The sequence below is a fragment of the Benincasa hispida genome, chromosome 1 (assembly GCF_027475165.1).
Source record: "Benincasa hispida cultivar pf3 chromosome 1, pf3_genome.v1.1, whole genome shotgun sequence".
In the NCBI taxonomy this organism is placed as follows: domain Eukaryota; kingdom Viridiplantae; phylum Streptophyta; class Magnoliopsida; order Cucurbitales; family Cucurbitaceae; genus Benincasa; species Benincasa hispida.
The window spans coordinates 92,007,113-92,079,201 of record NC_143478.1 but is presented as its reverse complement, the minus strand read 5'-3'; the positions used below and the strand labels follow the sequence as shown (position 1 = coordinate 92,079,201).

Below are 72,089 nucleotides of genomic sequence, written 5' to 3'. Positions count from 1 at the left end.
ACAAGACAAATTTTCAGCATACTTGTGTAATTAGATGGGCAACAAATATATTTGATCACAATGAAATTCTGTATACCTCTTTAGTTCATTCTGATGGTCATCAAAAAATATAAGGACTCGACTAAGATCATCAATTCCATGTTCTTTCATCACATTTTTCCAACCAACACTACCAAAATCTACAAAGTCCTTTCCAGCAAAGTACGTACAGTTAGCATCAACGTAAGCGGGCCCTTTCTTCAAGTATTTTTCGGGGTGTCGGGGTGACAGTGAAATAATTCGCGTGTACGGCATTGCTTGCCGCAGCACCCAAGTTGAGTGTCCCTTGAATGCACCACTCTCAATCATCAAATCTGGCTTTAGCCAACGAGCAATGAACCAAAGGCCAAAGCTATGATCAAATCCCATCCCATACATGTTATTTTTTATGGGACGGGTCTCATAAATTGGTACAAACTCTTCCAAGGCATTTAGTAAATCTTTTGCAGTCCATTCCACTGTCTTTCCATGTTTCGATCTGCCTTTTGACAAGGATGGGATTATAAGGATTCAAACAAGCAACAAGTTAAGAAATTTCATAGCATTTAATCAAACTAGAACCTAGAACTGCAAAGTCAGTGAGAATAGAACTAGTTCACTTATAAGGAAACTTAATCATAATCCAGAAAATTCAACATTATTAAATATTGTCGTGATTGTTTGACTCTCAGTCTCCACTGTTATTACTCGAGTAACATATCATCACTAAGGCCTAGAACAGTTAGTCCAACACTAAGTAAGGAGAAAGGAGAAACTAATTACAATAAATCGAGAACATGAAATTGCTCACAGCAGTACACAGATTCGATTCGACAAACAACGATGTTTCCTTTTCATCATGCGAAAAACAAATTAATTACAGTTCTGCATCTATTTTGCATTATGTAGATGACATCCATAACCACCGAACACGGATCTAAAACAATAATGGATCGGACAAAATCCAAAGGGATAAACAAGAAAACTTACACCAGGGCACACCAAGAGAACCGAAATCCGAATCTAGGCCGTCCATGCCGAAGAACCCAGAACGGGAAACGGGATCATAAGACGAAACACACACAAATCTGCGGGAATGAAAGAATATCAAAGAGGAAACCAAGAGAAGTATTACGGCAACGAGAGCAAGGCAAGCCCAAATGGGTCCGATTCGAACGAAGTAATTGGAAAGTCGCTGAGTGAAGAAGGAGAAATTGTGCTTCTTAGTCTTGGAAACGTCGTCGTCGTCGTCGTCGTCATCAATATCACCACTGTGATGAGGGACTCTGCGAGAAGAAAGGGCACGCTCAAGCATTCGATTGGAAGTAGGGCTTTGAGGGGTTGTTGAAGATTGAACTCTCATAGTGTCGAAGCTCATTCCGGTGTTGCTATGGTCGAGTTCTAGCCGAAGGGTATGCTTTGGGCTTGGAATCTTGGATTGCCATGGCTTCATGTCTTTCCTTTTTGATCGACTCAACACAACACCGAACAGACTCACTCTTTTCCTCCTTTAAAAACAATTCCATTTTTAGTTTTTTCTTCTTTTTTTTTTCACTATTGTTTGTTTCGAAAATTGAGAAATGTAAACGATTAATTCTTAGGTGGTCCTAGAATATATTAAAATGAGCAAATTTATTTATAAATATTATAAAATTTTATTTCGGTAATAGGTAGTAATTATCTTTCAATGTCAGTATTTATGGATATATCACAGATAAAAAATGACATTTTGTTATATTTAAAAATATTTTCAATAATTTACCATTAATGATACTCAAGTTTGGATTATAAAAAAATCACTTAAGAATTGAATTTCCCAGAAAAAAGTGGGAAATAATTTTTTTTATTTTAATACGAATTTCTAAGAAAAAAGTTTGAAAAGAAATAAAGATGGTAATTTACTAATTTAAAACATCTAAATATTTGTTCTTTTTAAAATAATAAATTTGTCATTTTTCAAAAGGAATTTTGTGATGAAATAAGAACAATGTGAACAATAAAATAACAAAAAAAGCAAGACAAGAGAGAAAAGAAGAAATGAAATAGAAAGCTAATATCAAACTCAATTGTGGTGTGTCTTATAAAAACACCATACCCCACTATTTATAGAACAAAATAGTGTATGTTACAACATAGAATTCAATAGAGGATGCACATTACAACATGAAATTCAATGGGAAGTTTATGATATTTGATAACCTAGTAGATTATGGATATCTACACTAAATAATATATTATAATATATATTACATATATAATACTCCCCCTTAGATATCCATATCATATAAAATAAATGTCTCGTTAAAATCTTATTAGCAAAAAACTCAATGAGAAAAAATCCTAGTGAAGAAAAAATAGTATATTATTTTATATACTTCAGAGACTACCTCAATAAAAACCTTGTTAGGAAAATCCGGTTGGATAAAACCATATTCAAGGGGAAAATAATGCAACATATTTATTCTGCCTCGTGAAAACATCACTTGATACTCTTGGTTGTCACATACAAATGTTATTTTTTAACTTCTAAAATGTTGTTGTAGGCAACACTTTCGTCAATAAATCTCCCAAATCATCTTTTGAAGAAATTCATTGAATAGTGATATCGATACTTTATGCTTTATCATCTTCATATAATAACACTATTGACTAGCCTCATACATATCAAGATTTTAACATGATTAAAGTAGTTATTTTGATCTGCTTCATTAACTGCTATAATACAAAAATTCTTTTCTATGTACTAAGTAACATGTTTAAAATCTAGTTCTTATGGATTAGATAAGTAACCTACATCTTCACAATCAACTAGATCACAATTAGATTTAATGAGAATAAAATAAATCAAGTAAACTAATTATCAAACAAAAACATAACATACTTTAAGTCTACTCTAATATCTTTCATTGGAGGAATATTATATTTATGCTACGATAGGTAGTGTATAAACTAGTAAAGATATAAGTGCACTTATTTCCCAAAAGTTATGGTTCTTTGGAACCCAAAGTTCTTCATTGTCTTTCTGACGTCATATGATGTAAACTTTTCACACCAACCATCATAAGAATATTCAATGGTAGAACTAGTCCATATAAGATCTTATATGTATATATTGATGTAATTTCATTTGCTTTATGCTTTATTTGTAAGCTAAGACAAAACTTATCATCTCAATTTATTTTCTTAAGAAATTCTATTTGCCTTTGAAATCTCTTCAAGAGTTTATGCTTAAATTATCAACATATATATATAAATAATGTATAGGAAATCTCATGTTGTGATTTCTTTATAAAAGCATATGGACAAATAGGGTTATTTTAAATCCTCATATCATCAAATATTTAATAAGGTGATTACTTTGCACTCATTAGGGATGTTTTATAAAAAATCTCTATGATATATATATCATTCTCTAATATTTTACTTATATGATTTTGGTCACTTTAATCCTTCAGGGTATATTATTAAAAAATTCATATAAATATACAATAACTACACCCATAAGATGAGATGCATGTTAAGCTTTTCATATATAGTTAAATAAATTAAATATCGTATGGTATTATATCTACCATAGGATAATATGTCTCCTCACAATCCATATCAATTTTTTGCAAGAATTATGGTAGAACTTGTCTCGCTTTATATATTGTAACCACATTCTATTTGTTTTCTTATAAATACTTGTATCCCACATATTTGGCATTCTGTAATGCTTTAACTACTAGTTCTCACAATTTGGAAAATAAATTTATTTCTATTGAATTGTTTCTTTTCACATAAGTCATTCATTTATATGTCACGACATTTTTTTTAAATATATTATATAATACTCATTTTCATAAATAATATCGTGAGCAACATTGTATGTAAAAATGTTGTCAACTTATTTAAGTATGGTTCTATCTTTTTCTTGTCCCGACATATAATTTATCGAGATCTCTTTATTATCCTTATTTACTTCAATATTTTTATAAGTGCTCATATTTGGATTTCTTCAAGAATATCCATAATCTCATCTGAACCATTGATTAACTACTTTTTTTAGGATCTTTATCTTTAGAACTCATTTGTTTCAGGCGTGTTGTAGACTCATTAGTATTGACAACTTGTTGCATTGGGATATAACTTGGTCACTTTATTGCAACTGTAAATGTTCTATAAATGCATCTAGCATTAATTTGCAATATTTTATAAATGAATTATCTTTTGAACTTCAATTCAAAGTGATTTGTATGATGATCAAAATGAGACAATATTTATGTATTTTATTCAATCATTTTTCTAATTTTTCCTTAACTCCTCCCCTAATATTGAAAAATTTGTCTCATTAATAACAATTAAATTGTGTAGTAAACAATCCATCTGGGGTTCAAAGTAATTAATTGATCCATCATCTTAATTGTTGTTGTGGAACAATTTAAACATTTACTGCATATCTTGTATATGAAATATATTTTGCTTCTAGTCATAAGCTTATTAGTCATTGGTCGAGCATACATAATATCACGTTCTTATACAGATGTCGAAGTTTTGTTATTTTAACATAAGCTACAAGATTTCAACATTTATCCCAATCAATTATCAAATTTTGGGATGCAAACTAACAAGCATTTTCAAAACAAAATAATATGTATATATGTGACCATCAACTAGATGCGCCAACAAAAATCATAAAACCATGAATCTATTCCAAAAGTAGGAAAAGTTCAATTTCAGTTTAGCTAGTGAGAGTTTGATAATTAATCTCTTTAAGAACACGACACATGACAATTTATTAGATGGAGGAATCTTCTAGTTCTTCAATTGATGTCAATGTATATTTTCAATAATTATTTTCACTATTGACCCAAAATGACTTATCATGTCAAAGGAAAATATATTTGGATCAATGAACTTCATGTTCATTGTTGCATATATTTCAACTACACAAATATATGTGAATACAATTTAGAAAGAAAAACATAACTTTTCTATATTCACTTTCCATAAAAGACAATAGATATAGTATATAAATATCATATTTATTCTTATTATCAATCTTTCTAGATAATAACTATTACAACGTATACCTTCCAAATTTACTAAACTTCTCTTTGATTTACAAATAAAAATATATCAATTTTCAATTTTGTTCATCTGGCAAAATATTGTTTGCCATAGTTATAAAAGATTTTCCTTTAATTTTATAATAAGCTAACAAAGAATGCAAATTCCTGAATTAGCCAACAAAGAATGTAAACCCAAATTGCAAATAACGCTACCAAAAAAAAAAAAAAAGTCACTACTGAAGATTTTAGTTTAAATGCTCACATGAAACTTCGTATGAGTTTTACAATTTGATTAGATCAAATATAAAAACTAATATTAAATATACTTTAACAATCAATTTTCAAACACATAAATCACATATATGATTAAAATAGAATACTCACCTTATTTGAACTTTAGTTTTAAATACTTTGAAAATATGTAGATAATGTAAGTAGGTCTTTAACGTTTTTGGTATTCTAGTGAACCAACTCCAACCTCTACAAATATCTAAATGGTAGAAACTCATACTAATAACTTGTGATGAAATAAGAACAATATGAACAACAAAATAACAATGAAAACAAGATAAGAGAGAAAAGTAGAAAAGAAGAAATAGAGAGCTAATATTGATCTTAATTGTGGCGTGTCTTACAAAGGCACCATACACCATTATTTATAGGATATTGAATGATGTATGTTACAATATAGAATTCAATGGAGGGTCCATAACATGAAATTCAATGGGAGGTTTATAATATTTGATAACCTATATACGATATGGATATCCACACTAAATAATATATATTACATTTATAATAGAATTGTGTTTTTTAATCTAAATTAGGGTGGATTTGTTTTTCTTTTTACTTTGAGAAAGAATATTTATAACTTGATGACAATCAATTTTTAAATTGTAGAGGTCATAATTTACAGAAATTTTGATAGAAATATATTTCGATGGATACTTCTGAACAAGTTGTAGAAAAAAATTCAAAAAATAATTTTAAATTAGTAAATAAACATTTTATAATTTTTAAATAATTTAACATATCTATTATTTATATTATATTTTTATTAAGAATATTTTTTTGCTTAATTATTATGTTTCATGGAGTTTTTATGGTACAAAAGAAATATCGATTCACCCCTCATGTCGATATCGAACCCGTGAAAATGTGAAAATACGAATGAAAATATCGACATGTGGACGGAAATTTAATACCATAAGTACAATAGAGGTAGGTTTCCAAGTGCATATCTCTCCCTTTAGCATATACAATATTTATTTTTGAAAAAATTAAATATGCTTTTTAAAATTTAAGATTAGAATGTATATGTTCTTTCAACGTTAGGTTTGTTTTAATTAAGATGTAGAAGATTACTTTCATTATACTTATACAAATCTCTAGGAGTCACAAGCGCGGGAAACACATAGAGCGGAAGTATCATCTCATCTGAGAGATTGTGTATCGAGGGGACGTGATCGTCACGCATATAGCTTCGGAGCACAACATTGCTGATCTATTTACAAAGGCTCTCACAACTAAGGTGTTTGAAGGTCACCTCTGTAGAGTATGGGTCTATGGGACATGCAATGTTTAGACTAAGGAAAGTGGAAGATTTCTACTGGGTATGTTATGCCCTAGTTTATTGATTTGTGTACTTTGTATTTCAGTTTGATTCTTACATTGTACACCCCACTAGCTTTAGGTCAAGTAGGAGATTGTTGGAGTTGATGTCCTAAATCTCATAGTGCCCTATAGTTTGTAATTGTATTGTACAAACATTTTATTTATGTAATAAAATATGTGATGTTTTATTATAAAATTAGTTGCATTAACCACAAACCAATAAACTAAGATCCAAGGTTATCTGGTAACTTAAACATGCATGTAGATACATACGGGTGGACCATATTTAAGTGATAACCTAAATGGTTTGTAGTAGATGGATAAGGGTAGATACCTTATCCTGGTGACACTACGAATATGGCCCACTTTGTAGATGTTACAATTATTATAAAGTGCTACAAATGATTTGAGCCTGATCATTCATGTGGAGACATGTGAGTGGGAATATTCAATACAAAGGAGTTAGTATAAGACTGGACCACGAAATGTTTAGTCTCATTATTTAACGTCGTTCATAATAGACTTACATTTCTCTAGGATGACCATAGGTAACATGACCTGAATCCTGAGTGAGTTGTGAACTCCTGCCTATGAAGGCGGTCCTTTGATTTGTATGGGTGAGAGTAATCAGATCACCAACTCAATAAGCCTACCATTTTGGAGATTCGTCTGATTAGAGAGCTGGGAACACAGCTACATAAGAAGGAATTCACTCCTTCCCCAACGTCGGAGTAAGTACAAAAATTGCTCCCTTAAGAGCTGATTTCGGGGCTTGAACAATGTGGCGTCATACCCTTCTTGGCCCTAGAAAGGTTTGGTCATAGTTGGACTATAATTTATTGTTCATTAGATGGATCAATGGTACTTAACAAGTTAGATGTAGCTACAGGGAAAAAACAGAAATTTTGGCCCAATTGTACTTACGAGTAACTTGTTAAGAGTCATTGTACTGTTGATTGATTATATCCAATGGACACAAAAATATATCTGTAACGTGAAGAGTGTAGTCGAAGGTCTTTAATGGAGTGCTTATCAGTTAATAGATGGTAAATAATTCAATTAAAGAGTTTAATTAATTATTCACGTACCGTTGGAGCTTCAACCTACGGGTCCATGAGGTCCCCTCTATAACTCAATGAGAATTAATGAAAATCAATTTTTGAATTAATTTGAATTATTTAAATTAATTCTATGTGATATAATTAAATTACTTTTTAATTATATATGATATAATTACTATAATATATTTGGTACATTATCATATAAAGTATTTATGAGAGGAAATAAATATTTGAATATGATTCAAATATTAACTATATGAATTAGATTCATATAATTAAATTTAATACAAATGAGATTTATATTAAATGTCATTAGTGAGATAATGGAAACTATAGGTTGCATATGATACAATATAGAAACTATAGGTTATATGTTATATTTGATATAACATATATTTTAATGTATATATTATATGATAAGGTAGTTATCATATAAATTTATATATTAAATAATTTATTAAATAAATAAATTATTTAATTTATTTTAAAATCATTTTTTGGGAGGGAGTCCCATCTTTTTCTCTCTAGACTGTAAGGGGATGACAAAATTGTTCTGGGTTTTCTTTTTTTTGCCTCTTAATCATCTCCTTTTCTTTCTACTATCTTTTCCCTCACCAAAACAGCTAGAGCTCACAATTCTTGGATTCTCAGTCTGAGAATATAGAGGAAATTTTATGGTGGTGTTCTTCAGTTCGAGGGTTTCAATTGAAAAATTGTTCTTCAAAGGTAAAGGTTACAAATCCAGTTTATTCTTCTGTATTTTGTTTTAAGATGCATGCTGAATTTTTTCTTAATTAAATGCATATCTTTGATCTTTCTCTGTAAAATTTTGTTATTTGAAAATTTTGAAAAATGGGATAATCCATGATTTCCACTCAGGAACCCTAACAAGGTTCCTTCACACATAAGAGAGCATAAACCCTGCAGTAAAATTGTGTTTAGTGAACTTTTCAACTAAACTACTGAATCCTCAACAAAAGTTGTTGAAGAACCCAATACCTCAACAAAAGTTGGTAAAGTTGGATCATCTAGCAGGTCAAATCCACCTCAAGTGTTGAGGGAGCCTCGACATAGGAGGAGGGTTGCGAATCCACTGATTTTTTATATGAGTTTAACAGACACCCTAGCTATGGTAGCTGGCGAAGAAATTAAGGATCCACTATCTTACAAGAAGGCAATGAAGGATGTTGACAAAGATAAGTGGATCAAAACTGTGGATCTCAAAATGGAGTTTATATACTTCAATTTTGTTTGGAATCTTGTAGATCAACCTGATGGTGTTAAACCTATAGGTTGTAAGTGGATCTACAAGAGAAAACGGGGTGTTGATGGGAAGGTGCAAACCTTCAAGGCTAGACTCGTGGCAAAGGGTTATATCCAAGTTAAAGGACTCGACTATGAGGAGACTTTCTCATCTGTTACCATGTTGAAGTCTATCTGGATCATTCTATTCATTTCCTCATATTATGACTATGAGATTTGGCAAATGGACGTTAAGACTGCCTTTTTGAATGGCAATCTTGATGAGACCATTTATATGAAGTGGCCTGAGGGATTCGTAACCCAAGGTCTAGAGCAAAAGGTTTGCAAGCTTAATCGACCCATTTATGGATTGAAACAAGCTTTTCGATCTTGGAATATAAGATTTGATACTGTGGTTAAATCTTATGGCTTTGATCAAAATGTTGATGAGCCTTGTATATACAATAGAATCATCAACAGTTCAGTAGCTTTTGTAGTGTTGTATGTAGATAATATCCTACTCATCAGGATTGATGTAGGTCTACTGACTGAAATTAAGAATTGACTAGAGACTCAATTCCAAATGAAATATTTGAGAGTGGCATAGTTTGCTCTGGGCATTCAAATCTTTAAAGATCGAAAGAACAGAACGCTAGCCCTATCTAAAGCATCGTACATTGGCAAAATGCTTGTCAAATTTTCGATACAAAACTCCAAGAGAGGTTTACTCCTTTTCAGGCCTGAATTTATATTGTTTAAGAAATAGTGTCCTAAGACACCTCAAGAAGTTGATGAAATGAGACGGATACCCTATGCATAGGTTGTTAGTAGCCTGATGTATGTGATGTCAGTAAATACCAGCCTAATCCAGGATTTGATCATTGGATCAACGTTAAAAACATCCTCAAGTATCTACAGGGAACAAGGAACTACATGATCGTGTATGGTTCTAAGGATCTGATCCTTACAGAATACACAAACTTTTATTTCTAGACTTATAAGGATCCTAGAAAATCAACATCAGAATCAGTGTTCACTCTTTACAGAAGAGCAGTAGTCTGGAAAAGCACTAAGCAGGGGTGCATTGTTGGCTCCACTATGGAGGCTGAGTATGTAGCGGCTTGTAAAGCTGCTAAGGAAGTCGTGTGGCTCAAGGAATTCCTGACAGATTTGGAAGTAGTTCCAGACACGTCAAAGTCCATCACTCTTTATTGTGATAATAGTGATGCTGTGGTTAATTCCCGAGATCCTAGGAGTCACAAGCGCGAGAAGCACATAAAGTAAAAGTATCATTTCATCCAAGAGATTGTGCATCGATGAGACGTGATCATCACGCAGATAGCTTTAGAGCACAACATTGCTGATTTATTTACAACGGCCGTCACGGTTAAGGTGTTTGAGGGCCACCTCTAGAATATAGGTCTATGGGCCCGACCACATTTAGTATAAGGAAAGTGGGAGATTATGAACTGGGCATGTATTATGCCCTAGTATATTGTTTATGTGTACTTTTATATCAGTATGACTTTTATGATGTACACCCCATTAGCTTTATGACAAGTAGAAGATTGTTGGGGTTGATGTTCTAAATCTGGTGGTCAAGTAGTTTGTAATTATAATATACAAAAATTTTCTTTATTTAATAGAATATGAGATTTTTTATTCAATATTTAGTAGCATTAACCTGAAAACCAATAAACTAACATCAAGGTTATCATTTGTAGCTTAAATATTTATGTAGAGACATACAGGTGGATCATGTTTAAATGATAACCTAAATGGTCTGTAGTAGATGGATAAGGCTAGGTATCTTATCTTGGTGACACTACAAATATGTCCCACTTTGTAGATGTTACAATTGTTGTAAAGTGCTACGACTGATCTGATCCTGATCATTCATGTAGAGACATGTGAGCGGGGGTATTCTATACAAAGGAATTTGTATAAGAATGGACCACGAAATGACTAGTCTTGTTATACAACATCGTTCCTAATAGATACTTACATTTCACTAGAATGACCATAAGTGACATAACATGAATCCTGAGTGAGTTATGAATTCCTGCCTATGAAGGCGATTCTTTGATTTGTATAGGTGAGAATGGCTAGATCGCTGACTCAATAAGCCTACTATTTTGGTAATTCGTCTGATTCAGGAGTTGAAAACACAACTACACAAGACGGAATTCACTCATTCTTTAATGTTTAGGTAAATAGATATATTGCTCCCTTAAAAGCTGAGTCTGGGGCTTGAACAATGTGACACCATACCCTCTTTTGGCCTGAGAGAGGTTTGGTCATAGTTGGACTATGACTTATTGTTCATTAGAGGGATCAATGGTACTTAAGAAGTTAGATGTAACTACAAGGGCAAAACGATAATTTTGGCGTAGTTATACTTACGAGCAATTTGTGAATGGTTATCACACTATTGATTGGTTATATCTAATGGACATAGAAATATATCTGTGGTGCTAAAAGTGCAGCTGTTGACCTTTAGTGGAGTGACCGACAGTTAATGGATTTTGGGTAATTTAATTAAAGAGTTTAACTAATTATCTAACTAACATTGGAGCTTTAATCTACATGTTCATAAGGTCCACTATGTAGCTCAACATGGATTATTGAGAATTAATTTTGGATTAATTTGAATGTTCAAATTAATTGAGAAAATTAATTATATGTGGTATAATTAAATTAATTATATATGTGATATAATTAATATAATGTATTTGATACATTATAATATAACATTTATTTGAGAGGAAATAAATATTTGAATATGATCCAAATATTAATTATATAGATTGGATTCATATAATTAAATTTAGTATAAATGTGATTTATATTAAATACCACAAATTAACGAGAGAATTAAAACTATAAGTTATATTGTATATTATACAATATAAAACTATAAGTTATGTGTTATATATATATATATATATAAATTAATTTAATTTAATTTTAATTTCAAATTTAAAGGGAGGGAAATAACTTCCCTCCCTCCTCTCTCTTTATCCCACATAGAGAGTGGGAAGTGGGTGGGGGTGGTTTTCACACAGAATTTTTTTAATTTTCCTTCTTATTCTTCACAGAGAAAAAATGAGGGTGAAAGCTTCTGTGTTTTTTCCTAGAAAAATTTCTCTCTTTCTCAAACTCTCTCCTCTTCCAAAATTCTGCAAAGCCCACACCTCTTGCTATTCTCACACTATCCTGAGGAGAATACAAAGGACAATTTTGTGGTGGTGTCTCGGTTATTTAGATCGAGGTTTTCTTGTTCGTGATCGTTGGTAGAGGGGATTTCGTGAAGAATTTGTGATTCATCAAGTATATGGAATTTTTTCTCCTTTTTCCTCTTCAAACGCATATTGTAAATTTAGAATGAATGCATAGTTTTCTATTTTGAATTCTGTAAAATTTGTATCCTGTGAAAAATTGAAAACTGGATCGATCCCCGCTTCTACTACGGAACTTCACAGTTCCTTCAATAGTTGACTTTCTCGACACCATTTTAAATGGTGTCAAGAAATCTCTTTTATCCTGCTAGTTATATGATTGCTGAGAAATACGCTTTTACTTGATGAAATAGTTAGCATGGGAGAAAATCATCGGATAAGGTAGAATTTCTCGTAGTGTTAATAAGAAAAAGAAAAAGAAAAATTTCATCTTATACTACACTAATTAGAGGACATAAAACTCAAATATATGAAATCTTAAGTTTCACAATTGTGGATATAAGTTTTCATATGTTTCAAACTACTATGTACTATTGGAACCAAATGTCGATTGTCGTGTTATGGATAAACTCACTGCCTTGAAAGCAAAATCGACACGACCTTAGTACTATGACCAAAGTCGGTTGTTCCCCAAGGTTAACACAATTCCCGATCTTTGACATGTACTCATAGAAGAACGGGTTGGAATCGATGAAAAATTGCTTAGAGAATAGTAGATATAGAGAGAAAAACATGAGGAAGAAGAAAAGGTGAAATCTTCATCCTCTCTTCTTTAAAAAACTAGGAACCCATTTTAAAGGAAAAATAATTGAATAATAAAAACCATTTCTATAATTAAATGAAGAATAAAATCAAGTAATTGAAGAATTATTTTTTCACTAATTAATTCTTGGATTTAATTTAAATAAACGGTTACAAAATTTTTAAAAACTCATTTTGTTTTGCTAAGGGACAAAAGCCCAAAGTCATTCCCAACAGTCTCCCATGAATGACTAAGTACATTTTATAAAACCTATTTTCTGAGTAGAGATAAAAGAACAAACTTAAACATCAATATCTTAACGATTCGAATCGATGCATAGTAAGTAGGGCAAACAATTTTTTTAGACAGAGTGAGTTACCTCTTGAACTTTCAATAACTATGGTTGAGACTCCTACAATATATTTTACTCCTTAAATTTTCATCGATTCTACAATAAAAGCGTGTTATTTAAGGACATGCACATAGAACCTCGGGTCAATGTGAAAACTCTAGAAAAAAAAAGCTCCTTAAACTTTTCCATAGAAGGCGGCCTACCTTCACAATCACGTTAATTGCTTCATCAAGTCTATCGAAATAAACCACTAAAAAACTGAGCTACGAAGACTTCACATCTAGTCCATACCAAGACTAACTTCATCAAGTCTGTTAAAGATAAACCACTCAAAAACTAAGTTATGAAGATTTTACAATTATTAATCAAGTCCATATCATGACCACCCAAAGGAACGACTATGTAATTTTTAAAGGTTTTAGTTCTATCCATCAAGTTCGTACTAGAACTACCCAAATGATGGGCTATGGACCATCAAGTCTATCACAATAGACCACTTCGATAAAGGGCTATGGACCACTATAATGGTTTGAGTCTCATACTTGTTGAAAATTCCAGAGTTACTCTCCTTGTTTGGCCTTTAGTGAGAGGATCTGCAAAATTCCTTTCAAACCTTACAAAGAAATAATCCTCCTTTCAATAATTATTTCACAGCTCTATGCTTGAGGCATATATGCCTTATCTTGCCATCATACACACTATTCTTGGCAATTCCTAGGATAGCCTATGAATCACAATGCAAAGAGACTGGTACTAATGCCCCCCTTCTCCCCTCCCTAATGGTACATCATCCAGTAGACTTCTAAGCCACTCATACTGATTCCTCCCCAATAGTGCATCTCCCAGTAGGCTTTTAAGCTACTTAGTCTTTTATCCTGCTAATTCTAGAGTAATAAATTCAGACTCCATGGTGGACCTTGCTATACAAGTTTATTTTGGAGACTTCCATGAAATAACTCCTCTATCCAATAAGAACACATCCACTAGTAAAGCTTATTTCATCATTCTAAGCTATCAATTTGCTTACACTACCTTTCTAGTATGGCAGAAAACTATTTAAATGCAAATAATAATTTATTATACCATTAAGATAAGCAATCAAATGATGTTTAATCATGGGTTTATTATAATTCATAAAAACATAACACTTCCTATAATCTTTGCATATTCAGATTGAGAAACATCATATTCCTTATTTTTCTTAATATTCATACTAGCATCATACAGTGCTCTTATAGGATCATCATCAAAGCAATCAAATCTCATTTTTCAATGTGTGATTGATATAAAAGTTGGGTTTTATGCCCTAAAACTCATAGATAGTAAATGTAATTAATTGACCGTCATCAATAAAGAGTTATCAATGTTATTTCATCAATATAAAGTTATCGATGTTGTTTCAATAAATGTTATTGATTGTGTTGTATTATATTTTGTGTTAATAACCTTAAATCCAATAAACTAACATCCTAGGTTGTCTTATGAGTCTTGAACAGTTTGTGGAAATATACAGGGATCAATATTCAAGATACAGCCTAAAGGGTCTATAGTATAGAGATAAGGCTGGATAACTTATCTTGGTAACACTATGGATATGACCCACTTTGTATTTGGTACAAACGCAATGATCTAACGTGCTCTTGTAGGTGACATGCGAGTGGGAGTATCCTATGCAATGAGTTTGCATAAGACTATACTGCGAAATAGTAACCATTAGATGTAACACTGTTGACCAGTTAGGTTTCTATTTCAATAGAATGACCTAGGCAACTTAGCCTTAATCCTGAGTATATTATGAACTCCTTCTCATGAGGGATTATCCTTTGATTTGTATGGATGAGAGTGGCCAGTTTGCCGACTCAATAAGCCTACCATTGTGGGGAGATGACCGAGTGGGGAGCTGGGAACATAATAATACAAGATGGAATTAACATTTTCCCGATTTTAAGGTAAACAGATGAAGGTTCCCTTAAGTGGTGTTTTAAGGACTTGAACAAAGAGCCCTACCCTCTTGTTGGCCTAAGAGGGGTTTTTATTTAATGGTTGGACCATAAACAAGTTGTTCATTAGAGGAGCACTGATACTTAAAGATACAGAGGTAAGTAACTCAAGGGTAAAATCACTACAAGAAAATTCATTTTCAGTGACAAACTTTCAGCGATGCAAGCAATTTCCGTTGGTAAAATACAACTTACATCAAAATGTTTGAAAAAGTGCCACAAAATTTTATTATTAGCAATGATGGTAAAATAAAACGATGCAAGCAATTTGTGACATGTCAACTTGTGCCACTAAATATAAAAAGTTCTAGCAACGTGGTATGATGTCACTAAAAGTAATTTCAAAATAAGGCAAATCCCTTTTTTTTTCTCCCCCATTTCGTTTTCCCCTCTCTCCCCTCATCTCTAAATTTTTTCCACTACTACAAAATCTACATTATTTGACTCTTGTAGTTTTTAATTACTTGACGTTTCTGTGGAAAAAAATGTCAAGTAATATGATTTTGGACAAAAAAATGTCAGGTAAAAGGGTTAAAAAAGTGGAGATTGACGGAATATTTCGGATATTTTCACGCGAACCTTTACTTGACACAGTTTTCGTGTCAAGTAATATAAGGTCTTACTTGACACATTTCACGTGTCAAGTATAAGAAGCTCTTGCTTGACATTTTTTTTCGTGTCAAATAAAAGGGTTAAAAATGCAGAGATTGATGGAATATTTTAGATATTTTCACGCGAACCTTTACTTGACATGATTTTCGTGTCAAGTAATATAAGGTCTTACTTGACATGATTCACGTATCAAGTATAAGAAGCTCTTACTTGACATTTTTTTCGTGTCAAATAAAAGGGTTAAAAAGGCGGAGATTGACGGAATATTTCAGATATTTGATAGGCCTCCAATTTGGTAGGTGATCGTATAGCATTTGGTAGGCAATCATATAGAAATTGATAAGTGATCGTGTAGTTTCGAGTAAGCGATTGTGGGGTTTTCGTGGGCTATCGTCTAGTGTTACTCAGCTATCGTGTAGCCAAGCTCAACGATCATATAGCATTTGGTATGAGATCGTATAGCATTGGGTAGGCGATCGTATAGCATTTTGTTACTCAGCGATCGTGTTGTAGAGCTAAGCGATCGTGTAGCCGAGCTCTACAATCGTGTAGCATTTGGTAGGCGATCTTCTAGTGTCACTCAGCGATCGTGTAGAAGAGCTAAGCGATCGTGTAGCCAAGCTCAGCGATCGTGTAGCATTTGGTAGGCTATCATATAGCATTTTGTTACTCAGCGATCGTGTAGCAGAGCTAAGCGATCGTGTAGTCGAGCTCAGTGATCGTGTAGCATTTGGTAGGCGATCGTAAAGCATTTTATTACTCAATGATCACGTAGCCAAGCTTAAGGATCGTGTAGCATTTGGTATGCGATCGTCTAGTGTTACTCAGCGATTGTGTAGCATAGCTAAGTGATCGTGTAGAGACTTTATTTCTTACTCAGCGATCGTGTAGAGACTTTATTTTTGTTTCCCTCCTTCTCATATTTTCATTTCCCTCCCAAATTTGGTTTTCCTCCTACCAAAATTATCAAATAAAATAATATTTCCCTCCCATTTTCATTTCCCTCTCTCAAATTAACCACTATTTCTCTACTCCTTCACCATCTCACTCACGACCTTCCCCTTCCCCCCAATTTTTTTTCTTCTTCCGTGTGCTCGAGAGCCCTAGCCATTGTCAGGCTTCATTCTCCCCTCGCCTCTATTCACACCGCTATTATTGAGTTTTTCATTCCGTCTTCTACTCAATTGCGCTAACGCTCTTTCTCGTCGTCTGCTCAGCTCCCTCGCCATCTGCTCAGCTGCGTTAGTCGGCCAATTGTGCATGTCGTTCGCGACTCTTCAGGCACGCCCAGATTTATAGCCAAACACCCCCAACCGCTTCCGTCGCTTCAGCCGTGCCCAGATCTATAGCCGAATGCTTCCGTCGCTTCAACCCCGCCCAGATCTGTAGCTAAATGCCCTAACTGCTTCCGTCGCTTCAGTCAAGTTGGTCCAGCCAAATCCGCTTGTCGTTATCGATGTCGTCCATATCTTTGTTGAGGTCTAGCTTTGTAACAGATCTGTTCAAGTGTGGGCTTCGCTCTATCTCGTCAGATATATACTTCATCTCGCTAGAATCTTGTATTTTTGGTTAAGGTTTTGATAAGTTTGGTGAGTTTTGATTACTTTAATGGGTTTCCTGGAAATTTTTTAATACCCATAAGTTTTTTGTACCCAAATTGATTGATGCTTTTTGTGATTTGGCTTTAGATTCAAAATTTGGAGAACATTAATGTGTTGTCCAACAGGTTGATATTGATTGCAATAAGATTTTCGGTAAGTATATGAGGTATATCTTGTTTATTGTTGAATATTGGGTTTATTCCATTGTTGCCCACAATATTTTGGTTGGTGTTGGTGGTTTTACTTGAAATTTTTTTAACACTCATAAGTTTTGACATTAACTTAGTAATACCTGTCACTTTTTTGGTATTAGATTGAAGTGTTGGAAGGAGTTGAGTTGTTGTCCAATAGGTTTGAGACCGATCTTGGCAAAGTTTTGGTAAGTTTAAGGTTAGTATTAATAGTTCTTTGTTAACCCATTGAAGTTTTGGTCTAATAATTGAGTTATTTTCAATTTTTGATGTTCAATTCAAAGATTTCAAGGGATTGGAGCCACTATCCAACAAAGTTAACGATGTTTGGAAGTTTTGATGGGTATTAAGGCCTTGAAACTCTTTTGGAATTATTACATAGTTGCTAGAATTTACATTTTGTAACCATTATTATTGAACTTTTCGTAGGTTGGATTACGTTGTTGTATTTTAACACTTATTTATATATTTTGAAATTTGATGTTATCACCCTTTATTCTATTTTACAGGTTGATTTGGTTAAACATGGCTTGCCTGACCCTTAGTTCTCGATCTTTAGACTTCAAAGCTCAATGTATAGATGAAATAATATACTTTGTTGAGAGGTTATTTATTAAAAAATTTGTCACTTTTGTGTTTGTTGAAAGTTGAGTTTTGTATACAAAAGCAATAGTTGAGATTTTATTTTGTGCATGTACATGTGAAAGAGAAATATTGTTGTAATTTGTGAGGAGTGTTCATAGTTGAACATATGGATTTTTAGTGAATATATTGAGTTGATAGATCTTAAATGTATAATGTTTATTTATTTGATGTAATTGTATTGTTGGAATACAAGGTAGAAAATGAGAATATCGATTGGGGCATTTAATTTGAAAACAAAAAGACATATACTTGACACATAAAAAACATCAAAGAGTATCATACTATACTTGACACTCGAATAAACTTGACATACCACCAATGTCAAGTGTATTCTTACTTGACACGAAAATTGTATCAAAAAACATATTACTTGACATTTTTTCGGAGTCAAGTTATCACACTATACTTGACACTCGAATAGTTGACGCTTTTATAAGTGTCAAGTATACCCTTTACTTGACACTTGACACTGGAAAAACATCAAGTAATCCAATTTTTGTAGTAGTGCCCTCTCATGCCTCCACCCTCATTTCGTTTTCTCTTCATCCTTCCCCCTTAGCCCTATATGTAATTTCTCTCACCCTTCCCTAAGCCCTTCCCTCTCAACGTCTCTCTCTCCCTCATGCATTTTTTTCCTCTTTCTTCTCAACGAAACCCTATTTTTCCTTCCCTTTCATCAATTCCTTCAATCTCCCTCCCTAACGTTGTCTTTCCCTCCATTGAACTTATTTTTTTAGATCAATCCAAAAATCGTTTTGTTGTTTGCACTCTCGAGAATGACTAATTTCTATCTAAAACTTGGGATCTTTGCTAAGGTATGCCTTGCTCACTAAATGCAAAGTAAAACTTTCTATTTTATTTGTATCTACTGGGATTCTTTTATAATGAGAATGCAAGAATTCTTTGAATTAATAGTACTAAAAAGAATTATTTAATTCACCGTTTCGAAACCACTTACATTCTTGATTTATATTGAGTGTAGAGATTGACAAGGAAATTTTACAAGAAAAATGAAAGCTTTATAAAGATTTTAAAGGCTTGATTTCATTCTATCAAAACAAAATGAAAAGGTAACAGAAAAATATAGCTTATCTTGATTTACCATGAGAGATTTTTCTTGAGTTGTTAGACCATTTGCACGTTGATTTGAGATAATTAAATTCCATTTATTTTCCCCTGATTTGTGGTACTAAGGATTTGAGGAATTGGGCTTGTTTATAGAGGTTTTGTTGCTAGAAGTTTGTTTAGTGTTGTGCAGCTTGGATTGTTTGTTTGCCAATTACAATAATTCAACTATTATTAAACTTCATTTTGCTATGTAATTCTTTTTTTGGTATGCTTCATTTTAATTATCCTCCATATGTTTTGTTCCATGTCATGTTTTTTTAATTCGTTATAATATTTTATGATAGGAAGTTTTTGTTCTTATTGTTAGCTATGTCTTTTAATGTTGCTTTAAATATCATACTGTTGTTTTTATTTGTTCTATTATTGAGTACTCTCATTACTAGATTATATATATATATATATATATATACTAACAATGTTATCAAGTTTCTTTTAGGTTCAAGTTTGGGGTATAATGCTAAATATTGATTCTAACAAATTTGAAAGAAGATAGGAAGAATGCATTAGATATTAGACATGTTTTACTGAGTTTTCTAGGAAAGTATGAAGGCCTATTCATGAGAGTTTCGTGATATACATGAGAGTGAGTAGCTAATCACATTAGAACCAAATTTCAAGCTTTAGGTAACTATTTTGGTGGCTAGTTTTCACTGTTCGCACGAGATTTCAAGAGAAATTTATTTCGTGGAACTTGAACTTTGTATTCGTATTAATTTTGTGGGAAATGAGTAGAATCTCTAGTACATAGTATTTTGATGCTTTCAAAATAAATTATAATCTTTAAGCTAGTTGACTTGAATGATCACTCTTTGGGCTTGTTGATCTCCTTGGGTGATCGACCTTTGGGCTTGTTGATCTTCTTGGATGATCGACTTTTAGGCTTAATGATCTTCTTAGACGATCAGCCTTTGGGCTTGTTGATCTTCTTGGAGGATTAGTGTTCACACAAGGCATCCGGAGAAACTTGTTTCGTTGAGTTGAACTTAAGTTCGTGTTGATGTTGAAGTTGATTTGATGCGATGTGGTTCGATCTCTAGTACTTAATTCTTTGATTCTCTCTCGGTTTGGTGGATGTGCTTGACTTGAAGGAGAAAAGTACCGAACGTTCTTGAAGTGGAAGTCTTGGAAGAGTGTTTGTGTCTTCAAGGGTCTTCTGTCTTCTAGGAATGCAGCTCCAGGAGTCTTGGGAGTTTTTTGCCTGTTGATGAATTCTTTTTGGGCTCTCTGAATGTAGAATTGCTTGTATCTTTAAAGGACTTCAGTCTTCAGAATGCTTGTATCTTCAAAGGACTTCAGTCTTCGAGCGTGGTCAGAATTCTTATATCGAATGCTTGTATCTTCAAAGGACTTCAGTCTTTAGAATGCTTGCAACTTCAAAGGACTTCAGTTTTCAGAATGCTTGTATCTTCGAAGGACTTCGGTCTTCAGACATGGTCAGCTTCAAGAGTCAAGGAGTCTTTTGATTATAGAGAATTTCCTATAAGTTCTCTGGAGTATAGAATTGCTGACCTCTCCAAATGAAGAGAGCTTCTCTATTTATAGAGTTCATAGGTGGGCTTGGGCTCGGTTGATCCATGGGCCTAGCCTTTGAGCCCAATTAGTTGGACTTGGCTTAGTTGGTTCATGGGTCTGACCTTTGGGCCCAATTAATCGGATTTAGGTCTGATTTGACATTTGGGTCAAATTCAACCTATTTTTAGGCTTAGTTGGACTTTGACCCAAATAATAATATCAAATTGGGCCAAATTAATCTTATCTGATTCAACGGTCATGATAAAAACATGTGGCGTCATCAAAATTTGTCTTCAACTTCAATTCAGAACATACGTCAACTCCTAATTGAGCCCAAATTTAATGATTTGGAATTTCGTCATTAATTTAGTAAATGATGTGACAACTTGTGATTGGTCCAAAATTTCTCATTCAACAGCATTATCTTTATGAAATGGTGTATATGTAGCTACAATAAATTCTTTACTTTATGAACTAGTGTTGTATAGTTGTCAAATGTTCATCTATATTTTTTTTAGCTCTTTGAGATTATGGCCTTTCAATCACATATTGTAAAAATAAAAAGAATGGCAAGTGACTCGATCTACATTGTCATTTGGTTCAAGACTTTCCACCATAAGCAAAAATGTGTGTATCTCATTCTTCCTAATTTAATACATATTTATGACACCATGACTTTGGCTATAACATACAGAAAGAAGTGGATAAAGAATTAAAGTGCTCATTATAGTGTAAAGAAACATTAAGAAAGTTGACAAGTGGAGAAGGTATATCTAAAGTAAAGTTGTTGATTACTAATGAACCACACCTTTTCTTTTTTTAACTATTATTGTTAAGAGTTTTTCTTTTTCATGTCATATATTTTTTTTAATATGTTATAATTATTTTACAACATATTGAATTCATTAAATAATTATGTTTGTCATAGTTAGTTGTTTATGATTTCCATTGAGTGGTTTTTTGTTTCTATTGAGTTTCTTTTAGTTCATGAGACTTATCAATAGTTTTGATGATAAGTTGCCTTTGGTTTTGTTTAATTGTTTAAGGGTGTTTAAGGGCCCAAGATGAGATGAGATGAGATGGCATCCTATAGTCAATCAAATTACTAATTAAAGTTTGGTTGCCTATTGGAGTTAAGAACTTTGAGAAGAACGTTACCCTTATTAAAACGTTGGAAGATTAAGGGTGTTTTCAATCATATGTGTTATTTTACCACTTAATATGATATTGATACTAATAAGATCTACCTAACTTTGATTAGTAATTTGATTGCTTATTTGCATTTTACCTAAGACTTAGATTCTAACACTTTGATTTCTAATTTAGGTACATCACTTTGTACTTGTGATGGATCGTAGTTGGATAAATTTTAGAGATCGAAGGTCTATTCAATATTCTAACGATGTTGATAATTTTATTGAAGTCGTGAAGAATTATTCAGATGAACAAGGAAGAACAAGATGTCCTTGTTCAAACTATGTGAATACGAATTGGAATAACTTAGATGACATAGAATGCCATTTATATAAATATGGCATGTCTCCGACTTATAGCCGATCGATATTCCATGGAGATACAGTTGATCTTTCTCCATTTTTATGGACTAATTCAAGGTTTATAGGTGCAATATTTTCAGATTCAGCTGAAAGTAGAGAAGACAATGAAAATCTTAGAGCAAACAATAGAGATCATAGAGATAATGTAGAAGATAAGATGCTAGAAATGATTCATGATTTGCGTGGTCCAAATTTTGAAGAAACTAGAAGAAAATTGAATGAGGAAGATGGAACAAGTGGAATTTTTCATGAAGTAGAAGAGGATTTATATCCAGGGTATCTAAAGTTTACTTCGTTTAATTTCTTAGTGAAACTTATGCACATTAAGGTGCTTAATCGTTGGAGCGATAAATCATTTGATATGTTGCTTGAATTATTAAATGAAGCCTTTCTGGATGGTGTAAATCTACCTGCCTCATACTATGAGGCTAAGAAAAGACTACATCTATGTGACCTAGGGATGGAATACGAATCATTTCACATGTGCAAGTTTGATTGTGTTTTATTTTGGAAAGAGTACGTATGCATCACTTGATAATTGTCCACCTTGTGGAGAGTCAAGATACAGATTGAATGATAGAAAGGGGAAAAAATTCTACATAAAGTGTTGAGATATTTCTACTAAAGACAAGGTTGCAAAGATTATTTCTTTCAAAACATATTGCTGAGGATATGAGGTGGCACAAGGAGAAGAGGTGTATAGTTAAAAGAATACTTTGACATCTTGCTGATGTTAAAGGTTGAAAACATTTTGATAGCCAATATCTTTGTTTTGCTATAGACTCTCGTAATGCCAGATTAACTCTTTCTTCTGATGATTTTAACCCATTTGGAAACATGAGCATATCATATAGCATGTGGCCAGTTATGCTCATTCCATTCAATGTGCCCCTTTGGAAGTGTACGAAAGCACGATTTATGTTTCTATCTCTACTCATCCCTGGTCCAAGGTCTCCTAGTAAGGAAATTGATATTTACCTACAACCACTAGTAGATGAGTTAAATGAGTTGTGGGTTAATGTTTGAACATATGATAATTTCAGTGCTTTTTTCTTCCAACTTCATGTTGCACTATTGTGGACAATCAATGATTTTCTAGCTTATGGTGATTTATCTGTTGGAGGACAAAAGCTTATAAAGCAAGTCCAGTTTGCAATGTTGATACAAGCTCAATAGGACTAAAGAGCAAAATTTTTTATATGGGACATCGTCGTATCTACTTTTAACACATGCATGGCACAAAAATAAGCAACATGATGGAAAACAAGAAATGCGAGCAGCTCCGAATATATTATCTGGATAAGATATTATAAATCAATTAAACTCAATAAGTTTTCCTATGCTCAATAAGAATCCTGAAAGACGTGATAACAAACGAAAAAGGATATTTAGTCAGCAAAATTGGATTGAAAGAAGCATTTTTTTTTATCTTCCTTATTGACAAAACCTTAAACTACATCATAAACTTGATGTGATGCATATTGAGAAAAACATATGTGATAATTTATGGGTACTATATTAAACATCGAAGGGAAGACTAAAGACACCATTAAAGCTCATGAGGATTTAGCTAACTTGAATATAAGGAAGGAGCTTTACATACAAGAAATCAGAAATAGGCACGTCAAGCCTCAAGCATCTTACACATTAACTGCTACTGAAAAAGTGAACTTTTGTACATTCTTGAAATTTGTGAAGTCTCTTGTTGGTTTTGCTTCCAATATATCCCTGTGTTTAAATGTTAATGAGGGAAAAATCTCTGGTTTAAAAAGCCATGATTGTCATGTTTTATTACAAAGATTTTTCCCATTTGGCATTCGACCATATCTACGCAAGGATATTTATACAACTATATCAAAGTTGTCTAATTTCTTCCATAGTCTATGTAAAAAAAAACTTTGAGCCAGCCAAAATTAGACAAAATGCAAGCTGATATAGTACTCATCCTATGTAAGTTAGAAAAGATATTTCCACCAATATTTTTTGACATAATGGTCCATTTAGCTGTCCATTTGCCATGGGAAGCAAAAATTGTTGGCCCCATTGGCTATAGATGGATGTATCCAATTGAAAGGGATGTAAATTCTCTTATATTCTTTAAGTCTCACTTTTATGTTGTAGGCTATTAATACATATGCTTTCGTTATTATGTATTAGGAGCTTGCAATATTTGAAATAATATGTTAGAAACAAAGCTCGGCCAGAAGGTTAAATTGTTGAGGTTATATCATAAATGGATCTTTAAACTTTTGTTTTATGTATTTACATGGAATTGAAACAAGGTTTGATAGAAGTGATCAGAATAGTGATAATATTAATGTGACAAGAGCAACAGTGGATTATCAGTTTTTTCTAGACATATACGATGGTTAGGTGGTGGCCAATTTTGAAAACTAACTTCTGATGAGTTAGAGAAATCACATTGGTATACTCTAAACAACTGTGATGAAATGGAACCTTATCTTCAGTATGTATCGCTTATAACACTCATTTTTATATTTGAAATATAAGTGGAAAATTAAACTAACTTGTAAAGTATAGGGAGCATATGAGAGTACTTGAATCAAATAATGGACATGGTGATTTGCATAAAAGGCAACTAGAATTCCCTGCATGGTTTAATACAAAGGTACGCCCTTAAGTATGGTCACACCTCTAAGTTAGATAACTCTATTTTACCTAAACATTTTTTTTTATGATTAGACCCAAAAGTTGCATCGTGATAAAATGATATATGATGATTTGTATGCCCTTGTTTTTGGTCCAAATGATTGTGCTCGATCTTATAGTGGATGTAACAAATGAAGTTTGATTTCACACAAAAGATCATGATAGTCGTCAGACCGTGCAAAATAGTGGAGTTACGGTGCCTGGTGATAATGAATCTGGGCAAATCATTTTCTATGGTGAATTATATGAAATAATAAGACTACAATACATTTGTATGAAGGCAGTTAATCTTTTTAAGTGTGAATGGCATGATATCAGTTCACGAAAAGATTGAATTAAGATAGTTGATGGCTTTACATCGATAAATACTTGTTATTGATGGTACAAAGATGAGCCATTCATCCTTATAAGTCAAGCTATACTAGTATTCTACTTAGATGATTACAAACTTGGTCAAGATTAGAAAGTTGTTCAACAATTTCAATAGAAAAAATGTGTGGGATATTTCAGAACTTGAAAGTGATGAAATAGAAGTAACAGTAGATATAACCATGCCTACGTGTTATCCTCGAGTCGAAGATAACCTAGATTCACAAACATTTAATAGAGAAGATGTTGAGCCTTCGACTATTGAAGATCAAGTAGATTTACTTGTATTAAGTAATGAAGAAGCATCAACTAATGAAGAAGATTTTGATTTCAGTCATTCTAGCGATAAGTCAATGAGCACACATTCAAACACATCACTTTGTGATGAAGATTGTGACAGTGAAGCATAAAACTATTTGTAAGGTTACACATAACTACTTAAACTTATATTATATATATATATATATATGAATCTTAGATTATTTTTTCTTTTATTGTTATGTTACAGGATGTCATCAAGAAGTCTTGGACCTGGAAATCATAGTAGGTCCACCTCAAGCATCTCACAAGTAAACAACAATAATGAAGATTCTATTAATGAGTAAAAAGTTAGTTCGATAAATTCAAATGTTCAGGGTAATGTGTTAATTTCTATGAATAAATATTCAAATTTATTATAACCTTAAATGTACTAATATTTGATATTTCGTATGAAGGTTATGAGGCTCAAACAAAAGGTTGAGGAGGGACTAGGGAGGTTGCTCTTGAGAAGTATGTCAAAGAAAATGGTCGCATTTCAATGAAAATTGAACATGAAGATAGAAAACTCATTTGTAAGGACTCATCCAAGTTGAAGTCTACCATTGGAAAAGAGGTATGGAATAGTACCTCTTCATCATCACTTGAAGATAGAGCACTGGTCAGATGTCACTAGAGAGGCAAAGAGGGAGATAATAGATAGACTTTCGGTAAGTTAATTAGTTAAGTGTATTTTTTAAAATATAAAATACTTATTTTAGATAAATTGGAAATTAACAGGGTTTGTTCTTCAATCTTATAATTACTTCATTCTGGATTTGGATGGCCCCATAGTACAAAATTATCTTGAACATTAGATAAGTGTACTACATAGAGAGTTTCGTTGTTCTTTACACAAAACTTACAAATAGTATAACTCTCCAACTAAAGCACAAAAGCACCGCAACAAAAGAGTGGCAAGAGATTCAGATTGGAACCATTCATGTGATCGATGGGAAAGAGAAGACTTTAAGTGTATCTCTGAGGCAAATACTAAGGCTCGAGCTGCTCTTGCATTCACTCATAGAGGTGGTACTTCGACAATTTTATGCCATTAGAAAAGAAAGGTACATATTTCATTCTTATGTCCATAATCAATCTTTCTTATTCTATAACTTTAATCATAACATGCCAGAATTAGAAGATGGTAAGGGGTTAAGTGATATTGAATTATTTAAGCACACTCATTCTAATGCAAAGAAGAGATGGGTGAATGATGAGGCAAAAAATAAATATGTAAGTAAAATTTTGTGTTTGTATATTTTCTTTCTTATTTTACACCATAATAATGCTATGACATATTTATTTTGTATGATGAGATGATGGCATTAAAAACAACTTCAGAACAAGCAGGTATACCTATTGATGATAGAGAAATCTGTGAACAAGTGTTGGGTAAACGGTTGAGGCATGTGAAGGGCAAATGTTAGGGACCAAGACCAAGAAATGCTATGAATGATGCAAGTTATCAGCATGCTAAAGAAACAAATGCTCAAGTTGCACATTTGCAAAGTGTAGTTGAATCACAACAAGTCATGATTGAAGAAATCTTAAGAAGGTTGGCAACTTAAGATGGGACATCTAACACAAAAATGAGTTCGGAACAGCCGAATGATAGTTAAAAGATAATATTTATAAGACATTCTTCTTACAATTCTAGTTTGTTAAAGTGTTGGATTAGATTAAGTGTGTTGAAGTACTTTGACTATCCTACAGTTATGGTAGTCTTTATATTTAAATGTGATCACGACTTCTATGAAAATGAGCTACTTTTTTCATGTTAATGGGGTTGTTTACTTTTGTTGTATAGTGATCATGACTTCTATGAAAATGAGCTATTTTGTCGATAGAAGATGATTATGCTTTGAAGTGTTTGTTCTAAATTTGATATTAGGAGTTTAGCAATGCTCATTTTCTCTTTCTCTTAATATTAAGAATTTGGAAATGTTCTAATATTGTTGATAGAAGATGGTTGTGTTTTTCAACTCCCCTCCCCCTCCCTCCTCCCTTTTATATAGTTATTTTGATGGTTGGTGTATGGTTGTTTTTATGTTAATATGGTTTGTTACTTTTGTTGATATAGTGATCGTGACTTCTATGAAAATGAGCTATTTTGTTGATAGAAGATGGTTGTGCTTTGAAGTGTTTGTTCATGTTGATTTTGGTATTTTTCCCTCCATGCTTTCGACATTAGGAACTTTTGCTTTGATTTCTGATAGGTTTCACATGTTCTCTTTTTTTTCTTTCTCTTGATATTAGAAATTTGGAAATGTTCTAATGTTGATAGAAGATGGTTGTGTTTTTCAACTCTCCCCTCCTCCTTTTATGATAGTTATTTAAATGGTCCTTTTGTGATAGTTTCTATGTTAATGAGGTTTGTTTACTTTTGCAATATTGAGCATGGTTTCCATATAGTTTATAAGAAATTGGATTTTTTTAATGTAATTATGTCCCCTACTTCAATTCTTTATTCTTAATGTGCTTACATAGTTCAATTTTTATATGTCAAATTTTATATCTTGATGGTGACGAGCTAGTACGATATTTTACAAAGTTCAATCTAGATGATAATGCAAAGAATTTGGGGATATTTTATATTTTTGTTTCAAACTGGCCTTTTGTGCTTCAAATACCTTACATTTCGATTTTTGTTATGTAAACAAACTTGTGATAGCTAGTGTTGGTACTAATTTTGATTGATATAACTTTGAGCTCATTTAGGAAATGATTGAAGTAGGTTGATATTACATTGGGATTTTGGTCATCCAAGTTGGTATTTCATTTTGCTTCAATGATAGTGTTTTGATGTTTAGGAATGTGTGCATCTTCATTTATAATTTTTTGTTTTAATTTAAAATGACTAGTCAATTCTTAAAATGTTTAAAAGATTATTACATTTTAGATCTTATAACAAGTTCACATATTAAATTGAGCATTATTTTTTATTCAATAAAATACTTTTAGCAACGCTTTATATAACGTTAGTAAATCGATTTTTTTACTGACGTGTGTCAATGTCGCAAAAGATGCTTGCAATGAGATGACCAGAAATTCACATTCAGCAGCAATCTTATACGTCGCTAAAACTTAATTTTTAGAGACAAATTTGTCACGTCACTATATAAAACAAATAGCAACAAATCGTGCGTTGCTAAAAGTACATTTCTAGTAACGCGTTAGCATATGTAAAAGTTGTGTTTTAGCGGAGTGTACTAAAATGCATTACTAAAACTTTTAACTATACGGCCATCACGACATTCACAGCGATGCGCCTCTATACGTTGCTAATACTTTTAGTAGTGTTTTTTTCGCTTTTAGCAACACATTTTATTCGCCACTGAAAGCTATTTTTCTTGTAGTGAACGGTAATTTGACCCAATTGGTGTTACAAACACTCGTTATTTGATCTTTTCCCCTAAATCAATGAAAGAAGGGATAAAAACTAGAAGAGAGAGTAGGTTGAGGTAAGTGAGAAAAACGTGAAAATGAAGAACATTGTGGGAGATATAAAGAGAAGATTTGAGAAACTTAGGACTAACTTGTTGTTATTGGTCTATATCCATGGACACATAAATATATTTACAGTGAGAAGAGTGCAGTTGTGGATCTTTAGTGGAGTGTACCCATAATTAAAGAATATTGGTTAATTTGGTTAATGAGTTTAGCCAATTAATCTCATATCGTTGGAGCTTTTGATCTATAGGTCCATAAACTCCCCTTTCTAGCTCACTAAAGGATATTAATGAGGAAAGATTTGAATTTTTCAAATCAATTGAGAAAATTGTATATTAATATGATTAATATATAATTAATTATAGATGTGATCTATAATTCACATTATGTGGAGAGAGAGATATTTGAATGAGATTCAAATATCAAATTTATGGGAATTAGATTCCTAAAGAGTTGTATACATATAAATACATGTTAATTAACCTATATTAAATACGATTTAATATAGTTACTTAATTGATTAATTAATGGTTAATTAATTGACTAAAAAAATTTATAGAGAGGTGGATGCATATAAACATGTGATGTTTATATTTATTAATTAACTATATATATATATAATTAGATTAAATATATATGGTTATTTATTGATGTGCTAATTAATAAATAAAGGATATTTGATTAATTTAGCACAATGGTAGAAAAAGAAAGACTTGGAGAAGGGGTTAACCATTCTCCATATAAATTCCTCCTTATGGACCTTTTTAGGATAAGAATTCATTTGGTGATTTAAAACCTAACTACCAAAAGAAATTATCTCTACATTCTCTCAAAGAAATCCCTCTACCGTTTTCTCTTCCAAGGGCTAGAGACCACTCATCCAACTCTTACAATTCCTAGAAGAATAACAAGGTATTCTTGTGGTAGTGTCGGCGAGATCGATTGAGGAGATGTTCGTTTGAGAAGATTGAGAATCTTCAAAGGTAAAAAATAGTTCTCCCTTTTATTTCCCTTCATTAAAGCATGTTTTTATGATGTTTATCCTATTTACTATTTTGTTTAGTTGTTGTTTTTGTTCCTTAATAAAATGAAAAATCGAATGCAAGATGGTCCTAATGCTTCTGCTCGGGATTCGATTCCCAACAATAAAGAACATCCATTTTTCAGTTTTTCTTATCTTAACACCAAGTATCACATCATCATCACCTAAATCTTTCATTTCAAATTGTGAGAACATAAATAACTTATTATTATTACTTACATCTATGTTTGTATCAAAAATCAATATATCATCAACATTCAAACGACACAATAAACTCAAATAAATTTTAGTAAACACATGTATCAAAGGATAATAATAAATATTCACATAATTAGCTCAAACAACTTGACATCCATGTGATGTATTATACAATCCAGGGTTTATAATGGCTATTTCAAATATTTTAATCTTATGAGAATATGCATAAAAATATTTGAAGATTCATTTAAATCTAACTAATTTGTTTCCTTTTAGAAATTGAAGATCCATGTTTAATTCATAATGTCTCTTCATAAGTTGCTAAATCATATGACAACCATAAATCATCAATCTTCATTTTCTCTTTTTAAGATTCTAGACCTGCTCAATAAAGATTTTCAATCAATTGAAATTATATAACGATACACCTATGTACCCATGATCTTATCTAACTAATGTGAGACTTTGGCCGTATTCCCAACAATCCTCCCCTTGAACAAAGGACCAATTGAGCCTACCCTGAAGTAGCCATCCATCCATCCATTTAACTCTTATCTAGGCTAACTCTTGTTCACCGGAGCATACTGCCTATCTGATATAGTTCAACCATGGATCATACCACGACTACTTTCAAGGTTCCACTATATCTTTATTCGACACTTAAGGATTATATCAACATGACTAAACTAGGGTCATGACCATCGTACCACTTATTAGGGATAAACTCTCCAAATATCTTCACAATAGTATGATACTTTGTCTACTTTTGGCATTGGCCCTCGTGGTTTTGCTTCGTATCAATGAAGATAGTTGTTCTCACTGTAGGGATAAAAGCCCTAATGCAGCGGAATAATCAAGATCTAACTCAAAATTAATTGAGAAATTGAAATACCAATACACAGGTAAAATTACAGAATAGAAAAAAGGAGATTTAGAATCTCAACATATTGTAAAATTTAGGTTAAGCATGTTGTACTATTTGGAAATTTAGTATTATAGAGAAGAGAAAAAAATTATTTACTTTCATTGACGACTCAGACGAAAAGATCAATTCTCCTTGAGACTAAATGCATGAACGCCACCAATTGGGAACTTTCCTATTCTTTGAGAATTTTGGGTTATTAGTTTGTGGGAACCAATCTCAAAATTGGGGAAAAAAATGAAGAAAATTTTAGAGAGATATCCACCATAACTATTTAGTGATAGATTTTTTTCATCGTTCTATTTATTTTCATCTCATAGGTGAGAGGTAAACGTAAGAAGTATCCCCACGTTTTTTGATAACTCTCATATGTGGAGTTACCTCTTTTTTTTCCCTTTTTTTAATAAATTTATTTAATTCAATAAATTAAATTAAATAAGTAATTTAATTAATTAATTAATCAATTAATTATTAACTAAATCTAATTTAATTAATAATTTCATTTAAATTATATTTAAATGAACATCTCTCACATAAGCTATAGTTTTAATTCAATTAATTTAATTAAATCAAATTTAATTTAATTAAAATAAAATAAAATAATTAATTATTTTTTCAATTAATTAATTATCAAATATTTAATTTAACCTACATTTGAATCATATTGAATTGTATTTCTCTCATAACCTATAGTTTTAATGTGCATCTAATATGTATTAATTTTAACCTATAGTTTTAATATGAATCTAATTCATACTAAATTAATATTTGAACTCTTTCAAATATTTATTTCTCCATAAATTAATTTTGAATCATATCCAGAATTAGATTTATATTATAAAGTTTAATTAAAATATAAACTTTATATTATAATGTATGATTATACATTATACTATTTCCCTAAGTGAATTTGAACATTTCAAACTCTATTCAAGATATAATTACCTCAATTCCTTTTATGAGCTAGGAAAGGGACCTCATGGACTTACAATCCAGAATCTCCACCGATATGAGATTAATAAGCTAAATTCATTAACCACATTAATCAATATTTGTTAACTGTGAGACACTCCATTAAAGACTCACAGCTACACTCTTCTCACTGCAGACATATTTCTGTGTCAACGGATATAGATTAATAACATCTAGTCCTTCACGAGTGTTTGTAACATCAACTGGGTCAAAATTATCATTTTACCCTTGGTTACTTCTTTATCCTTGAGTATCAGTGCTTCTCTAATGAACAACTTGTTTATGGTCTAACCATTAAATAGAAACCTCTCTCGGGCTAGTGAGATAGGACCCGTTATTCAAGTCCCAGAGACACTACTTAAGAGAACACTCATCTACTTACCCTATAGTTGGGAAGAAGTAAAATTCATCTTGTATTATTATGTTCCCAGCTCCCCACTCGATCTTGTCCCAAAAATAGTAGGCATATTGTGTTGGCGAATTGGCCATTTTCACCCATACAAATCAAAGGACAATTCTGTTGGTGTTGACAATCAACATACGAAAGCAATTAGGATCTTAAGCACTCTAACTACATCAATTTTAGAAAATAAGCATGCATGTTCATAGTTTTCGAGAAAATAGGGTTTCATCATATACCTTTGAAGAACTCTTTAAATTATTCCAAATCCAGCTTGTAGACCACCACTTGATCTTCCCTACTATTCTCTTGGCCTTAGATTAGATGGTGGAATACAAAATGAGAATTAATTTGAGGGATTTTTGGAGCAGTCACACGTTTTGGAGTAAAGCCTAGAGAGAAAAATATTTCTTCTCAATTTTTCAGAATGCCTCTCAATTTTCTCAGTTAATTCCATTTCTTTTCATTTTTTTTTTTTGGTCAAAACAAGCATGCAAACCATATTTCATGTAAGAATGACACCAAGAAATCATGCAATTAATGGAATGTGAGGCGGTAAATGTTGGAATAACCCACTAGCATCTAAAATAATTTTTTTAAAATTTTAAAATTTAATTTCATGAAATTCAATTTTATAAAACATTAATTCAATAACTAATATTTACATAAAATTGATTGATTTTAAACAAGATTGATAAAACTGATTTTAGATGATTAATTAAACAATTTTAATTAAAGAATTAATTTAATATCAAATATTAAACTAATGAACCACCAATTCCATAATCACGAATCACTATTCATGTGTTTAATATTTAAATCATATTTAAATATTTTCCAATACTTCAATTTTGTTTAGTTTGATAATTAAACATACAATTATATCATATATAATTAATAATTCCCTCAAATCGAATTTGAACATTTCAAATTTTCTCATCACACTATTCTAAGGTTTAGTCCGTTTATGAACAAGTATGGAGACCTAATGGACCTACAGATCATGAGCTCCAACAATTCAAGATTACTTGGTTAAACTCTTTTAATCGAATTAACCATCATTAGTTAACTACCAGGTCACTCCACTAAAACTCAGTAGTTGCACTTTCCTCACTATAGATATATTTATGTCCACCGATTTAACCATGATCAATAAGTCGATCATTCACAGGTCGTTCGTATTAATAGTTGGGTTAAAATTACCGTTTTACCCCTATAGTACATCTTGCTCCTTAAGTCTCCACTGATCCACAATGAATAATTGGTTTATGGTCCTATCAATAAGCCGAGTCCCTCTCAGTCAAAGTGAGGGTAGGGTCCCTTGTTCAAGACTGTGAGTCAGTACTTAAGAGAACAATAACTCTACTAACTCTAAAGTGGGTAGGAGTGAGTTCCATCTTATAAGACTATGTCTCCAGCTATCTACTGGTCTTACCCTTAAAATAGGAGGCTTATTGAGCGGCGATGTTGAGCCACTCTCTTCCATGCAGATTAAAGGATAATCTTGAATAAATAGGAGTTCATAGTTAGCTCAAGATTGAGATCGAATTACCTTAGGTCATTGATATGAAATAGTTAGTTTTAACAGTAAACGGTGTGTTAAAAAAAAGTGATTATTTCGTGGTCTGGTCTTATGCGAACATCTTTTGTACAGGATGCCTCCCCTCGCATGCCTCCACTCGCATGTCACCACATGAACGATTTCGGGATCACATCGTTTGTATCAAATACAAAGGGGGTCACATCCATAATTTACCTAAAACAAGGTACCCAACCTTATCTTTATACTTATAGAATATTTTGGCTATATAGTCAAGCTTGGTCAAATGTTTTAGCTATACACTCAAGCTTGATTCACTTTTACATCTCTACATAAAGTTCAGGTATTCATGCTATAGCCAGGGGTTCATTAATTTATTGGATTTAGGCTATTACAAGTGCAATTTATATGTTCAATAACAAATTTATTGAATAAACCTCAATAGAAACTTTGTTGTAAATAGAATATGTTTAAAGATTACAAACTGTGAGTTTAGGACATACAACCTAATAAATCCCTCGTGAACAGGAGTTCATAATATACTCAGGATTAAGACTAAGTTTCTTATGTCATCCTATTGAAATAGAAACCTAACTAGCCAATGGAGTTACATCTAGTGGTTACTATTTCACGATCCAGTCTTATGCAAACTCATTGCATAAGATACCCCCACTCGCATGTCACCTAAATGAATGTGTTGGACCATTTCATTTGTATCAAATACAAAGTGGGTCATATCCATAGTGTCACCAGGATAAGGTACCCAACCTTGTCCTTAACCTTTAGGTTGTATTTTGACTATTGATCCTTGTATGTCTCCACATATAATCAAGACTCATAAGACAGGCTATGATGTTAGTTTATTGGATTTAGGATAATTAAGACAAAACAAATACAACACAATCAATAACACTTATTAAAATAACATCGATAACTTTTTATTGATGATAGTCAATTATTTGCATTTTCTATCTGCGAGTTTTAAAGTATAAAACCCAACAAAATCCCAGTTGAACTAAACCTCTAGTTAGTGGGATGTACATAATATCAATAATCCAAAACAACAAGAATGGTAAATAAATACAATAAACTAAGGAATCCATATGCCCATTACACATCTCTCACTTGCCCTAGATTATACAATGTACATGTCTCACAGATCTAGACTCTCTAGATGACTCTTGAACACTTGAACCGAGAGAGCCTTCGTAAATAGATCAACGGTGTTATGCTCCTAAGTGATCTTTGTGACAATCACATCTCCTTATTGCACAATCTTCCATATTAGGTGATACTTCCTCTCAATATGTTTTCCTTGTTTTTGCCTGCGAGGCTCTTTAGAGTTGGCTATGGCCCCTCTCTTGTCACAGTATAAGGTGACAAGCAAGTGCATATTTGGAACAACTTCCAAATCACTTAGGAACTTCTTGAGTCAAACTACTTCATTTGCTACTTCACAAGTAGCTACATACTTAACCATCATAGTAGAGTTTGCAATGCATCCTTGCTTAATGCTACACCATACTACAGCTCCTCTGTTCAGGGTGAACACTGATCCTAATGTGGATTTCTTAGAATCTCTGTCAGTTTGGAAATTAGAATCGATGTGTCCCATAAGGATCAAATCCTTAGCTCTATACACCAGCATGTAGTCCCTTGTTCTCCTAAGATATTTGAGCATGTTCTTAACCGCAGTCCAGTAATCCAACCTTAGATTGAACTGGTAACTACTGACTTTTCCCACTACATAGCAAATGAATGGCCTAGTGTAGAGCATAGCATATATTAAACTCCTCGTAGCTGAGGCATAGGGAATATGTCTCATATCCTCAATTTCTTGAAGTGTCTTGGGACACTGTTCCTTAGACAAGTGAACCCTGTGCCTAAAAGGTAATAAACTCTTCTTAGAGTTCTACATCAAATATCGAGTCAACATTTGTCGATATAAGTTACTTGAAATAGAGCCAGCATTCTGTTCTTACAATCCCTAATAATTTGGATCCCAATAGCATACTGTAGCTCTCCTAAATCCTTAATTTGGAATTAGGATGTTGGCCACTTTTTACCTTACTAATGTAGGATTTCGTCTACATAAAGTACCAAGAAAGCTATTTTACCGTTGATGATTTTCTTGTAGACTCAAGGTTCATCAATGTTTTGGTCAAAACCAAAAGATTTGATCAAGATCTGGAAGTCTGCTTTAACCCATAAATGAATCGATTCAGCTTGTAAACTTTTTGCTCCTGACTTAGGCTCTGAACCCCTCGAGCTAAGACATAAAGATGTCCCTTTTAAGATTTTCATTTAGAAAAGCAATTTTGATATTCATTTGTCATATCTCATAGTTGTAATACGTGGCTATGGACAAGAGAATTCTTATAGATTTAAACATAGCAACACAGGAAAAAGTTTCCTCATAGTCAACCATTTCCCTCTAGGTATAACCCTTTGCTACAAGTCTAACTTTGAAGGTTTGTACCTTTCCCGCTACATCTCTCTTTCTCTTATAGATCCATTTACACCTTATGGGTTTAACCCCTTCAGGTAGATCTACAAGCTCCCATACTGAATTGAAGTACATAGACTCTATTTCAAGGTCCATGGCTTTGACCTATTGGTCCTTATCTATGTCATTCATTGTCTGCTTATAGGACAAGGGTTCATCAACGCCATCATCTGGTATGACAACCTGAGTTTTAGTTAAACCCAAGTAACGATTAGGTTGCGATATAACCATCCCATTGCGTCGAGGCACTCTCAACGATTGAGAAGGTTGAGAAGGACGAGACTGACCCGAAGTGCTAGATGCTTCACTAACTCTTGATGAATAACCAGCTTCATCAACAACTCTTATTGTCTCTTCAATAGCTTCATTTAATATAATTTGCTTCATGGTTCATAATCTATCATGTGCTCTTCCTCCAAGAAGGTGGCGTTTGTCGATACAAACACCTTGTTTTCTTGTGGGTCATAGAAAAGTCTGCCTCTCATTTCCATAGAGTAATCAACAAAATGGCATAACCTTGAACGAGGTTCCAATTTCTTAGGATTTATCACTAGCACATGTGCAGGACAATCTCAAATTCTGAAGTAGTGCAAACTAGATTTATACCCCCTCCATAACTCGAAAGATGTTTCTTAAACACTCTTCAAGATGTGAATTACAGTCTTTACTGCATACCCCAAAACCGAGCTAGGCAATTGAGCATAGCTCATCGTAGAACAAACCATGTCTAACAAGGTTTTATTTCTCCTTTCTGATACACCATTTTACTAAGGTGTACCAGGTGATGCGAGCTGAGTTTGGATTTCATGTTCTACTATATAGTCCTAGAATTTTAAATCCATGTACTCTCCACCTTGATCAGGTCAAAGTGTTTTGATCGTTTTCCCTAACAGGTTTTCAACTTCAGCCTTATACTCCTTGAACTTTTCAAGGGCTTCAGATTTATTTTCCATTAGGTATAAGTAACCATACCTTGATTAATCATCTATGAAAGTGACGAAGTATTCATGCCCTTCTCAAACTTTTACATTCATTTGACCACAACGATCCAAATGTACGAGCTTTACGACTCTTTAGCTCAATAACTTTTTCCACTTAAAGGTCTTTTAGTCATCTTTCCTTTAAGATAGGATCCATAAGAAGGTAACGAATCATTTTCTAACTCTCTTAGAAGTCAATTCTTTACCAACCTCCCGATTCTATCGAGATTTATATGACCTGGTTCCAAATGCCAAGGATATGTATTATTGTTATTTAGAGAAATTCTTTGCCTTTTTGTTTGAGTATTAGTAGTTTTAAATATCTCATGATTTAAAGGTGCTTTTGCTTCAGTTGATCTTAACAAATGCAAGTTGTTTTCTAATTTAGCTAAACAAATAGTTACACCATTTTTCATAATAAACGCTTCATTAAAAGAAAAAGAAATTGATTTCATTTGTTCAATTAAGAAAGAAATAGGTACAAGGTTCCTTTTAATTTCGGGAACTATATATAACTTTTCTAAAAATAGATATCTATTTCTAAAAAAAAAACTTTGTAGTGCCCATTACATGAGTTGAAATACCGTCTCCTGTTCCAACCTTGATCGTCATTTCACCCTCCTGAGCTGCTGGAAGGAAACAATTTCTTATAAAGAAGAACAAACATGATCAGTGGCTTGAAGGAACTTTTACTCAAGAGTACCTACGAGCGGAAGTGGATATTTCCAATTCATTGTGACAGAATTACTGCATATACATTCAAACATACTTTCATAATACTAAAGGGATCAAGAAATCATACCAGATGAAGATTTCTCAAGTCTCAAGCCCAACCGTATACCTCGAACAGTCACCACTCGAACAAAAGGAATTGGAGAAGACAACACCACTTAGAGCCCTCAGTATTCTTGGAGTGAGAATCCAAAGTGTGGGCTTTGTTCATATTTGGTAGAAGGAAAGAGGAAGAGCGGCCATACACAATGATCAAACAAGTGGGAGAAGAGGTCGTCTATCGCATAGACAGGGTGCTTGATCGTTTAGGTGAAGTATACGACCGTGTAATAAAAGTAAACAATCGTTAATACGATCGTGTAGGAAAAGGTAAACGATCGTGTAGGAAATGGGTGAGCGATCGTCCAAAGCGATCGCGTAGGAAAAACTAAGCAATCGTCTATACGATAGATTAATAAATACTGGGAGCTAAACGATCACTTAGGAAAAAGGTAAATGATTGTTTAGATAATAGCATGCGACAGTGTAATCGGTATGTGATCGCTTAGCAATATCGTATATGTAAGCGATCGTACAATCCTATCGTATAGGCACTGATTTTCTAAACGATGACACTATCTTTTTCACAATACCCGCACCCCCGAGATAAACATATGGTAATCCTAGTGATGTCATGTTACCTATGGTAATCCTATTGAAGTGAAGTTTCAGTTATGAACGGTGTTATATAATGAGACGTTAACATCTCGTGGTTAGGTCTTATACAAACTCTTGCCGTTGTACAATCCTATCGTATAGGCACTGATTTTCTAAATGATAACACTATCTTTTTCACAATACCCGCGCACCCCGAGATAAACAAAAGGTATATGCCCTGAGTGCTTTGGGAATTTTTTACTTGTCGTTGTGAGCGTTGGAAGCCTTGTTGGGTGAATTTCATCTTTTGATTTGGCATGAATCCTTGTTCAGAAGTTGAGGTTTTGGCAGAAAGATCTACTTCCATAAGTAAGGCCGACTCGAGGGCAAGGGCATACTCTTTGTGTCAGAAAGCAGTAACAATGCCTCGAATGCCTTCTTTTAATCCCCAAATAAACCTTTCCACCTTCTTCTCTTCTGTGTCCACTAGTCGAGGAACAAAGTGAGACAAGCGATCAAATTTCCGTTCATACTCTGCCACTGACATATTTTCTTGACGAAGATTAAGAAATTCCACTTCCTTTTGACATCTCACTGTCAAAGGGAAATACTTGTTGTAAAAAGCCTGATTGAATTGCTGCCAAGAGACTGTACCTTTGATTGTTCTTTGTGTGGATTCCCACCAGAACTTTGCATCGCCTCTTAACATGAAGGTGGCACAATTTACTTTCTGTTCTTCTGGGATGTTCATATGGTGGAAAATAGTTTCTATTTCTGTTATCCAATTCTCTGCTATAATTGGATCCACAGATGATCCATCAAATGTTGAAGGGTTGAACTTTCTGAATTCTCGAATGATCTTCGAGTCATTTGTATCGTTGGTTGTTGGTGTGGTGGACGAGGTTGTGTTTCCATTACTCATATTTTGTATTAGTAGTTGTCGCGCCTCTGGTGTAAGTAACACATAAGGCGTTTGTCCATGTCCTTGATTTTGATCCTTTGTGGATTCATTTCGAGGTCTGCCTCGTCGTGTTGGAGGAGCCCTTTGTGGTGGCATCTGGTGCACACATTTTATTTTCATAATAAGGAAGCAATCTAATTTAATTTTTTTTTTAACTTATACCTTATGTTTATTAAATTATTTACTAAATTACTCGTTTGAAAATTCCACTTACCAGCGTATTTGGCATGGCTATGGGCATCACTTAACAGGCCGAACCATCAAACACCACGACTCTTCTAATGCAATAGAGCCTATTTGGCCCAAATGCTCTGATACCAAACTGTAACACTCGAATCCTTACACATTATGATCCGACCGCTACGACATGCATACTTAGACTTTTCTATCATTAGATGAGTTCTAGTGAAAATTTCAAAGAACATATCTAAATTTTATTAATTAGATAAAAAAAACTATATAAAAAGTTTATTTATCAAAACACCAGGATCCATAAAACATTAGCATGGTGGTCAAAAATGCATATGCCTATGATAGTGAGTTTGATGGTTGCCCATTTGAGCGACGTCCAATTCTGCCATCTACGCTGTGTCCTTACCTACAAAGTCTGTAAAAATATAGGATGAGTATATAATATACCCAGTAAGTAGTTCTCACGTAAGGTAGTGACCAAATGCACAATCACAAGCAAAATGTCATGAAAACATATGATCGGGACCGAAAACGTATAATAACATGTGGTGGTCGGTTATACTTCCAACATAAATCTCTTCACCCTGATAGGAAGATGAGGACCTAAGTGAAAACTAACCCATCTGATGATTAGCGGGTCATGCAGTCAGTAGAGCCAAAGTCGCATCCAACATCAACCATTAGCATAAACGTAATATTGGACTAAAGGGTTGCAACCATATATACCCTGCTAGTCCCTAGCATAAACATAATGTAAGATTAGGCCTGGAGGGGTGCAACCATACATGCCCTGCCAGCCCTGGAAGCATAAATTTCTCCGCCCTGATAGGAAGATGAGGACTTAAGCGGAAACTAACCCATTTGATGATTAGCGGGTCATGCAGTCAGTAGGGCCAGAGTCGCATCCAACATCAACCATTAACATAAACGTAAGATTAGACTGGAAGTATAACTTACACCTAATTAAAACTTGATTTTAACGTAATCGTGAACAAACATAATGCATAGGGTCCCTTGTAGAGAAACGTGTTCTAAACATGTAATGCAATATAACAATTAACATAATCATGCAACATAATAAAGGTACACTACCATAGAACACTTAAAGAGAGGGTGAGATAAACTACTTACCGTGATCTGGTTATTCCTTATTATTCTTTATGATTTGATCAGTAGAGCTTTCCCTTTTTAAATTAGAAGAAAATTTGGGCAGCACCTTACCCGAGCTTTTCTCTTTTAACCTCACAAAACTTCCTCACTCACACTTACTCTTTCACACGATTCTTTGTTACTGAGATTTGTTTGAGAATGGGTTAAATCTTTAGGCAGAGGGTCCTATTTATAGTAGTTTTTAGCTCTTCTTAATGTGACAAATCATCCTACAGGTGGCTTCTTTAAAATTACTTAGGGTTTAAGGATTCCTAGACACTTAATCTTAGCTAACGTTTGCCCTTACATCATCATTCTTTGTTTGTATTCAATTTTAGGGTTTTTCTATGTATAATCTATAAGATCGTGGCCAAATTCAATGCATAATCCACGCTTCTGTCCAAATCTGTCTCAGAATCTCGCTCTCTCCAGCTTTCTCGCTAGTTTGGCTCTCGCGACTTTCGCTCTCGCTCTCGCTCTTGCTCTCACTGTCGCTGGTCGCGCTCTCGCTCTCGCTCCCGCTCTTTCCTACTGCCTCGCTAAGAATCTCGCTCTTTTTACTCTCGCTCTCTTTACTCTCGCTCTCTCCAATGTTCTCTCTAATCTCGCTAGTTTTCACGCGTGGTCGCCTTCACTACTTGTGGATTCCACTTCCTCTTTTTAACTCTTTCAAATTTTAAGAGATGGGCATTCACCTCCAATTCTTCCAATGAGTAGTGTCCAAACAAAAGTTATCTCCTGCCCGTTGTCTCCTGAATTGGCTAGCGTCCAATCTTCCAATTAATCCTCCCTGATTCTGCTCCCTTATTCATTATTTTTGGATAATGAATAAATTTCCAATTAATCCAATAATTTCCAATTTCCAATTATTCATTTTTTTTCTTCTTCTAAATTTCCACCCCTTTAAATAAAATTTCGTCCTGCTTATTATTTGACATTTAATTTCCTGTATGCGTACAAATCTGGGTTGTTACATTCTTCTCCCCTTAAGAACTTTCGTCCTCGAAAGTTTCTTGGTTCTTAAACAGATAAGGGTATTTGATTTTCATCTCTTTTTCTTGTTCCCATGTAGCTTCTTCTACTTGTTGATTTCTCCAGAGAACCTTCACTAAACTTATTTCCCGATTACGAAGCGACTTCTTCTCTCTTGCTAGGATGCAAACCGGAGTCTCCTCATATTCCAAGTTTTCACTTATTTGTAGAGGTTCATAATTTACTACGTGTGATGGGTCAAACACGTATTTTCGAAGCATCGATACATGAAAGACATTATGTATTGTAGAAAGGGTAGGTGGTAATGCCAATCGGTAAGCTACTTGGCCAATACGTTCTAATATTTCAAAGGGTCCAATGAAGCGAGGGCTAAGCTTACATTTTCGTCCAAAACGCATAATGCCCTTCATTGGTGCTACCTTTAGAAATACGTGATCTCTTACTTTGAATTCCAGCTCTTTTCGACGATTATCAGCATAATTCTTCTGTTTGCTTTGAGCTGTTCGCATTCTTTCCCGAATTAGCTTAATTGACTCTGATGTTTGCTGCACCAATTCAGGTCCTAGTAGTGTTCGCTCCCCGATTTCATCCCAGTGTACAGGGGATCTACATTTCTTTCCGTATAAGGCTTCGAAGGGATCCATACCAATTGTCGCCTGATAACTATTATTATAAGCAAATTCTATAAAATGTATCTGCGAATCCCATGCTCCAATAAAATTCAAAGTACATGCCCTCAACATGTCTTCTAGGATTTGATTAACTCATTCTGTTTGGCCATCAGTTTGTGGGTGGAAGGCTGTGCTGAAGTTTAGCTGTGTACCCATTGCTTTCTGTAAACTTTTTTAGAACTTAGAGACGAAACGAGGGTCTCGATTTGAAACAATTGATACTGGGATTCCATGTAACCAGATGACCTCTTTTAAGTACATTTGAGCTAGTGCTTCTGCAGTGTGAGTAGTTTTGCATGGTAGGAAGTGGGCCGATTTGGTGAGTCGATCTACAATCACCCAAATCATGTTGTGGCCTTTAACAGTTCTCGGGAGTCCTGAGATGAAGTCCATAGAAATATGTCCCCATTTCAATTCTGGAACATTTAGAGGCTGGAGGAGTCCTTGTGGTCGTTGTCGTAGAGCTTTCACCTGTTGACAAACCAAACATTTACTTACATAGTCGGCTATATCCTTTTTCATGTTACCCCACCAGTAATGTGCTTTCAAGTCTCGATACATTTTGGTACTCCCAGGATGTATTGAAAAGCATGATTCATGAGTTTTTTTCAATAGTTCTTTCTTGAATTTTTTCATCATCTGGTACACATAGACGTCCACGATAGAGGAGTGCAGAGTCTGGGGCTGTAGAGAATTGACTGGTTTCTCCATTCTCTGATTGTCGTTGTTTGTTTAGGTATTTGTCTATTTGTTGTGCATCAATTATCCTTTGCCTTAATGCAGGTCTTGCAATTAACTGTGCTATTTGAGTTGTGAAGGTTTCTGGTATTAGTGAGATCTCAGCTCTTTCAAGATCATTTATTATGTGTTTGGAGATGGTACTCAGAGCTGCTGTATGTACTGACTTTCTGCTAAGAGCATCAGTAACAATGTTAGCTTTTCCTGGATGATAGAGGATCTCACAGTCATAGTCTTTGACTAATTCTAACCATCTTCGTTGCCTCGTATTTAACTCTTTTTGGGTAAAGAAGTACTTAAGGCTTTTATGATCTGTACAAATTTGGATCTTTTCCCTATATAAGTAATGTCTCCATATCTTTAAGGCAAAGACTACGGCAGCTAATTCCAAGTCATGAACGGGATAATTTTGTTCATAAAGTTTTAGTTGTTTTGAAGCATATGCTATTACCTTTCCGTGTTGCATCAATACACAACCAAGCCCTTTCTTCGATGCGTCATTGTACACAGTTAAACCCCCTGATTCGTCAGGTATAGTGAGAATAGGGGTTGTGGTCAACCTTTCTTTTAGTTCCTGGAAGCTTTGCTCACATGCTTAGTTCCAGACAAAAGGATTATTCTTCTTAGTGAGGTTGGTTAAGGGTAATGCTATACTTGAGAAATTCTTCACAAATCGTCTATAATATCCTACTAATCCAAGAAAGCTGCGCACTTCGCTGATTATTGTTGGGCGAGGCCACTTGCTAACTGTTTTAGTCTTAGCAGAATCCACTGAGATTCCTTCTTGCTTTACAATATGCCCTAGATAGGCAACTTGTCGCGTCCAAAACTCACACTTAGAGAATTTGGTAGAATTTGGTACAAAATGCATATGCCCTAGGTAGGCAACTGGAAGCATAAATTTCTCCGCCCTGATAGGAAGATGAGGACTTAAGCAGAAACTAACCCATCTGATGATTAGCGGGTCATGTAGTCAGTAGGGCCAGATTCGCATCCAACATCAACCATTAACATAAACGTAAGATTAGACTGGAAGCATAACTTACACCTAATTAAAACTTGATTTTAACGTAATCGTGAACAAACATAATGCATGGGGTCCCTTGTAGAGAAACGTGTTCTAAACATGTAATGCAATATAACACTTAACATAATCATGCAACATAATAAAGGTACACTACCATAGAACACTTAAAGAGAGGGTGAGATAAACTACTTACCGTGATCTGGTTATTCCTTATTATTCTTTATGATTTGATCAGTAGAGCTTTCCCTTTTTAAACTAGAAGGAAATTTGGGCAGCACCTTACCCGAGCTTTTCTCTTTTAACCTCACAAAACTTCCTCACTCATACTTACTCTTTCACACGATTCTTTGTTACTGAGATTTGTTTGAGAATGGGTTAAATCTCTAGGCAAAAGGTCCTATTTATAGTAGTTTTTAGCTCTTCTTAGTGTGACAAATCATCCTACAGGTGGCTTCTTTAAGATTACTTAGGGTTTAAGGATTCCTCTCAATAAGACACCTAATCTTGGCTAACGTTTACCCTTACGTCATCATTCTTTGTTTGCATTCAATTTTAGGGTTTTTCTATGTATAATCTATAAGATCGTGGCCAAATTCAACGCATAATCCACGCTTCTGTCCAAATCTCACTCTCTTTGTTCTCAAAATCTCGCTCTCTCCAGCTTTCTCGCTGATTTGGCTCTTGCGACTTCCACTCTTGCTCTCGCTATCGCTGGTCGCGCTCTCGCTCTCGCTGGTCTCGATCGTGCTCTCGCTCTCGCTCTCGCTCTTTCCTACTGTCTCACTAAGAATCTTGCTCTTTTTACTCTCGCTCTCTCCAATGTTCTCTCTAATCTCGCTAGTTTTCACGCGTGGTTGCTTTCACTGCTTGTGGATTCCACTTCCTCTTTTTAACTCTTTCAAATTTTAAGAGATGGGCATTCACCTCTAATTCTTCCAATGAGTAGTGTCCAAACAAAAGTTATCTACTGCCTGTTGTCTCCTGAATTGGCTAGCGTCCAATCTTCCAATTAATCCTCCCTGATTCTGCTCCCTTATTCATTATTTTTTTATAACGAATAAATTTCCAATTAATCCAATAAATTTCAAATTTCCAATTATTCATTTTTTTTCTTCTTCTAAATTTCCACCCGTTTAAATAAAATTTCGTCCTGCTTATTATTTGACATTTAATTTCCTATATGCGTACAAATCTGGGTTTTTACAAGTTGTGCCTAGGGCGACACGAAGCCAAGCATAGATCTCACAGTGTGAACTCTTAAGGACGTGAGAGCTAAAAATTGATATATCCGATATGCCAATTTTCTCCCACTAAAATGTTCTACCATTTTAGGGTTTTATTATACTTAGTTAAATTGTAGCTAATGAATCTATCTAAGTCTATGTCTATTATAACTCTTATAATAAGGTTTTTACTCTGATGTTCTAAGTGAATTAAACTATTTATTTAACCTAGTGTTTTTACATGCTAACAGGAATAAAGTTAATTCAACTCAATTTCCGGGTCAGTTCCCAAGTAGGAGGTGTTCTATAAACCGTCATCTTAAGTACCCCTAACCTAGACAGAACTTCACCAGTAGAGTTCCCTTATAAACTTAAATCCCGTTTGTCCTACTTAGTTATATTTTAGATCTATTAAAAAAAAAACTTAATTCTAGTCTTATTAGAATTAGTGGATCTAACGTCTAAATTAATTTTAAACATTTTTAAATTATTTCCATTTTCCTAAGATTCTAAGTTTGCATTCCATTTTTTTATTATAGGTTGATGGTTACTAAAAGGTTAACTTTATAAATATTATAAAATTAATTATCAGCCCTATAATCATGTTTTCTATGGTTTAATTAATTAACAATCAAATTCTAATTAATTAGTAAACCATATTACATGCATTTCATGACTTTAATATAACAATTATATCATACTATGGACATTTCATGCTCAATGAAAATTTAATTTCAACTTTATTAATATAATACTTATATCAATTAATTAATGAAAATCAAACAAGCATACCCAAGACATTAATAAATATAGCTCTTTATATTTACCAAAGTAATATCATGCATCATGCTTTTCCAATTTCATATATTTAACATAACATATGAAATCATATATCATGCATAAATACCATACATTATAACTCTTATAATATATTAAAATTCATGAACATGCTTAACCTATGGTAGATTTATCTAAATCACATCCATAAAGCATTTAAACAACTATTGAATCGATAATTTGGCCCCTAGGATAAAATAAAGTAATAAATTACATTAATTTTGCATTTTTTTTTTTTTATAAAAAAATATTTCTGCCGCTCCAAAACTGGACCAAACCAATCTGAATCGACCCGAACTGCTTTGAATCAGACCCCAAAACGGCAAACTAAGCCAAAGTACAAAATTGAACCCAACTAGCTTAAACCACCTGTACCAGACCAAACCATCCTGAACTACAACCGAACTGAACGCATTTTGCTAACCCTCACGAAATCGCGTCAGCATTGTGACGTTGAAGAGCAATGTTGCAACGTTGCAACATTTGGAAACAGATTTGAGCAGATTTACGATGTTCTTCCGATTTGGGCAAGATTGGTCTCGATCTTCATCGTAAACAACTCTAATTCTAGACATGGATTTACAGAAGACTCGATTTCATGATAAAACACCAAAAAAACGTAGGGATTTTTACAAATTTATCAAATCAAAACATGTAAATCTAAGGCCAAATTATATCATAAAAAATCATTCAAAAACGACATTCCAGAATGCAATTCAACCTACCAAACCAGTACAAATTTCGAAATTTCTAAATTAATTATACGACTTGGCTCTGATATCAATTGTAGGGATAAAAGTCCTATCACAATGGAATAATCAAGACCTGACTTGAAATCAATTGAGAAATTGAAATACCAATACACGGTCAAAATTACAAAATAGAAAATGGGAGATCTAGAATCTTAACAAACTATTAAATTTAGGTTCAACATGTTGTACTATTTGGGAATTTAGTATGATAGAGAAGAGAAAAACAATCACTAACTTCCGTTGACGATTCAGATGAAAGGATCGATTCTCCTTAGGATTGAATGTACGAACACTACCAATTGGAACCTCCCTATTCTCCGAGAATTTGGGGTTATTGGTTTGTGGGAACCAATCTCAAAATTGAGAAAAAAATGGGGGAGAATTTCATAGAGCTATCCACCATTTTGTGATAGATTTTTTCATCATTCTATTTTTTCTTCTTCATCTCACAGGTATATTATCCATGAAAGTCTGAGAGATAGGGAAGTATCTCATGTTTTTTGATAACTCATGAGAATTATCTATTTTTAAAAATTAAATTAAATTAATTTAATTAATTAATTAATTAATCAATTAATAATTAATTAAATATAATTTAATTAATAATTTCCTTTAGGTTATATTTAAATAAACATCTCTCACATAACCTATAGTTTTAATTCAATTAATTTAATTAAATCAAATTAATTAGTTCTCCAATTAATCAATTATCAAATTAAAGATCAAATATTTTAGCCTACATTTGAATCATATTCAATTGTATTTCTCTCACAAGCTATAGTTCTAATCTGCATCTAATACACATTAATTTGAACCTATAGTTTTAATATGAATCCAATTCATATTAAATTAATATTTGAACTCCTTCAAATTTTTAATTCTCCCACAAATTAATTTTGGATCATATCCAAAATTAAATGTATATTATAAAGTTTAATTAAAATATAAACTTTATATTATAATGTATAATTATATATTATACTATGTCCCTAAGTGAATTTGAACATTTCATACTCTATTTAAGATATGATTAACTCAATTCCCTTTATGAGCTCGGAAGGGGATCTTATGGACCTACAAATCAAAAGCTCCAACGATATGAGATTAGTTAGCTAAACTCATTAACTAAATTAATCAATATTCGTTAACTATGGATACACTCCCCTAAAGACTCACAGCTGCACTATTCTCACTGCATATATATTTCAGTGTCCACAGATATAAAACAATAACAGTAAGTGAGTCCTTCACGAGTGTTTGTAATATCAGTCAGGTCAAAATTACCGTTTTACCCCTGGGTTACTTCTTTATCCTTAGGTACGAGTACTCCTCTAATGAACAACCTGTTTATGGTCCAATCATTAAACAGAAACTCTTCTCAGACTAATGAGAGGGGAAGACCCTTTATTCAAGTCCTGAAGACACCACTTAAGGGAACACACATCTACTTACTCTATAATCGGGAATGAGTGAAATCAATCTTGTATCATTATGTTTCCAGTTCCCTGTAAGAGTTAGCTACAAGCATGCAAAAGCAATTAGGGCTCTAAGTACTCTAATTACATCAATTTTAGGAAACAAGCATGCATGTTCATAACATAAAATAATAAAAGTTTGACAAAACAACCTTTGTATAAACTCAAAATTGGCACAATCCTTTATGTAATTCAGATCACGAACTCGTCATGGACCACCGTTAGAGTCTTCTTCGCTATTCTCCGACTTAAAATGGATGGTGGGATCCAATTTGTGATGAGATTAAAGAGAATTTTGAGGGTTTGAGGGTGTTTTGGCTTATAAGGAGAAGAGAACAATTTCTCTTAGAAAATCTCAATTGCATGAACTGCTTTTCAGCAAATATATCTTTGTTGGGTTTTATGTCCTAAAACTCGTGGTATGTAAATAATAGAACTTATTCTAAAAATTCAATAAGGTGTTATTGAATAGATGTTTTGCTTAATAGAAATCCAGTAAACCTAAAAGTCCCTTGACTATTGGATGAGTACTTGAACTTTATATGGAGACATAAAGGTGGATCAAGTTCGAGTAAATAGTCAAAATGATCTATAGTATATGAATAAGGTTGGGTACCTTATTCTGGTAACACTATTGGATATGGCCTGCTTTGTAGTTGTTACAAGAAGTTGTAAAGTGCTACAAATGAAGTGATCCTAATTCGTTCATGTTGGACATGAGGAGTGAGGTTGTTCTTGTGTAAAAGGGTTTGTACAAGATCAGACTACAAAATTAGGCACTCTTACTTTATAATGTTGTTTACTATTTAAGACTGACTATTTCAAAGCGATGACCTAGGTAACTTGACCTTAATCTTGAGCTAATTATGAACTCCTATTTATTCGAGATTACCCTTAGATTTGCATAGGTGAGGATTGGCCCAACAGCGCCGGGTCAATAAGACTCCCATTTCAGGGGTAAGACCGGATAGATAGCTGAAGACATAAGGTACAAGATGGAATTCACTCCTACCCGCTTTTAGGGACAGTAGAGAGGTTGTTAAGTGTTGAATCTAGGTCTTGAACAAGAGGCCCTACTATCTCAATGGCCTGAGAGGAACTTGGTTTTATTGATTGGATCACAAAACAATTGTTCATTAGGGGATTAGTGGGACTTAAGGAACAAGAGGTAATTTTAGGGATAAAACAGAGATTCGACCCAGCCGTTATTACGAACAACCTGTGAAGGGTTGACTTATTAATCATGGTTATATCGAGTGAACATAATATATCTATAGTGACGGGAGTTCAACTATGGGCTTTAGTGGAGTGACCCATTAGTAAACGAATGGGGGTTAGATCAGTCTAATGAGTTTAGCTGATTAATCTCGAATCATTGGAGCCCAGGATCTGCAGGTCCACGAGGTCCCCCTACTAGCTCGGAAATGGTTTAGCTCTAGAGTAGTGTGATAAGTTAATTTGAACGTTCAAATTAGAATAAAACGAAATTGGAGAATATATATTTAAATATAATTTAAATATATGAAGATGGATTTATGTAAAAATTAATTTAATATTGGATATTAAATTAATTAAAATTATTTAAAATTTTTAAATAATTATTTATTAATTTTATTCGAAAATTAATTTATGTAAAAATAACAAATTTTGATTTTAGAAATCAAATATGATTTTAAAAATCAAAATTAGATTTTGGAAATAGAAAAACACAAAAAATGAAAATTTTGATTTTTCATCTTCATCTTCAAAGTTGCTCACAAAGAACTCACCTCTTTAACCTTCATTTACTCCAAGCATGAGCTGCATCACATGCAACAAATCTCTTTGCATGATAGTCTACTATATATTGAAAAGATTGGAGTGATTTTGGAAGGTTGCAACCGACTAAATTTTTCTAAAAACTTCGGGTAGAAGAAGGTGTTCTTTTTTTGGGTTGTTGCAGTGAGCATTCTCCAAATTCCCGATTCCAGCTTATTTTGAGTCCCACAACTCAATCTAGAGTACCAAAAGAATAGTAGGGAAGATCTTGTGATGGTCTGCACAAAGATTTGGAGGAATTAGTAGTTGGAAATAAAGATTTCAACAGTTCTTCTAAGGTATGTTCTTGAAACCCCTTAAACTTCGTTTAAACATGTTTTTGTTTATGCCAAAATTAATCAATTAGAGTACTTATGGATCCTGATTTTTTCTGTTGAATGTTGGTACCTTTCCAACAATCTTCTACTTATAGAAGAACTCATGCGAAATAAATAAGCCTCAAGGTGACACCATATTAAGCACTAATTTGGAGTGGACTTATGAGGTGTTTATCAAAGTGAAAAAAGTGGGGAAACCCCACTAACCCTAATTCCATTTAAAATTTGATTTTCAAAAAATCAAATTAAAAAGAATTTTAATTTTAAATAAAATTAATTCAAATAATTAATTTTGAATAAAATTAATTCTAAAAATTAATTTTAAATAATTAATTAACCAATTAATTTAATTTAATATCAAATATTAAATTAATTAAAATACCAATCCCTTATATGAATCACTATTAATGTGTAATATTTAAATCATATTTAAATATTCTTCAACTCTTCAATTTGTTTAATTCGACCATTAAATGTCAATTATAACAAACAATAATTCCCTAAACTGAATTTAAACGTTTCAAATTCTCTCATCACACTATCTTAAGGTCTAGTCAATTATGAGCTAACTGGGGGACCTAATGGACCTACAGTTCATGAGCTCCAACGATCTGAGATTAACTGGCTAAACTTTTTAATCTAATTAACCAACATTCGTTAACTATGGGACACTCCACTAAAGTTCAGTAGTTGCACTCTCCTCGTTGTAGATATATTTATGTCCACTTGATTTAACCATGATTAGTAAGTTGATCTCTCATAGGTTGTTTGTAATTATAGCTGGGTCAAAATTACCGTTTTACCCCTGTAATTACATCTTACTCCTTAAGTCTCATTAATCCTCTATGAAAAATTGGTTTGTGGTCCAACCACCAGAGTCTCTCTCAAGCCAATGAGAGGACGGGGCCCCTTGCAAGACCTGGAGTCAGCACTTAAGAGAACAACCTGCCCACTATCCCTAGAGTCAGGTAGGAGTAAATTCTATCTTGCAGGACTATGTCCCCAGCTATCTACCCGATTTTACCCCTAAAATAGAAGGCTTATTGAGTCGACGATGTTGAACCACTCTCATCCATGCAGATTAAAGGATAATATCGAATAGACAGGAGTTCATAGTGAGATAAGGATTAAGATCGAGTTACCTAGGTCACCAAATTGAAATTGTTAGTCTTAACAGTAAACAACGTTATAAAGTAAAAGTGACTATTTCGTGGTTCGGTCTTATGCAAACTCATTGCATAGGATGCCCTCACTCGTATGTCTCCACATGAATGATTTAGGATCACATCGTTTGTATTAAATACAAAGTGGACTACATCCATAGTGTCTTTAAGTTAAGGTACCCAACCTTATCCTTATACTATAGATCATTTTGGCTATATACTCTAACTTTATCCACTTTTATGTCTCCACATGAAGTTCAAATATTCGTACTATAGCCAGGGTTCTTAGATTATTGGATTTAAGGTCAAAAGGTGCAATTCACATATTCAATAACATTTTATCAAATAACCTCAATAACAATTTTAATGTAAAATAGAATATGTTTAATGTTTACAAACCACAAGTTTTAGGACAAACATCCCAAAAAATTTCCACTTGGACTAAAATTCCTTTGAGTTACATATATACAACATCATACAGGGATCAATGTTCAAGAAACAACCTAAAGGGTCTATAGTATAGGGATAAGGTTGGGTACCTTATCTTGGTGACATATGGATACGACACACTTTGTATTTGATACAAACGCAATGATCCAACGTGTTCGTGTAGGCGACTTGAGATTGAGGGTATCCTATACAATGAGTTTACATAAGACCGGACGAAAAATAATAACCACTAGATGTAACTTCATTGACTAGTTAGATTTCTGTTTCAATTGGATGACCAAGGCTACTTAGTCTTAATCCTGAGTCTATTATGAATTTCTGTTCACGAGGGATCATCCTTTGATTTGTATAGGTGAGTGTGGTCAGTTGGCTGACTCAATATGCCTACCATTTTGGGCACAAGACCGAGTGAGGAGCTGGAAACATAATAATACAAAATGAACTTCACTCATTTCCGACTTTAGGGTAAGTAGATAAGTGTTTCTTTAAGTGGTGTCTCTAAGACTTGAACAAAGGGTCCTATTCTCTCACTGGCCCAAGAAGCGGTTTGAATCGATTCGAGTTGGTCTGATCCAGTTTTGGAGCAGCAGAAGCAGTTTTAGGATAAAATTTGCATAATCATTGTAAATTTTTCCTTTATTTTATTCTAGGGATCAAATTACCGGTTCATTTGCTATTTAAATGCTTTGTGGATGTTATTTTGATAAATCCCCCATAGGTTAAGCATGTTCATGCATTTCAATATATTATAGGCATTATAATGTATGATATTAATGCATGATATGTATATAATTTCATGAGTTATTTAATATATTGCGATATGTTAAAGATATGAAATTGGAAGAGCATGATGCTTGACATTACTTAGGTAAATATAAAGAGTTATATTTATTTATGTTTTGTGTATATATGGTTGATTTCCATAAGTTGTTTAATATAAGTGTTATATTAATAAAGTTGAAAATCAATTTGCATTGAGCATGACACATCCACAGTTTAATATACTTGCTATATTAAAGTCATGAAATGCATGTAATATGGTTTTCTTGTTAGTTAGAATTTGATTGCTAATCAATTAAACCATAGAAAGCATGATTATAGAGCTAATGATTAATTTTGTAATAGTTAAAATTAATGTTTAGTAACCGTCAACCTATAATAAAGAGTTGCATGCAAACTTAGGATCTTAGGAAATTGGAATTAATTTTAAAATGTTTAAACCTAATTTAGACCTTAGATCACATTAATTCTAATGAGACTAGAATTAAGTCTTATTTTTTAATAGATTTAAAATATGACTAATGGGACAAACTAAAGTGAGTTAAAAGATGTTCATTGCTGCCATGTGAATCCTATATTGAAGGAAAAATGACTAAAAGATCTTTTAGTAAAAAAGGTTATATAGCCAAAGAGCCATTAGAGCTCAAACATTCATATCTTTGTGGCCCAATGAATGTAAAAGCTCGAGGAGGGTACAAATACTTCATCTCTTTCATAAATGATTATTCAAGGTATGGTTACTTATATCTAATAGAACGTAAGTCTGAAGTCCTTGAAAAGTTCAAAGAGTATAAGGCTGAAGTTGAAAACCTATTAGGTAAAATGATTAAAACACTTCGATCTAATCGGGGTGGAAAGTACATGGATTTAGCATTCCAAGACTATATGATAGAACATGGAATCCAATCCTAACTTTCAAGACCTAGTACATCTCAGCAAAACGGTGTATCAGAAAGGAGTAATAGAACCTTGTTAGACATGGTACGTTATATGATCAGTTATGCTCAATTGCCTAGCTCATTTTAGGGATATGCAGTAGAGACTATAGTTCACATCTTGAATAATGTTCCCTCCAAGAGTGTTTCCGAAATACCTTGCAATTTATGAAGCAGCGTAAATCTAGTTTGCGTTATTTTAGAATTTGTGGTTGTCCTGCACATTTGCTAGTGACAAATCCTAAGAAATTGGAATCCCCTTCAAGGTTATGCCAATTTGTTGGGTACCCTAACGAAAGGAAAGGTGATTTGTTTTACAACCCACAAGAAAACAAGGTGTTTTCATCAACAAATGTTACATTTTTGTAGGAAGACCATATGAGATTAAACCACAGAGCAAAGTAGTATTAAAATAAGCTACTGAAGAATCGACAAGGGTTGTTGATGAAGTTGATCCTTCATCAAGAGTTAATGAAGAAGTCAGCACTTTAGGTCAATCTCGTCCTTTTCAATCGTAGAATGCCTCGACGTAGTGGGAGGGTTATATCACAACCTGACTATTACTTGGATTTAACCGAAACTCAGGTTGTCATACTAGATGATGGCATTTAGGATCCATTGTCCTATAAGCAGGCAATGAATGATGTAGACAAAGACCAATGGCTCAAAGCCATGGATCTAGAAATGGAGTTTATATACTTCAATTTATTATGGAAACTTGTAAATCTACCTGAAAGGGTTAAACCATAGGGTGTAAATGGATCTATAAAAGAAAGAGAGATGTAGTTGGAAGGGTATAGACCTTCAAAGGCAGACTTGTAGCAAAGGATTGTACCCAGAAGGAATTGGTTGACTATAAGGAAACTTTTTCCCCTATTGCTATGCTTAAGTCTATAAGAATTCTCTTATTCATAGTCACATATTATGACTATGAGATATGGAAAATGGATATCAAAACTACCTTTCTGAATGACAATCTTGAAAAGAGCATCTTTATGTCTCAGCCCAAGGGATTCATAACCCAATGTCAGGAGAAAAAAGTTTGCAAGCTAAATCGATCATTTTAAGGTTTAAAGCAGACATCCAAATCTTGGAACATTAGATTTGATAATGCGATCAAATCTTTTGGTTTTGATCAGAATCTTGATAAACCTTGTATTTACAAGAAAATCATCAACAACAAAGTAGCTTTCTTGGTGTTTTATGTGGACGATATTCAACTAATTAGGAATGATATAGGGTACCTTACTAATATTAAAAAATGGCTAGCAGAATAATTCCAAATGAAAGATTTTGAAGAGGCACAATATGTTCTTGGGACCAAATTATTAGGGATCATAAGAACAGAACGTTGGCTTTGTCTCAAGCAACTTATATCAACAAAATGTTGACTAGATATTCGATGTAGAATTATAAGAATGGTTTATTACCTTTCAGGTATGGGGTTTACTTGTCTAAGGAACAATGTGTAACGGAAATTTTATATCTTTGTCATCATAAACTTGGTACGCAGTTTTCGATGTTGTCTAAATATAAACATGTGGACAAATATGGATAATGATGAATGTGAATCATGCAAGCTCATGTTGCTATAAACTTGTTGACTTGAAATGGAAATGGAATGTGGATGATGTGTTATGCTTATTCAGACTTTATGTGATACTACTTCTAGATGTATGTGTTATTAACTAAATGCTTGTAGTATGCTATGCGTTGTCACAAGTTTCCTTGCACTGAAACCAAGTATAATTCCAACGCAAGTTTCTCGAAGTGATCTGAGGTTGAACATAGGGATTGCTTAGTTAATGCATTACGTTCATGATATATGCGACTGGGGGTTTTTCAATTAATAAAAGTTGTGTTTATACAGGTATTTAAATTTGCGGTAAAGTAAAGTTGTGGTAATAAAATAAAGTGCGATAAAAGTAAACCTAAAGTATTATGATACAAGATACAGGATACATGACACATGATACTGAGTTTGAGACTGACTATGAAGATTATACAATGGGTCGTGTTATGCGGTGACAAGTCTTTATGTGTGAAACAGGAATAGAAAAGATAACTAGTATAAACATCGTAAGTTATTAATTGTGTTAAAAACATAACTACGGTCCCGCTTTCCCTTGGCGTACACCTCTTAGTGATCGGCCGTGTTCCCACATCTCTGTAGTAAAACAGAGATGAACGTAATGAATGCAATGTTGCTTCCATCTCTGGAAGTACTTCTCGCTTTAGTTAACACATTCTTCCAACCTTCTCTCGATAGGAGGAATGGCATCTTCACTTCTGCTCTCACAGTTGGAGATGCCGTCTAGCATGCTTTAGCTAAACATATTTATTTCCTTAACACAGATTAATTTACTTGTTAGATTCATGCTAATTACCAGGGGATTAAGAAAACATCGTGGAGAAAGCGAACTACGGATGAACGGAAATAGACAGAAAGATGGAGATGGAAATGATCATGACATTCAATACTAATATTTAGCGTCTGATACATGGTGTGAATGATAAACTAAGAAGATGAATACAATTGATGATAAAGAGATAGAAATAAATACAAAAGAGTACCAACATCTTGACACAGATCTGGACGGTGGATTTGTTTGCCAGCGTATGGAAGGGATGAAGAGAAGAGCTTCCCTCTCGGGCTTACTCGTCCGATAGAAGTGACCTTGGTACAGAGCTCCAACGGCGGGGATTGAAAGGATTTGCCCTGAGACTCACCTCTCGGCCTTGTCTCTTAAATCTTTCCGTATCTTCTTCGATCAGGCTCTTCAGACTAGTCTCTCTCTCAATATACAAATATCAAAATATGCCCGTATCAAGTATCTTTTCTCATAGAATTTTAGAGGCTATTTATAGGCTCAGTTTGACTCTCTGCAGTGTGGACCCCACTTTATTGTTATGGCGATTCCGAAAATGGTGGAGTGAATACTCCTTCTGTTACACGATCAATCCCATCAGAAATGCACAACGATCAGCTATACACGTGTCAGGATCCTTCGCAATTGCATTGCTCTTTTACATCTTCGATCGTGTGCCTGCATGCGGTGTTATTTTTGGTTAGAACATGCGGTTGAGATTGTATTAATCGCTTAGCACTTGATCGATTGTCGTATGCGCCGTCATTACGTTGATCGTCTATTCATTCCTGAATGATGGGCGCAATGCGACGTAGATGCGTTTTGAGCCATGAATGCATGCGGTGACTTGATTTCCTGCAAAACAGAATGGAAACATCCTTTTCTACCATCACAATGGTGTTAGTGGGTGTATTGACGACAATTTACAATTCTTGCATTTCTTAGCTAATTTCCATACAATTGACGCAACTTTCCTTTCTTTTGGCTGCAATATCTAAATAAAGCAGTATAAATAACTTGTATTTCTAAAAGTTATCACAATGTCCGAAGACACCTTAAGAAATTGAGGATATGAGACGTATTTCATATGTCTCAGTTGTGGGTAGCTTAATATATGTTATGCTCTGTACTAGGCCAAACATTTATTATATAGTGGGAATAGTCAATAGATACCAGTCCAATCCAGGGTTAGAAAAATGGACTATGGTTAAAAACATCCTCAAGTATCTTAGGAGAACAAAGGACTACATGCTGGTGTATGGAGCTAAGGATTTGATCCTTACGAAATACACCGACTCTGATTTTCAAACTGACAAAGATTATAGGAAATCCACGTCAAGATTATCGTTCACCCTAAATAAGGGAGCTATAGTATGGCATAGTATCAAACAAGGATACATTGCAAACTTCACTATGGAGGCTGGATATGTAGCTGCTTGTGAAACAGTAAAGGAAGTAGTTTGGCTCAGGAAGTTCCTAAGTGATTTGGAAATCATTCCAAAAATGGACTTGCCTATTACCTTATACAATAACAACAGTGGGGCAATAGTCAACTCTAAAGAGCCTCGCAACCACAAACAAAAAAATATATATTGGGAGAAAGTATCACCTGATATGGGAGATTATGCAACAAGAAGATGTGATCGTCATAAATGTCGCTTTGAAGCACAACATCACTGACCCGTTTGCGAAGGCTCTCTCGGCTATAGTGTTCGAGAGTCATGTAGAGAGTCTAGATCTGCAAGACATGTACATTGTATAATCTAGGGCAAGTGGAAGATGTGTAATGGGTATATGGATGCCCTAGTTTATTGTATTTATTTACCATTCTCACTGTTTTAGGGTTATTGATATTATGTACATCCCACTAACTAGGGTTTTAGTTCAAGTGGGAGTTTGTTGAGTTTTATGTCCTAAAACTCATAGATATTAAATGTAAATAAATGACTCTCATTAATAAAGAGTGTTATTTCAATAAGTGTTATTGATTGTGTTGTACGTGTTTTTTCTTAATAACCCTAAATCTAACAGACTAACATCCTAGGTTGTCTTATAAGTCTTGAATTGTATATGGAAACATATATGAATCAATATTCAAGATACAGCCTAAAAGGTCTATAGTATAGAGATAAGGTTAGGTACCTTATCTTGGTGTCACTTGGATACGACTCGCTTTGTATTTGATATAAACACATTGATCCAATGCGTTTGTGTAGGCGACATGCGAGTAGGGGTATCCTATGCAATGAGTTTACATAAGACTGAACCACGAAATAGTAACCGCTAGATGTGACTCCATTAAGTAGTTAGGTTTCTATTTCAATAGGATGACCTAGGCAATTTAATCTTAATCTTGAGTCTATTATGAACTCCTATTCACAAGGGATTGTGCTTCGATTTTTATGGGTGAGAGTGGTTAGTTTTTGGACTCAATATGCCTACCATTTTAGGGACAAGACCGAGTGTTGAGCTAAGAACATAATAATACAAAATGGATTTCACTCCTTCCTAACTTTAGGGTAAATAGATGAGTGTTCCCTTAAGTGGTGTTTTCGAGACTTGAACAAAGGGTCATACTCTCTCACTAGCCCGAGAGGAGTTTCTGTTTAATGGTTGGACCATAAACAGGTTGTTCATTATAGAAGCATTGGTACTTAAGGATAAAGAAGTAACCCAAGGGTAAAACAGTAATTTTGACCCAGATGATGTTACGAACACTTGTGAAGGACTAACTTACTATTATTCATCTATATCCGTGGACATATAAATATATCTACAGTGAGAAGAGTGTAGTTGTGGGTCTTCAATGGAGTGTACCCACAATTAATGAATATTGATTAATGCAGTTAATGAGTTTAGCCAATTAATCTCATATCGTTGGAGCTTCTGATCTGTTGGTCCATTAGGTCCTCTTCCTAGTTTGTAAAGGGAATTGAGATACTTATGTCTTGAATTGAGTTTGAAATGTTCAATTCACTTAGAGAAATAGTATAATGTATAATGATACATTATAATATAAAGTTTAAATTTTATCTAAACTTTATAATATAAATTTAATTTTGGATATGATTCAAAATTAATTTATAGGAGAATTAAATATTTGAAGGAGTTCAAATATTAATTGAATATGAATTGGATTCATATTAAAACTATAGGTTAAAATTAATGCATATTAGATGCACATTAAAACTATAAGTTGTGAGAGAAAACAATTGAATATGATTCAAATGTAGGCTAAATTAAATATTTGATATTTAATTTAGTAATTATTTAATTTGAGAATTAACTAATTATTTAATTTAATTAATTTAATTTAACTAAATTAATTGAATTAAAACTATAGGTTATATGAGAGATGTTTCATTTAAATATGATTTAAATGAAATCATTAATTAAATTAGATTTAATTAATTATTTATTATTTTAATTAATTAAATAAATTAAATAAAGAGAAATTCTTATAAATAGAAAAATCTCAAAAATATTTACAATTTATAGCAAAAAGTTCCAAACACACTTTTTATATTTGTACTTTTGTGAACATTTTGCTATAAAATGTAAATATTTTTATATTTAAAAGGAACCCTTAAATAAATCATATAACTCATTAGTTTAATTAATTAAATCAGATAACTCCCACGTAGGAGAGTTATCTGAAACGTGGGCTATCCCATGTTTCCTCTTTCTCCCTCATTTGGTTTTAAAACCTTCCCAATGTATGTTTTGAAGTTGATATGGCTTCTCTTCACAGCATTGTTTTGTACCCCCAAAAACTCTAAAAAAATTCTACTTTCCTTATCCCTTATATTGTTTTGGTTCCCACAAATCAATATCATAGGATTCTCAAAAAATAGGAAGGTAGCCCATTGGTGGTATTCTTGATTACAATCCCAAAGGAGAATTGGCCTTTTCGTTTGAGTAGTCAACGAGAGTAAGGTTTCTTTTCTTTTCCCTGTAGGATTGATTTTCTTTTTTGTTAAATGCATTCTTAACTCAGGGTTTTATAGTAGGTTTAATTTTCTTAAATCTTTGTGATTTATTTTGTTGTTTCTTAGTGTACTCGGTATTTCGTTTCTAAATTAATTTTGAGAAAGGTTCTGATTGATTCCGCTGCACTGAGGCTTTTATCCCTACAACCCACGTACAGTTTAAGAATCATAAGATAACCTAGGATGTTAGTTTATTAGATTTAGGACTATTAAGACCAAACGAATACAACACAATCAATAACACTTATTGAAATAACATCAATAACTCTTTATTAATAACAACTAATTATTTACATTTTCTATCTACGAGTTTTAGGGCCATCCAATATTCACTTATATACTCATGAAAAATCCTTACAAAATATCACATATTTTATAGCTTAGACACAATATCTTAAATTACCATCAATGTCTACAAGCTTCCTAAATAATAAATTTTGCATATTATCATACTACCAACAAGCTAGGTGATAATTAACACAACATTATAGGACCCTACTCAATTAAAAGTAATAACAAAACTTTTCTATTTTATAGAATTAATGGCCAAACATAATATGACAATTTATGACATTAATAATACATAAACTTTGTCAAATATATCACATGGAATATTATTTCATTCATGTTAGCATGATAATTAGACTTATTCAAAATTGATCAAAATAGCATCCCATTAATAATAATTATCAATAATATTATTATTTCTTATCGCACTTGTCATAAACAATTTGTTACTCTTTAAATATTCAAATATTATCATGGTTAATTATAACAATTAAATAAAATTGTCAAATTCTCATACCAAATGTAAAAATTGAATTTGTGGAACAAACTGATAAATTACACGAGCTAGCTATACCAACACATACCACACCAACCACCACCGAATCAATCAAGAACAAACTCTGCCCAACATATCAACAAATAGATTGCATTCCAACAAATCAACAATCAACACCTCAATCAATGGAATGATGTACAATTTCTTGCCAAATTTATGAAAATCTTATAAATCTTAGTTGAATTTTGTTTAGTGTATATATAAATACAGAAGAAAGAATAATTCCCAAGCAAGCCAAGCTGAAGATAAAGGCAACTACTATATCATGTAACTGTAGCAGACTTGTATCACTAACCTCATACTTAGGTTTCGATGCACAATTTGGTAACTGTTGGGCCTACTTCTTGATGTAAGTTTGAAATAAGCCCAAATGATGAATGAATTGTGTGGCCCTTCTTGTCGATCCAATTCATGAGTCCAGTATTTTGCTCCAAATGAATTTTAGTTTGGTAGAATGCTTGGCTATCAATTGTCCACGAACTTCCAGCTGATGTGCTCCACGTGGTTTGCTCCACTACTCTTTTCCTGATGGAAGTGAAAGAAAATTTTCTCTGATGGGTGATTATTCATAAATTAATTTCCTTTCTCTCTCTTGCTCTCTTGTTCTTTGTCTTTTCGATTTCTTCAGAACTTTTTCTAACCCTAATGTCTCTGTTTGATTTTGTGCGACTGCTCGAGTAAACGATGAAGAACAAATGCATGCAATCGTATAGACAAAGGGAAGAAAAGAAGAAGAACACAACGATATACATGGTTCGGCTTAATGTTACCTAGATCCATGGGAAGGAGGGCGATCTTTATTGAGAGCTAAGTCACAGATTTTTTCTTTTACAAATTTCAAGTCTTCTTAAAGCTATTGTAATTATATGCTACGAAATTTGTAAATGATGAGTATTTATATTAATTTTACTGATACAAGTAGTTACAATAGCAGACAGTAAAAGTTTAAGAAATGTGAAATAGTTCTTGAATATTGAATGTTTGAGCTTATATTCTTAGTAACCAAAACCATATTCGATTGATATGATGTAATCTCAAAATAAGACGTTTTAGTGAGAAAACATGAATCAAGAGCTACATGCAATGCATGACTAAAGGAAAATTGATTATTAATCTGAACTTCAATAATCTCATTCTCTTGACATCCAAATTCCATTCAATAGTATATCAATATTTTCTATTTTCTATATCCTAGTTTCAGTGCAATGACCTAACACTATTGAAATAGTGATAGCCTTTTATGTTCTTGCATATGTATCTTGATTTTTATATGACTTAACTATACATGCATTATTGGCACCTATTCATATAGAAGCTCATGATACTATTCTCAAAATTTCACATTTCAACAAAATTCTATGCCAAATCACAAATTATTCTAACACTAGAGGCAACTAAGTTAAAGAGTTCATCAACTCCATCTTAGAAAAAAAAAACATCCAAGGTATAGGGTATAAACATTACCAAACACTAGCAACATCCAATTGGAGTTTCATCAAATTCCTTTAGATCCTCTATAAATCCATATGTGAAGGCCTCCCGTCATAAGCTTCTTGATTATGGGAAGTATTGAAGATAGTGCATCATTTCAAAATATGATGTTATCACTATAATCCAACAAACAAGGATCTTATCCCATCAACCTCTTGTGCCATCCTTCATTATTATCGAAGAGGACCTTTTTGGATTTGATCGATATTTGAAATAGAATGGAAACTATCTTGCTTTCAAATTGTTAGAATCGAATGTCAATCATTGTGCTGTAGATAAACTCACTGCCTTGAAAGCAAGATCGGCGCAACCTCCATGCTAAATCACCAAAGCCAGTTGTCCCAATCTTTGATGTGCATTTGTCAGAGAATGGATTGGAATCAATGTTTAAAATGCTTAGAAGATAATAGATCTAGAGAGGATAATATGAGGAAGAAGAAAAGGCAAAATCTTCTTCCTCTTTTTTTTTTCAAAAACTAAGAACCTTTTTAAAGAAAAAAATAATTGAAAAATAAAAGTCGTTTTTAGAATTAATTGAAGAATTAAATAAAAACTATTTTACAAGTAATTGAGAATTAAATTTTCACTAATTAATTCTTAGAATTAATTTAAATAAACGTTTACAAAACTGTTAAAAACTCTTTTTTCCTTTGCTACGAGCGAAAACTCTAAACAACCAAATAATCTAGCCTTTTTGTGTGAGGATTAGAAGTTAAGTGGTTGGATATCCATTTTCTCTTATCAAGCAGAGATCAAATCCTTTCTCTCTTCTTATGGACTGTGAGTTCAGTTTCTTTTTCCCATAATTATGACGTAAGATCCTAACATTCTATACCTCCTCCATAGACTTTCCTAAATCTACAGTCTTATAGTTAATCGACAATGATAATCAAGCATCTCATTGATAATTATTTATAAAAAAAAAAGGGGGGGGAAACATTACACTAGTGTTTGGCTGGCTCTCAAAACCTAGTCCATATTTGAGGGAGGATTTGTGCCAAACCCATGATTAATTATAGAAAGAGAGAATTAAATCAATGGCCAACCTTTTAAGTCAACATATGGTTTAAACATATACTTTTGATAAAAGACGTGAAAATATCGAGTTCTCCATCTTCTCTTCTAAATAAATAGTGTATTTTGGAATAATTTTTTTAAGTATTTAGTTTAAAAAAAAAAGATCATTTTGGAAAAAGAAAATCGAAAACAACTCAAAATGAATTTTGAAATAAATTGATATAGGATAAACACTTAAAACAACCTTTAGAAAAATGAATTTTGAGTGCTTAATAGTTAATCTCTCCATAATTCCTTACTTCACTATGTTGTCGTGCCTACCAGTGTTCTTCACTGGCCACCTTTGGCGACCATCATCGACAACCTACTTCGACGATCATTACTAATGGTAAAGTCTAACGACCTCCACGATGGCCATTTTCAGTAACCACCACTGTTGGCTACCTCTGACGGCCACTCCGACAACTATCATCGATAAACTCTAGCGACCGGAGTCGACCAACACTTCCGAAGACTATCATTGGCCACCACCTCCGACTACTGCCACAGGCAATCTCTGGTCACCACTTTCGACCAACTTCGACGATCATTATTTTAGGTTATTAATTCATAGTATTTTATAGTATTTGTCATTTAAAGTAATTGTGACATTAACAAAAAGAATACATTTAGTATATAATAAACCTAAAAAATTTGTATGCATAAAAACTTTTGAGGAAGTGTTGTTAAATACGTGCATCCTTTTATTTTAAGATTTTTTTTTATCAAAAGTATTTAAATAAAAATAAATTTTTGAATAACATGTTTTCAAAGCATTCCAACCTAGCTCAAAGGAAATAAATGTTTGGTAAATATTAAAATTAAAAGGATAAAATAGAAAATTTGATAGTTAGAAAATGTAGGAGATTTTTAGAAAGATAATCTCACAAATTACTTTTCTTATATTTTAGAGAACATTGAAAAGAGGGGTTTGTATTAAATTACACATAAATATAAAATTTATATTTGTTTTACAATTTTCAATACTTTGTTATATAATAAGTTATTCTAAGACATCTTCTTTATCTACGAACAACAATTTTCTTTTTCGAGTATTGTCTTTTACTTTTTCTTCTATTTTTCTTTTTATATATAGTTTCATTTAGAATATAGTTAATTAATTAATTAATTATATTAATAGTAATTTTAAAAAGTTAATATAAATATTTCTTTTAATAAATCAATAATAATTTATTAAAATATTTACTTATTTTATTTTAACAATAAAAAATTTATTGAATAAATGTAGTTACTTATTTACATAAATTATTCATTAATTAGCTAGCAATATCTTAAATATATTTAGTAAACTAAGATTAATTAAATTTAGTCAATACAAAAATTCATTTTTTTAATAATAATAATTTATTACTTATTATTATATTGTATAATCGAATAATTATTTAGTGAGATTAATTTAAATAGATCTTTCATTATGAACGTGGGATCATTATTGATTATTATTGACCTCGAGATTTGAGATTCGATTCTCCCACCCCACATTTTAATTACAATACATTTAAAAAAGCGTGGGATCATTATTAATTATTTATAATCAGTTAATTTTTTATTGTGATTAATTTTTGTTACTTCATTAGTTATTAACATATCATATTTAAAAAAAAGAATTCCATTATTGTTTATTAATATTCTTTATTAACCTATTATATTGTTATCTCATTTTTTCTCTTTCTATAATATATTGTTTATTAAAATATATTTTCTTATATTATTTAATTAAAATTAAAATTACTAACGTTGAAGTTAATTAATTATAAATTGAGACTCGTAACCACTTTAAAACTCCTACAAAATCAACTCCAAAAGCAAGTTTTTGCATTATGAGACATTGAGAGCCGTCTTTAAGAAAATGGAGAGAATCAAGTTGCAAGGGGCAAATTTAAGTTGAAGCACGTTTTGTAGTGACATGACAACATAGAAAAAAGAAACCCCTCATTTAATCCTCTCCTAAATTTCACATCTTTAGAAAAAGAAAATTTGCAATTACACATTTCATTTCATTACAATACACCCCATCACTAAAAAGAGAGAGAACAGAATGGCCTCTCTAAACTCACCGGATTCCTCTCCTCCAAACATCTCCTTCTCCATCAAAGAAACCAGAAAAACAACCACCACCACCACCTCCTCCTCCACCGAAAACGCTGCCAGCCACCGATTTTACCGGAGCATTTCCACCAAAGAACCTTCCTTTTCTCAATTCCCCTTCACCCCTCCTCACCTCAACAACTGCCCTTCTCTCCCTCAAAGCTTCCACAACTCCCCTACCTCCTCCCCACTCCACCCGGCCGCCACGGCAGCTAAGCTCACTGACATCTTGATTTCTCATCGTTGTGTGTCTTCCGTCTTAAAAAAAGACGGACAGATCTTATCCATTGCCATATTTAATGAAATTTTATATACTGGCTCTGATACCAATTTAATAAGGATTTGGAAACTGCCCGACTTTATCGAGTGCGGGCAGCTTAAAACAAAGACTTCCATGGCGGTGGCCTTGCAGGCTTCTCATGATAAAGTTTATGCGGCATATAGTGATTGTAAGATTCGTGTTTGGCGGCGGAGTTGGAACAGAGGCCTCAAACATTTCCGCCTTGCCACTATTCCGGCCACCGGAAGTTATGTCCGAAGTTACATTTCAGGGAAGGACAAAATGGTAACTCGATCTTTCTTTTGCATCTAAACTATATATATCTATATATATAACAGAGAAAGAAAACTAATAAAGAAGCTGGTCCAAATTGATCAAAATAGAAGGTTGACATATATGGTGAACGTAATAAAACTTCTAATTTTTAATTTTGAACAAATTAAGATATATAGTTAATTTGTTATAGAGTTGGAGTTTTGTGTTTTTAAACTTTTTCTAAACAGTATTAAGCTTGTTTATTTATCGTTTTTTTTTCCTTTTTGGTTTTTTGCTTTATTAAATTGTTAGATAAGTTTTAGAAATATACTTGGCCAAATTTCAAAAACAGCAAATTGGAACTAAAGACACCGTAAGCCACTTCTTCTAATTTTTAGTTTTAAAAGGTTGGGTGAGTTTTTTGTTTTCATTCTAAGAGTATATTAAGAAAATTGAAATATGTTATAAGAGCATAGTTTTTTTTAATATTCAAAATGGAAATGATTTGTTTTTTTTTTTTTTTTTTTTTTTGGCAAAGGAAATCTTGTAATGACAAAAGGTTAGTTTAAACAGTTAGTTGGAATTACAGTTTTTTTCCCCTTTTGTAATAGATTATGAATACATTATTGTTCATTAACATGCAATACTTTTTTAAAAAATAGTAATAACAAGGGATATAAAATTATATAATTTCTAACACTCCTACAAATAGAAGTATCTTTTGTGAGATGTGTGTGTATGGCGACCTTAAACTCGTAAAATAATTTATTTATTTATTAGTAGAACTCATATACACTTTATTGAATCCAATAAATAATTACAATAAATACTGGGTGATGCATTCTTTATGACCATTATTGCATTGGACATATTTTTAGTTGAGCTACTCAATATACCCTTTATTAGTATATTAAAGTAATATATTTAAGAATAATTATTTTAAATAATAAAATTGTTAAAAATATTTTTTAGTAAAATTTCACTTTCTCTCATTGGTAAATCGCAATATATATCTATCAATAGGTGATAAACCGCGATAAACATCTATTAATATGATATCGCGTCTATAGTTGATATTTAGTGACATTTTATTATATTTATAAATAAATTAGTTCATTTTCCTGTCATGGAAAATAGTCCTACATTTAATAATAATGTTTCTTGATTTTACTGGTTACATTCTTTCTCTTTTTTATTATTTATTTTTTTTTCTTTTCACCATGATCTTCATTATTTTAAAGAGGTCTTTTTAAATATAAAAAATATTCAAAAATATTTATATTTTATAGCAACAAATTCCAAAAGCACAAACACTTTTGAAACTTTTTGTTATAAAGTGTAAATATTTTTAGAATTTTCCTATTTTGGGGTCTTTTTAAATATAAAAAATATTTAAAAACATTTATATTTTATAGCAAAAAATTCCAAAAGCACAATCACTTTTTAAAATAATTATATCTCATTTCTGAAAACAAAAAATACACCATATCTAGTAGCAAAAACTAGAATTTTTTAAAATTATTTTTTGAATTTTAATAAATACTTCCGACGAGCGCAAGATAAAACAAACTTAAAAATATTATTTCATGATATCACTTTATTTAAAAGAAAACCGACATATATCAAGAAAAAGTTTGAGAATGATTTTAAAATTGTTAAAATTATTTGTCATGTTTGAAATTATTTCAAAATATATTTTAGTAATCATTTAAAATTAACTAAATGTATGAAGATTTACACTTTTAAACACAATTTTTATATAATGACAAATTGATTTTGGATGGTTGACGAACTATGTTTCGAGCACCTTTTTGAACATGACAAAATCATCGTAACTATTTCAAAACTCATTAAAATATTTCTAATCTTTTTATGAGTTGCATGCTTAAAATCTCAAATTAATGGTTATGTATAAACTAAAATTCTAAACTTCGACACAATTTAGACCATTAAGTGGGATTTTGTTTTACAATAGTTGTTAATGCACAATTTCCAAGTACACGAATACTTTTTTAAACAAGGATCAAAATAAATAAGATTAAAGGCAAAGGAAGAGAGAAATGTTGGAATCAAATAGATAGTTGCGATTTTTCATTAAAGTTACTGGTTTGTAATCTTATCGATTTTCTATATTTTTTATCTGCTTATTTGGAAAAAATTACATGAAAAATAATTAGAAATTAATGTTATAAGGGTCTAAAATAATTCACCAATCAAAAGGCCCTTCCTTTTTAAGTGTGCAAGTAGGAATTTGTTGAGTTTTATACTCTAAAACTCGTAGATAGTAAATATAAATAATTGACGGTCATCAATAAAGAGTTATCCATGTTATTTCAATAAGTGTTATTGATTGTGTTGTACGTGTTTTGTCTTAATAACCCTAAATCCCAATATACTAACATCCTAGACTCTCTTAAACTGTATGTGAAGACATACATATATCAATGTTCAAGATACAGCCTAAGGGTTTATAGTATAGGGATAAGGTTGAGTACCTTATCCTGATGAAACTGTGGATACGACCCACTTTGTATTTGACACAAACGCAATGATCCAATGCGTTCGTGTAGGCGACATGCAAGTAGGGGTATCCTATCCAATAAGTTTACATAAGGGTAATTATTTTAAATGGTAAAATTGTTGAAATTTTTTTAAATATAGCAAAATATCATTTTCTATCGGTGATAGACCACGATAGACATCTATAAGTGGGTCAGAGATGGACCGCGATAAACATCTATTAATTTAATATATGTCTATCGTGGTTTATCATGTCTGTCGTTAATATTTGTACACCAATTATTAATTTGAAGTTTGAATTGATACACCTTACAAATTTAGAGTATATATCCTAAAACTTTATAATATTTCTATTTTTTTTTTTTTTTTTTGTTAAAACAACTATACTTTCCGAATTTAGAGTTTTTTTTCTAAGATAAAAAGAATAGGCCAGGTGAAAAAGTAAAAATATTTTGAGAGTTGAGTGACTATCTATTTAGGTTATTGAAGTCCTCTTAACTTTTCACCACAATACAAAAGGGTTGGACATTATGGCATAATAATTATACTACGATACTTCTTTTTCAAAATATATATATACTATGATACTAATTTATCTTAAGACGATAGATTAATGTATGTTATTTGTTATTATGGATTTCTTTTCTATATTTTATATATTTATAATTACCTTTTTATTAGACTCAAGCTTTTTATATATATATAATTTATCATTATTTCTCCTTTAAGAATATATGGATGCAAGAATCAAACTTATCTCAAAGTTGGTGTACAAATTTTATGACAATTGAACTATGCTCATTTTGACAAATTTATTTTTATTTTTACTTTTTAAATTATTATTATTATAATATAAAAACATAATTATTATTTAAATTATGGGAATGAACTCGAGTGAAGGTGAAATTACAAGTTTAATGTATGAACTCTTAATTTGTGTTTGTTTGATCTATGAACTTTCAAAATAAGTGATAATTTAATCTCTAAATTTTCAATTTTGTATTAGATGCATGATGATATATAAATTTAAAATTAAAAAAATTAATTCAAGTATTAGATATATATTTCAATCTATTATATTTAAGAATAAAATTTAGATGATGCATCTTATTCTTATCATCCAAACACAACATTTAAAATATTTTAAGAACTAAGTAAAAACGATTTTTTTTACTAACTATGATGGAACAATTTGATGCGGATCTTTTTATATCTATTTGGCCGGTAAATTTTTTATTTTTTTTTCAAAATGTCAAAGTTCATACAATAATCAAATTTGTAATTTTATGATTACATTTCAGTTGAAGCACATGGGTCCAATAACTTCACTAGCGATCAACATTTCCGACGACGTTCTATACTCATCATCACTCGACAAATCAGTAAAAATTTGGCGAATCTCCGATTTCAAATGCATAGAAACAATCCAAGCCCATTCCGAGCCAATCAACGCCATCATTGCCGCCGACGACGGCCTTCTCTACACCGCCTCCGACGACGCTACCATTAAGGTCTGGCGGCGCAACTTCTCCCGCAGCGATCACCCTCCTCACTCCCTCGTCGTCACCCTCCCAGCCAAATTCTCTCCGGTCAAAACACTCACCCTCGCCACCAACTCCGGCCTCATCTACGGCGGTTGCAGTGACGGCTACCTCCACTTCTGGCTCAAAGGCTGGTTCTCCGGCCAGCTCCAATACGGCGGCGCTTTGCAAGGCCACACCCATGCGGTCATGTGTTTGGCCACCGTTGGAAAGTACGTGGTCAGTGGCTCCGCTGATTCCACGTGTCGCGTGTGGGCCAGGGATGAGGTAGATTGTCAGGTGCACACGTGTCTGGCGGTGTTGGTTGGCCACCGGGGCCCGGTGAGATGCGTGGCGGTGTTTTCTGGCTCCGGTTCTGAGGAGGTGGCGGAGGAGGACGACGGCGGCTGCACCATCTGTAGCGGAAGCCTCGACGGCGTTCTTAAAGTTTGGCGCGTGACGTGCACGGAAAACGAAACGCGTAACCGGGCTTTGCAGAATGAGACTGACTATTTTAATTTGTAGAGGAAGAGCTAAAGAGCTAACTTTAGTTAATTAATTATTAAGTTAAAATTGAGCTTCTGATTGTTATGCACTTGCACTCAGTTGATTCTTGTCTCATAGGTGTTGTACTAAAAAAAAAAAAAGAAAAAAAGAGTAAATTGATTGTTAATTATAAGGAATCCTCTAATTAGTAAATTATATGGAAATTTTTATTAACCTTTTTTTTTTTAAGTTAGATGTGATTCGTATTTCTTAAATACAAATCACACCTAAACTTGTATTTCTTAAAAGATAATTGTACAATATTTCTGTATTTCCTCATTATTTTTATGAAAATTATTTTCACTTTTTGGCTAAATTTTGAAAATAAAAAAATTAAATATATTTGAA

At 32.8% G+C, this 72,089-nt stretch overlaps 3 protein-coding genes and 1 pseudogene across 3 annotated transcripts in view; 2 read left to right on the top strand and 2 right to left on the bottom strand.

The window, feature by feature from the left end:
* The window catches only part of LOC120070268 (DNA-directed RNA polymerase subunit beta), a 2,736-nt gene extending 1,130 nt beyond the window's left edge, over positions 1-1,606 (bottom strand). The window contains exons 1-2 of the mRNA XM_039022164.2: positions 1,009-1,606; positions 77-521 (exon numbers count right to left, since the gene is read on the bottom strand). Of these exons, the coding sequence (XP_038878092.1) occupies positions 77-521; positions 1,009-1,471 (908 nt within the window). The 5' untranslated portion in view covers positions 1,472-1,606. The remainder of the gene's footprint in view (positions 1-76; positions 522-1,008) is intronic.
* A 20,749-nt stretch (positions 1,607-22,355) lies between these two features.
* Positions 22,356-23,740, top strand: LOC150038851 (uncharacterized; annotated as a pseudogene).
* Positions 23,741-42,569: 18,829 nt separating this feature from the next.
* LOC150038850 (uncharacterized) lies at positions 42,570-43,136 on the bottom strand. The gene has a single exon (XM_090314728.1). The coding sequence runs from the start codon at positions 43,083-43,085 to the stop codon at positions 42,570-42,572; it is 516 nt and encodes a 171-aa protein (XP_090170854.1). The 5' UTR covers positions 43,086-43,136.
* A 23,414-nt stretch (positions 43,137-66,550) lies between these two features.
* On the top strand, positions 66,551-71,777 carry LOC120068126 (protein JINGUBANG-like). Its single transcript, XM_039019826.2, has 2 exons — positions 66,551-67,185; positions 70,977-71,777. Exons 1-2 carry the CDS (start codon positions 66,571-66,573, stop codon positions 71,718-71,720), a joined length of 1,359 nt encoding a protein of 452 aa, XP_038875754.2. The 5' UTR covers positions 66,551-66,570; the 3' UTR covers positions 71,721-71,777.
* The last annotated feature ends 312 nt before the right edge of the window (positions 71,778-72,089 follow it).

Bases quoted from the DNA above. Each gene is read 5' to 3' on its own strand.
- LOC120068126 (XM_039019826.2), top strand. From the start codon at position 66,571: ATGGCCTCTCTAAACTCACCGGATTCCTCTCCTCCAAACATCTCCTTC. The intron at 67,186-70,976 runs GTAACTCGATCT...ATTACATTTCAG, and splicing joins TTTCAGGGAAGGACAAAATG to TTGAAGCACATGGGTCCAAT.
- LOC150038850 (XM_090314728.1), bottom strand. From the start codon at position 43,085: ATGCGAACAGCTCAAAGCAAACAGAAGAATTATGCTGATAATCGTCGA.